The sequence below is a fragment of the Eublepharis macularius genome, chromosome 12, assembly GCF_028583425.1.
Source record: "Eublepharis macularius isolate TG4126 chromosome 12, MPM_Emac_v1.0, whole genome shotgun sequence".
Classification (NCBI taxonomy): domain Eukaryota; kingdom Metazoa; phylum Chordata; class Lepidosauria; order Squamata; family Eublepharidae; genus Eublepharis; species Eublepharis macularius.
In genome coordinates, this window is record NC_072801.1 from 50,754,648 (window position 1) to 50,818,679 (window position 64,032).

General features: G+C 44.0%; 7 protein-coding genes across 7 annotated transcripts; all 7 read right to left on the reverse strand.

Moving 5' to 3' along the window:
- Positions 1-3,669: 3,669 nt before the first annotated feature.
- LOC129340477 (olfactory receptor 12D1-like) lies at positions 3,670-4,608 on the reverse strand. The gene has a single exon (XM_054995299.1). It carries the CDS (start codon positions 4,606-4,608, stop codon positions 3,670-3,672), a length of 939 nt encoding a protein of 312 aa, XP_054851274.1.
- An 8,816-nt stretch (positions 4,609-13,424) lies between these two features.
- Positions 13,425-14,366, reverse strand: LOC129339220 (olfactory receptor 12D1-like). Its single transcript, XM_054993818.1, has one exon. The coding sequence runs from the start codon at positions 14,364-14,366 to the stop codon at positions 13,425-13,427; it is 942 nt and encodes a 313-aa protein (XP_054849793.1).
- Positions 14,367-27,773: 13,407 nt separating this feature from the next.
- On the reverse strand, positions 27,774-28,715 carry LOC129340577 (olfactory receptor 12D1-like). The gene has a single exon (XM_054995447.1). It carries the CDS (start codon positions 28,713-28,715, stop codon positions 27,774-27,776), a length of 942 nt encoding a protein of 313 aa, XP_054851422.1.
- A 3,908-nt stretch (positions 28,716-32,623) lies between these two features.
- On the reverse strand, positions 32,624-33,565 carry LOC129339221 (olfactory receptor 12D1-like). The gene has a single exon (XM_054993819.1). The coding sequence runs from the start codon at positions 33,563-33,565 to the stop codon at positions 32,624-32,626; it is 942 nt and encodes a 313-aa protein (XP_054849794.1).
- A 6,059-nt stretch (positions 33,566-39,624) lies between these two features.
- Positions 39,625-40,566, reverse strand: LOC129340575 (olfactory receptor 12D1-like). The gene has a single exon (XM_054995445.1). The coding sequence runs from the start codon at positions 40,564-40,566 to the stop codon at positions 39,625-39,627; it is 942 nt and encodes a 313-aa protein (XP_054851420.1).
- A 7,113-nt stretch (positions 40,567-47,679) lies between these two features.
- Positions 47,680-49,256, reverse strand: LOC129339222 (olfactory receptor 12D1-like). The gene is made up of 2 exons (XM_054993820.1): positions 48,321-49,256; positions 47,680-47,763 (listed from the first exon to the last, which is right to left on the reverse strand). The coding sequence occupies exons 1-2, from the start codon at positions 49,254-49,256 to the stop codon at positions 47,680-47,682; spliced, it is 1,020 nt and encodes a 339-aa protein (XP_054849795.1).
- A 3,842-nt stretch (positions 49,257-53,098) lies between these two features.
- On the reverse strand, positions 53,099-57,032 carry LOC129339223 (Golgi-associated RAB2 interactor protein 5A-like). The gene is made up of 3 exons (XM_054993822.1): positions 56,949-57,032; positions 55,486-55,664; positions 53,099-53,309 (listed from the first exon to the last, which is right to left on the reverse strand). Exons 1-3 carry the CDS (start codon positions 57,030-57,032, stop codon positions 53,099-53,101), a joined length of 474 nt encoding a protein of 157 aa, XP_054849797.1.
- Positions 57,033-64,032: the final 7,000 nt, after the last annotated feature.

Consider the following 64,032-nt stretch of genomic DNA (forward strand, 5'->3'; position numbering starts at 1 on the left):
AACCAGGGCTTTTTTTCAGGGGGAATGTGGGGGAACGGAGTTCCGGAACCTCTTGAAAAAGGTCACATGGCTGGTAGCCCTGCCCCCTGAGGGCAATCTCAACTCCCCTCTGTCTGGAGATCAGGGGGCGGGGCCACCAGCTGTGTGACCATTTTCTCAGAGGACAACCCACTGAGTTCCACCACCTCTTTCCCCAGAAAAAAAGCCCTGCTGGGAACTATAACCTTACCTGACTCAGATAGATCTACTGGGAAAGTACCAAGGGCGCAAGAGCAAGAAAAAGTTGAGGAAAGAAATTCTGGAAAATGTACTAAGCAAAGTGAGAGTGAGAGAAGACTACAGAGGCGTAGCTGATAGGGGAAGCTTGGCTTGCTTGGCGTAGGCTACACATCAACCTGTGCTGATCCTAGCCGTAAAGGACGCTAAAGTGCCCATAAAGGGCCATATATATGTAGTCCCTAGTTACACAGTAGGCTGGACTGGAAACAATCTAGACCTGTAATGAAAATGTTAGAAAATGTCCAGTACTTCCATAGTATCTGAACCCTTCCCAAATACCAGGTTATTTTGAAAATGTACTGGAAGGGGCACAAGTTGAGAGTGGAGTAGAATTAAAACAAAACATTGTAACAAAAACACATGAACAAATGAAGCTTTAGTATTCTTATGGTTGCTAACTCTAGAGTGGTAAATTCCTGGAGATTTGAGGTAGAACATGGGGAGGGTGGGATTTGGGGAGGGGAGGAAGCTCAGTGTGGTATAATGCCATACAGTCCACTTTCCAAAGCAGCCAGAGGAACTGATCTCTACTCTGGGGATCAGTTGTAATGCTGGAATTATGCCAGGCTCCACCTGGAGATTGGCAACTCTAGGCATTCTTAGTCTTACATTCAATGCTCCACAGATTTGGTTATAAAGGTGACTGCCCTTCCTTTGGTAGCCCTCCTGTCCTCTAATTAGCGCTAACTGTATTTTCCTTGTGTTCTCCACAAACTCAGAGGTGACACGTCCTCATGTCCTCCATATCTTTAGAGTGGGATCTGAGTATTCCATTCTTGAAACAAACTTCCCATGTGTGTTTCAGACTGTAACTGTAACTTACAATGCATTTAAACCTCCTTTTTGCTCCATTTCTGGAACCTGAAACAATCTTGGGGAGCTAATATTTGCTCTAATGAGAAAACTTAGGTACACTGATGGGCTTCGCATAAGTTTCCCCAATGGTGCATATAGTGACTACCCAGAGTCATTTTAGGTTTGAAAAACAACAAAGGGAGGGAGACTTAAGCATCCTCTCTGTGCTTCTAATTGAATTTGGGTCCACAAATGCCTGGGAATAAGTGCTGAGTTTGGAATCTCCAAAGGACATCTGTTCAATAGAACAGGGAGAAACATATAGGAAACATATACAGATATGCTGTAAGAGGGGAGGGGATCTTTTTCTTCTTGGCAGAATTTCTTGACAATCGAACAAGAGAGAGAGAGAGACTTGTGTTGTTTCTAAGCCATATCTGAAGTGCATGTACCCAAGTCTGGTGGCAAAAGTCGAAGAGGGGTTCTCACCATGCTTTGAAGAAGTAGTTGTGAGAGTACCACTTTTTGCTTCACCCGTGTCTAGTGTAAAATTTGTTTGTTGAGTGGCAGCACAGTGCAAAAAAGCCAAGTCTACTGCTAGCAGAGAAGAGTGGAAGTGGCCATTTCTCAGTTCCAACCTAAGAGCTGTTTGCCTTGGAAGGCAACTGAAAAGAAGAATGCCTTTTAAAGAGAAGTGAAGGGATGTTGAGGAAGTTCTCTTTCAGGTAGTCAGGCTGGCTTAACTGTAGCCTCCCCCCACCCCACCTCCACTTCTCAGTTTCTCTCAGGGTGGGAGGAGGGAAGGAGAGAGGAACACACCATTTTAATCCCTCACAAGAATGTTGGAATAGAACAAGTAACATTTCTGATGAGAAAAGTCCAAACTTTATCAGGTGGCATGGGAATTTCCCCTCAGATTCCTGTGCTTACTTTTTTGAAAATAAGCCCCACTGTACTCAGCGAGATTTCTGAGTAAACATACAAAAAGTAGCTGGGTAGCATCATGTCTGGCTGTCCTCCATTCTCAGTTTTACTTTCAAGATCTGAGGAGTGCTGAGAGTTTCAGTAAGGCAAAGGAAGGAAAAGACATGCACTCCAAGCTCCATGTGTTCTGTTCCATCATCTCCTTCCCACAGCGAATGTACATCAGACTTGCCACAGTTGACCTCTGGCACCTATGGTAGCAATGTTATGGCAGGTACTGGTGATGGGTTTCTGGAATACCACACAGGCTTCTCCACTTTTCTTTCTACATCTTCCAAACATCAATTTGATATAACTTTTCCAAATTTCAGTTACGCACATAACATATATGTGGTAGAATAAAATAATCAAGAAAATCAAAATAACGGGAGGAACTGTCTAGGAAAAAAACAATACTGTGCTACAAGCCAAAATTTTGAACTGACCAGAGTCACCCCAAGGATCACAACAAATAAATTTAGCAGGAATTTTGAACAAAGCTAAACAAGATAGTAGCAAAATTGCTCAGAGTTGGCACATCTTTAACAAAAAATAATTGTTCACAAGTAAGAATTTATTGAAGAGAATACTTCCTCTGAGTCGGTCCTCCATTCTAGGACAACTGTCAAGTTCTAGGACAACTGTCAAGTTCTTGAAAAATCCTTAGGGGCCTTTTGAGCTCTAGATAGGGATGCTAAAAAACAAGATATTTCCAAAATCAACTTCCTCAAATCCCTTGCAAGCCCCCGCCCCCAACAAAACTTGTTTTTGGGAAGGAGGAAGGTATAACACCCAGTATGGAGGCATAAGCCTCTGTCTCCCTTAAAAAAAATAACTATACATTTTATATTATCCTTAGATGGGAAGATAGTGTTTGTCAGTACCAGAAAAATATGCCCCAGAGGACTGTTTCAGATATCTAGCACACCCTTCTCATTTGTAGTTACTCCCATTGCCTTCTCAAAGGTAGTTCTTCGTTACTCGGGAAGGACAAGAAAACTGGCAAGGAGGGCTGGGATGAGGAGACTGGAGGTGATTCACCATTTCAAGTTGAGCCAGATTTGTGGAGAATTGGGTCTGGCTCAAAGACTTTCCAAATTGGAGGGACTGCATTATGGCCCTCTGTTGTGTTTTAATAGCTGCTTTGCCAGTGAAATGTTATTAAAATTTGAAGTATGTCCTATAAGAGAGACCGTAATCAGTTGCTGGGCAACCTAGGCCCTCTGGACCTGAGGGAAGAGGAAAGAAAGTAGAAAGATAGAGGAGAAAATAAAGCAGGGCACATAACAGAAGAATAAAACATTCTGTTAAGTATCCTGCCTGATGTTCTCTCCTTGCCTGCATTAAGCTACAAAACCCTCCCAATATATACACACTATTAATCATATCTACTATCACAGGGAAGCAACAGATGTTTATTATAGAGTTGCCAACTCTAGATTGGGAAATACCTGGAGATTTTGGAGGTGTCGTCTAGAGATCAGTAGTAATTCCAGGAGATCTCCAAGCCCTGCCTAGAGGTTGGCACACCTGCCAGTGTTCCACTCTCTTTTCTTCTTCCTCTAATTGTAATCTTAATGAAATTTGCAGATCCTCCTCTAATGACTTCATCTGATGAAGGTCTTTTGATCACTACCTTTCAATGAAGCTCTTTCTGCTCAGGATCTTTTGTAAGGCCTTTTTCACCTCCTGATTCCTCAGGGTATAGATAAGTGGGTTCAAAACGGGGGTAATTGCACTGTATATGATAGTTACCATCATTTCCCTTTGTGAGACAGTGCCCACCGAGGGAAGCATGTAGTTGAACAATACCGGTACGTACAGCAAAGCCACCACCATCAAGTGGGACCCGCAGGTGGAGAAGGCTTTCTGCCTCCCCTTTTGTGAATGAACTCTGAAAAGAAGGAAAGTGATAATGTAGATATAGGAAAGTAGTGTGATGACAAAGGGACCCATGGCAATGCAGCTGGTGACAGTATTGAGAAGCATCAAGTTTAAGTGAGTGCTGCCGCAGGCCAGTTTCAGCAGTGGTTTAATTTCACAGAAGAAGTGCTCGACATGGTTTGGTCCACAGAAGGGAAGACGAGCAGTCATCACCGTGTGCATTAGGGCATGGAAAAAACCAGTGGTCCATGTGGCTGCTGCCAATATCACACAGACCTGCTTTCTCATAATAATGGTGTAACGCAATGGGTTGCATATAGCGACATAGCGGTCATATGCCATAACACCGAGAAGGATTACCTCACTGCTTCCCAAGAAGTGGAAAAAGTGGAGCTGGGTCATGCAACCACTAAAGGAAATGGTTTGCAGCTCTAATAGGAATCCAGCTAGCATCTTTGGAACAGTTACTGTGGAAAAGAAGATGTCGAGGCAGGAAAGATTCCCAAGGAAAAAATACATAGGCGTGTGTAGCTGTGGTTCCATTATTGCTACAGCCACAATGGCACCATTCCCAAGTAGAATGGTGAAGTACAATAGCAGAAAGAGAGGGAAGAGTGTGTTTTGAAGCTCCCAGAGATCAGTTAGACCTCTCAAGATGAATTCATTCACCTCTGTCTTGTTCTCCATTGCTAAAAGATGGGGAAATAATGACAGGTGGTCAGATCACTATGAGGTATATCCATATCAGAAGACTATAAGAATAGAAGAGAGTAAAACTTTGCAAGACAACAGGAACTTTATGTAACAGGACTTATGGTTCTTATCCTGAATCCAAACCCAGTTTTGTTCTATTTAGGTAATAACGTTTTTGAGCCCCCCCCCCGTATGTAAATATGGAGAAATGACACTTAAAATGTAGGGAAAGGACATGACTCAGTGGTAGAACACATTAATTGCAAATAAAAAGTCCCAGCTTAAAACTCTGGCATCTCTTGCTGAAGACCTCTGGATTTGCCCTTCCAGTTAGAAAAGCCAATATGAGGCTTTATGGTCAAATTCAGCTGCATACAGAACAAACGTAAGGAAGCACATGGTTCAGCCTGTAGACTGATATAAGTCTGAGGGTGCAAACTATTCCTCCTAGTAAGTTATTAAGCACTAGGTGTCCCACAACCCAGCACAGCTCTTACTAACAGAAGAAGCAGGAAAGGCAGTCAACTTCCCATGGTTAGAAGAGACTACTGATAGGAGAAGGGAAAAATGGAGAAGGTTTGTGTCCTTCGGTACCTTTGTCTGACAGATAGTTAGAGACGAGCCATAAAATTCAGTTGTGTAATCTCAGCATTTGTGCTGTCAATTGTGAGTTAAATTCCTTTGTAGTCCACCCTGATGTGATTTATTTTTAAAGAAAACAATCTGTTCAGGAATGGAGAAAAATAAATCCCCAACCATGCCCCAAAGACTCTGAGAGTAGGATGCAAGTGTTCCATTCCATTAACAATGAAGCTTTTCCTTGGTGCAAGGTGCTTTAGTTTAATGGAAAAGGCATGTTACACCAGACCCAAACCGATATTTGCAAACAGTTCAGTTTTTCAGCGTAATGGTTTGTCTCTGATGAAGTATCGGTGGAACACTGATTTTTCCTCTTCCTTGTAAATCGAAGTTTTGACCCTCAGAAAGTTATTCCTAGGATCACAGGACCTGGGTGGATGAGCACCCATTTAGGCTGGGGAGTTGAGCAAGGAGATGAAGTGAAACTGTTCTTAGGCCCCGTCTTCCATCAGCACAGTTCTGTTGAGGGAACATAATGAATTGGCCTCTCTCTCTTTTGGATCTAAATGTTCCACTCCACTAACTGTGGGCCTTCCCACACTTTCCTCCATTAGCCCTGCTGAGGGAACGGGTGATTTTATCCACTCCCCCCTCCTCAGTGCAGCTCCCTGACATGTGCAGCTATTAATCTATGTGAGTCCTGCAACCCAGGATTTTTTTTTCCCCCTTGGGGTCAAAGGTTGCTTTAGGAGAAGAGGGGAATACAGGAAAATCCATAAACTTTCAGTTGGCCTTTTTCACAAGATGTTTGACCTGTATATTGCAAAATTTCAGGGAGCCATGACTTTAAGAAGCTCACACCCTGGGAATCGAGTTGGTTTCTAAGGTTCTGCTGGACTAATTCTTAAAAGTTTCTACTGATTGCTAGAAAAGTTAATCTACTGGTTAAGGGCACACTGAAAAGACTTCTATCAGATCTCTAAAGATTTTTTAATCTAACACATAGTATTGATGTATCATCAGGCATCTCTGACATCCCACAGAATTCAGATTTAAGTAAGTCTCATTGGAATGGTAAAGAGTAAATATGGCAATGGCACTCATTCAGAATCTAACTTTTACTCTTTAGTCTTGCTTTAAGGGGAGAAAAGGGAGGAAAACAGCCACCAAAGCTTCATAAATATTTTAACAGCATATTTTAACAAAATATCCCACAGTACTTAGATCCCAATTCATACCTTGATGAGGCCACTTGTCCAGCAAGATAATTGAACAACAACAAAATCCCTTAAAAATAAAGGGTATGAAAGGGAAAGGTTTTATATGTTTACAAGCAAACCTTCTTTGCTGGGTGAATCCTGAATTACTTTGCAGTCCAGAAACCTCTGTTGCTTTTGCCCTGTTTATAAAATGCTGCTGGTTGTCCTTGGAGAGGTGAGGAATCCAGTACTTTTGATTGCTCGTATGGGGATAAAAATCTATGAGCCTCTGGAGAGTGTTTAGTCCTTGGAAATGCAAATGGTTTGCACAAGCCACGTATATGGATGAAATTTATTTTTAATGACCAAGATTATGCATTACAAAAAATATGTATTAGAATAGCATGGCAAATCTTTGCTGTTCTTAAAAGACTCAGAGGTTCAAGTCTGTTGCAGTCCACTATCTTATGTGGCTTAATGTTATTGACTAAACATAGCATGTATAAGAAAAAATATTTTGCCAGCCTGCTTCCATTTGAGTTCATATAGTTTTTCTCACTCCTCTGTCTTGGTGCTGGGACCAGTTTTTCTTCTCTTACAGTGCAATCCTATGGAGAGTTACTCCAGTTTAAGCCCATTGAAGTCAATGGGCTTAGACTAGAGTAACTCTCCATAGGATTGCACTGTTAGTCTCTGAATCTACCACAAGAGGAGTCCTACTCCTCTTCAGAGGAGTAGGACTATGCCTAATCTCATCCTTACTCTCATTGCACAGGAATAGGTTGTCAAGACTTAGGACAGAGGGGCAAATAAGACAGGATCTCCAACTGGATCTTCCACCATTTTAAAAGCTTCTCAGCAGATGTTGGCCTTTCCAAATTGGAATGTATTTGAGGAGATAATCTTATGTGTTGCTTTCCCCAATTAAAGATGTGTCTATCTGCATCTTTCCCCCCTATTGTACAAACTGTTGGATATATCATAAAAGGAAGCGGCTGACTCACCAGCAAGCTGAGTTGCCACCTGGGGCCGGACGGAGTGGAGGCGGGACGAAGAACGGAGGCGGAGCATCCATCCCGCAAGGAGCAACCGCATGGTCAGCGCCATTGTTGCTCGAGCATCTGCAGGAACAACATGCACCCTCCCACCCTCCGCATTTTCAGAGCTTTTGAGGGGGCTCTGTCACAACTTTAGGTGTTGGCGGTTTTGGAGGCATTGGGCTGGATCCCAGCAGGGTGAGCGGGCCTGCGAGCTGCTCACCCCGACGGATCTGGAGGCACGGGTCGCCAGGCGGGGCCGGCGACAGAGCAGAGGTGCCGTGATGGCCAGTGGCAGGCTGGCGGGTGATGCATCGGTTCGGCAGTGAGGCCTACGATGCCAACGGGGATCCAGCCCAGATGCCAGGCCAATGCTCCATATAGCTGTAATCAATAAAGTTGTGGCCATTTATAACCCACACAAGTGTCTGGTGTGTTTATTCAGCTGCAGCGCAGTCCGACATAGCCCTTAGGTGGCAAATTTCCCCTCATAGCCGCAATAGGGGAGGGACAATTCAATTAAAGAAAACGGAATGGGTTAACCTGCCTCCTCGGATGCAACTTACACAGGTGAATTTCCCAACTCTCCTACTTTTAAGCTTTTAAAAATGAGAGAAGCACAGATCATCTCATTTGACCCTGAGATAAAGGGGCACTGAATTGACAAGGCAGCACTGAAAATACAGTTACCCCAATAGGGAAAAGCTAGAGTCTTTGTTTTCTTATGTAACTTGGTTCCTGAAAGTTTAGAAGTCTTTGGCAAAGATTGACTAAAGCAGACCTATCATGGAATCTCTTCGTTATCCTGCTGCTAAACAGAGAAAGGTGGAAAGAAATGACGGAGCTCAAACATCAGCTTCTTCTTAATTGTTTCTTACTCCACTAGTTTGAGGAAGAGGAGAGTCATTTTGACTTTTTCATGTCAAGTATATAAATCTTTAACCCTCACCTGGATAGGTCAGCAGATGCTGATCTTTTCAGATCTCAGAAGCTAAGCAGGGTCAGCCTTGGTTAGTAATTGGATGGGAGACCTCCAACAAAGACCAGGGTTGCAGAGCAGGCAATGGCAAACCACCTCTGTTAGTCTCTTGCCATGAAAACCTGATCAGGAGTCACCATGTAAACTATGACTTGAGGGCAGGGCTTCATTCATTCATATAAATATATAATGCTGATATAAAATGGCTGCTAACGGAATCAGAAATGACTGACTTTTCTCCTCCCAGACAAATTATAGACAATAGTGTTCTTAAAATACTGTACTATAATCTGAAATTTCCTAGCCATTTTTCAAATGCTGAAAACTTGCAGTTGCAATACTTTATCTTCCTTTTATTTTTTCTTCTTCTTCATTGACTAGGGGATAACAGTACACCTTTCTCTCTCTGTCTGTTCACATTGTGGATGTTGATATTGATGGTATTGATTTTATTTATTTATTTTAAACATTCTGTATTTCTGTACCACCTCATTCCGGGTCCCCAAGGCAGCAAACAACTAAAACATTTTTCAGTACATGGGCCGTCGTCACACGGGCATCTCTTCCGTTAAATTTACAGCATATAGCGTCCTACCTGTTATCGGCACAGTAACGTTTCTTTGGGTCACCTAACGGCTCTTCGCGCCACCAGCTGTCCACACCGAAGCACTCTGTTCTGTTCTCTCTAACCGCGCAGAAGCAGCTCCCCCCCTTTTTTTTATTATTCTGGCGTTTAATTCCGCTATAACGGAATAACAGCATATAAACATTCCGTTAGAGCAAAACATTACGACCCTTTTGTTTTTCCAACTTTGAAATCATATAAATAGCCCTTTGCCCACAGAAAACTCCCTGTCTGACATGATCCCCATCGCTGAAGACTCTGCCATGGTGATTGAGTTATTTTTACTTCAGCAGAAAGTTTGCATTGTGTTATGTCATTATGGCATTATAAGGACATAATAAAATAAAAAAAGGGGAGTCGCAGGAAAAAATGGATTCTGGGATTGAAGGGAGGGCATAGGACGTTGCGAGGCGAAATACATCGATGTGAGGCATTCACACTGAGGCACAAAATAGCGTGACTATCAAGCACAAAGCAGAAGAGAGAAAATCGCTACAGTGTTGGAATAAGGTGGGTGTTTGCCAGGAAATAGCACCATTTTAGCGCTAAATAAAAGCCTGTGTGACGACGGCCATGGTGTCCATCTGTTGTCTGTGGCATGCATAAGGATATAAAAACAAAGAGTCTCAAATTTGGCCACTGGCTTCAGGATACTGATGGAAGTTATTGTGCCAGATATGAAGGAAATCAGAACACCCCATATTACCTTCAGAAACCCTACCTCTTTGTGTTTTGCATTGCAAGCTATGGCTGTCTCTGGTAGGTATAAGTAAACAGAAAATAAACCTTGGAATTCAAAAATTGGCCACCAAGTTCAGGATGATGATGGGAGTTGCAGTGCAAAAAAATGAAAGGAATCAGGACAAGTTGACTTTGGTTATTTCCAGAGCCTTTGATGCTATTTGCAATGGAAGCAAAGATTGTCTTTGTTGGACATATCTCATTAGAAAATAAAGTTAGGGGTTTCAAAATTAACCATCTACTTCAGGATAATCATGGGAGTTGCATTACCAAAAAGTAATGGGATTAGAGCACCCTGGCTTAGATTATCTGTAAAAACCTTCTCCCACAACTATATATAAGATTGTCTGTTTATGGTTGGTAAAGGTAGTCCCCTGTGCAAGCACCTCATTACTCACCCATGGGAGGATGTCACATCATGATGTTTTCTTGGCAGACTTTTTGTTACGGGGTGGTTTGCCATTGCCTTCCCCAGTCATCTGCACTTTACCCCCAGGAAACTGGGTACTCATTTTACTGACCTTGAAATGATGGAAGGCTGAGTCAACCTTGAGCCGGCTGTAGCTGGGAGGCTTGAAATTGGCCACCAAATACAGGAGGTTCATAGGAGATGCAGTGCCACCAAATATGAAGGGAATCAGAACATACTGCCCTGCCTTAGGATGATATATTTCTTCAAATTTCTGGCCAACAACATGTAGCGATGATGGAAAGTACTGTCAAGTAGCAGCTGACATATGGCAACCCCATATGGGTTTCAAGGCAAGAGACTAACAAAGGTGGTTTGCCATTGGCTGCCTCCATGTAGCAATCCTGGTCTTCCTTCCAGGGCTGACCCAGCTTAGCTTCCAAGAGCAGACAAGATCAGGCTAGCCTGGTCAGGGCTTGTTCAATGTCAAATAATGCACTGGCAACTCAGTATTTCCATTCCTACTTTGATTTTGACCTCAGACCATGTGTGGAAGAAGAATTGCTGGAAAACCAGCATGAGAGTGCATTTAAAATGCATAGCAAAAAACAACAATGTTGCTTATGCCTTAAAACACATTATACATTGATACACATTATACATGAAACATACACATATTGGAAAGAGAAAATAATGAGTGGTACACTGAGACTGGAACTTTTGCATGCAGCTGTGTAAGGTAATGTGATGTCTTAATGTCCGTTGTATACCTTTTACTTCTCACCAGGATCAAAGCTGTTTTTCTGGCCAGTATGAGGACTTGCCAGCAATAACTTTTTTCCTCCATGATCTCAGGGGGAAGATCTGGTACTTTTGTACCTGGGAGATTACTCCAGCTGTTGGCTGAAATTTCTAATTTACATAAGAGAAACATACATTGCAATCTGCCTATGGTTGCTATACATGATTGAGGCACATTCATTCATTCATTCATTCATTCATTCATTCATTTATTGCCTTTCTCACCCTGGGCAGATTACAGACTATGAAATGATACAATTAGAAACCATAAAACAAGCCACAAACAATGCAATACGTCTTGGATTGCAGAGTTAGACAACAATGCAACCAACAAATTGTCTGAGGCAATGTAAACAATGCAGAAAGTGGAATTACAAACATAGAAGGTAGGTGATGCTGAAAAAGAAAAATGATACCCACAAGCCTACAAACCTATAAAGGCACCTTCCTGAACTGTTCCATTATACTATTGTTCTAATCCCTTTATCAAAATGCCCTCCTGAACTTTTAAGTTTTGTACATTCTGCAGAAAGATAGAAGAGTGGGAGAATGATAGAAGACTAAGGGCATTCCGCAAGGTGGGAGCCATCTCAGATTTGATATCACCCATTTGCATGACATCTAGATTTTAGTTAAACTTGCTTCTCAGTCTTGGTTACTGAAATCCTGTGTCAGGTTTTGCCACCATTGGCTTTGCTCTAGATTGCAGCGCATGTTGCTCTATAGAACAAAGCAATTTGCACTGCAAATGCTTGATCACGCAAGAATGCAACTAGCGATTCGTTTTCGTTTTCGCAGCCATGTCGGACGCTCCTCTCGGCAGGTCCGAGAGGAAGCGGCCGAGCCGCCTGGCCGGGCGGCTGATCTGCAAAGGTTAGCCCCCAGACTCTCAGGCAGGGAGTCTGAGTCCGGGACGCGCTGGGAAGAGCCCTCTGACAGATCGAGGCAGGGGGTAAATCGCCCGTTTGTCCCTATGGAGGCCGGCAGACGAGCGCGGCACCCAGTGTGCTGCCGGGCTATTGAAAACGGCAAGGAGCAGGATTAGGCGAAAAGCCTGGAAGTAAGCGAATCCCTTCTGTTACTACAAGCGCTGTGAGGAGTGGTGGGGTCTGAAGGTTAGAAGACTTGGATTTTTCCCCCCTCATAGAGTCTCGGAAGATTGGCGGGTCCCCCCCCCCTAAAATGGCAGCAAGAAAGCAGAGTCCTTCTCTTGGCAAGTCAGTTACGACGGCCTTGCAGAGGGGCGAGACGCTTGAAGAACTGTTTAAAAGAGCGGTTATGGAAGCCATAAAACCCTTTGTTGACAAGCTGAATGAAACAGATCAAAGGGTGGGCTTAATTGAAAGCGATGTGAAAGCCATTAAAGAAGCAGCGGGGGGGGGCAGAGAAGTCTGCCCGGGAAAGTGGGTCACTTACGAGAGCAACGAACAGGGAATTAAAGCTGGTGGAAAACCAGCTGATCGGACTGCAAGTGGAGCGAACACAAACCATTTTGCGTCTCCAGAATGTTAAGGAGGAGGAAAAAGAGGATTTATGGGATCTTGCCTCGGAACTTTTAGCGACACCCGCGAGGGCAACTAAAGAAGAAGTGAAAAGCGCCATTTTGGGAGTCCGTCGGGCATCTTCAAAATATGCAACGAAGCGGCAGCTGCCTCGCGAGATTGTTATCGAGTTTTCATCTAGGAGGGTCCGGGACAGTATCCTATATAATTCATACAACGCGGAATTGGACTTTCTGGGAAACAAAGTCAAGATATTGAAGGACGTTCCATTTCTAGTGCGGAAGAAAAGATTTAAGTACAAGATGTTGACAGCTCTTTTGAGGGAACGGGATATAAAGTACAAATGGCTACTCCCGGAAGGAATCGGGTTTAGTTATAAAGATAAAGCTTACAAGATTAATTCGGAAGATCAGCTAAGGGATTTTGTGGATATAAATTCAGAATTTGGACCAGATACCAAGCAAAAAGAAGAGGATCCGAAGCCTGAAGGGAGGGGGGAGGCAATGAGCGCTCCGGCGGTAGCTGCGCAGAGGGAATTGCGCCCGAGGCCCAGGGGAGGGAAAAAGATTTAATTTGAGCCGTAATTTGTAATTTGTATGATCAACCACTCCGTCACTATCTTATTAAGCTATTTTTTTTACTGTGGCAGTATGAAGGGAAAGCATTGAAACGTAGTGTTTAGTGTTTGTAGATTACCTTCCCCTTTTTCTCCACCCACCCCCTTCCCCTTCTCTTTTTTCTCCTTTCTTTCCCATCCCTTGTGCTATTGTAGTCTTTTGTAGTTACTGTTTTGTAGGGTATGTATGTATGTAGTAGTTTTGTATGTTAGATATTGAAAAATAAAAAATATTATAAAAAAAAAAGAATGCAACTAGCTTGTGAACTGCTTTTATTTACCTACTTATGTAAGTTTACTGAACATGCTCAGAGTTATTTATCTATGTCTGTCCAGAGAAGAGTTTTCTGCTTAGAATCTTTTTGAGAGCTAATTTTACTTCCTGGTTCCTCAGAGTGTAAATTAGAGGGTTTAAAACTGGAGTAACCACACTGTACAAGAGAGTAATGATCATGTCTCTTTCAGAAGATCCCCCAGCAGAGGCAAGCATGTAGTTGGAAAGGACTGGAATATAGAAAAGAGTCACAACAGTCAAGTGGGAAGCACAGGTGGAGAAGGCTTTCCAACGACTTTGCCAGGACTGGACTTTAAAAAAGAGGAAGGAGACAATGTAAATATAGGAGAGAAGAGTGAGGAAGAAGGGACCCAAAGCAATGCAACCAGTGATAGTATTAAGAAGAGTGAGATTGAGGGTGATGCTACTACAGGCCAATTTTAGCAGGGGTTTGATGTCACAGAAAAAGTGGTGAACATGATTTGGACCACAAAACCACAGCCTGGAAGTCACCACTGTGTGCATCAGGGCATGAAAGAAACCAATACACCAAGTAGCCCCAGCTAGCAGGAGGCATGCCCATTTATTCATGATGACAGTGTAACGCAAAGGGTTGCATATAGCCACATAGCGATCAAAAGCCATGACACCGAGAACAAGGGCCTCACTGCTTCCCAGAAAGTGGAAGAAGTGCAATTGAGTCAGGCAGCCAATAAATGAAATCGTTTGGTTCTCTATTAGGAAGCCATTCAGCATATTTGGCACAGTAACGGTGGAGTAAAATATGTCCAGGCAGGAGAGATTACCTAGAAAAAAATACATGGGAGTATGAAGTCGAGGCTCAGCCAGTGCTATAGCCAAAATGACTCCATTTCCCAACAAACTGGCCACATAGACCAGCAGGAAAAGTATGAAGAGAATGAATTGCTTTTGGCGGTCTTTTGTCAGTCCCAGGAGAATGAATTCATGAACTTCAGTCTGGTTCTCCATCTCTGTGTGGATAGACAACAAAGACAAAACCTTGGTCAATGGTTCCATAATGCACTGCAGATTTTGAAAGAGAAAGCATTGTGGTGATGATTAGGAATCCTTAGGGCTAGTTTCTACAAGACTTTTAGGCATTGGCATGAATGTGGGTGTAAAGTGCTGTCAAGTTGCAGTTGACTTATGGTACCCCCTCCTGGGGTTTTAAAGGCAAGAGATAAACAGAGGAGGTTCGTCACTGCCTGCCTCAGCATAGCAACTCTGGACTTCACTGGTAATCTCCCATCCAAGTATTAAGCAGGGTGGATCCTGCTTAGCTTCCAAGATCTGAAGAGATCGGGCTAGCCTTGGCCACCAAGATCAGGACACTAGTATGAATACCTGAGTACAAAATATCTGAGTTCTCCATCCCATATGGAATATATTGTATTATTAAGTTCCATTCCAACTTTTTAAACAAATGACAATGAATTTGGATAATTTGGACTTGGAAGATTTATCTGCGAGTACAAAACTCTTGGAGGAACCAGCCCATGTGTGAGGAATAACAGAATGAAACCATGACAACAAACCATTAGAAGAGCCTTTGATAAGAGTTTCAATGGTTTCATTCAGGAAAAATAAGAAACAGGTATCATTTTGTAATTATTATGCATAGGTCTGTGCTACAAACTTTTTAATGTATCTGGCAAATACTGCCCATCACTGACTTTTCTCCAAACTAAGAACATTAATAGGCCTCGAGTGAGCCCCATTTAACTCAGTGAAATTTGCTTCAGAGACTACATGTTTAGGATTGCACTGCATGAAAGCCCTCTTGGTGACCGATTTGATAATAAACATGGTTTTCATAGAATTCTAATGATTCAGTCAAATAAATTTGATATATCCCATGTAAATACCATATTAAAAAGTTCCTCCTTACATCTCAGTATTGAGCATTCAAAATGTGGACCTTACTTCAATTACAAACCACCCTACATAAAATTTACTGAATATGGAAGTACTGGAATTTAAATTTAGATATCTGCAAATATCAAACATCCAAATATTTAAATTCATGTCACAACAGTACAGTGAAATAATCACACTTTGAAGTTTTCTAACATCAACCTATACCTAATTCGCCTTAACAATGATTACATTGTCAATGGAGCAAGCAACCACAACAAAATAGGTGGATCTTTAAAGAGATATACTTTTGATTCATGCTCTAACAATTACAATAACTCCGCAGGGAACCATGTGCGCAACTAAAACTTTATCCACAGAAATTATTGCAAATGACCCCACAGTGGGTGAAGCAAATGGAAGAAGGGTTTGTCTTATTCCCAGGTTTGCCAGATTTTCAACTGGTCCCTATAACTGGGGCTTTAGCAGCACCATGATACAAAAGAATACTCGGGTAAGGCTTTAAATGGAAGGGAAAAACAGGTTTTCTTTGACTAACTATTGCTGATGAAGTTTGCTGCTAAAGGAACAGAGTAGTATTAAGTTGAAAAATAGGCAGCCGTATTATGACTAACAATGAAAATGTCTGGAAAAATCCTAGCTGCACCCATTATTTCCTTAATAGGAAGGGATAAAAAAGCCTCTTAAAACTAGAATCAACGTAAGGTGATATAGGAATACATTTTATGTCGTTTGAAAGGGTAAATATGCATTGTGATAAATATCATATTCTAAAGCTCATGCTATTAAGTATTGAGAAATGCAGGAAGAATGAGATATGATGCTTTGCTGGGTTTCACACACTGACATCACTTCTTCCATCCTGTGGATGGTGTAGTTTGTGCCTAGCACATACTTCCCCTTGTTCCTGCATTGGTGCCATGTAAGGGGGAACATAGGAGTTATGTGGCTCACAATGAGGGTATTCACAAACACAAAGCATATAAAAGTACAACAGAGTACTGATTTGAAGAAGAAATTACTTTCAATTACAGATCATACCTGGATAGGTTTTATTCTTCTTTCAGTCGAGGTATGAAACTTTGTAGAACAAAATTCACAGAGCCCTAGTGAGATTGCATTTGCAGCTTCCCATCGTGGAGGTAAAAGTGGAAGAGTAATTGAAGCTTCTCTTTATATTATGAACCCTCATTTGTCACTATTCACTATTTACACTCAGCAATCTCTTTAGGGGAAAGAAATACTTTTGCGGTGATGTGACCCTTGGGATATCCAAATCCTAGGAGCCAAATAGGGTTCCTGGGCACATGGGAGACACAGGTGAAAAGGGTCTTCCAAAGGTTGTGCCAAGACTGGATTTTGAAAATAAGGAAGAAATCAATTTAGAGGTAGGAAATACATGTAAGGAAGAAGATACCCAGTGACAGCATTAAGAAGGCTGAAGTTAAGGGCTACTGCAGGGCAGTTTTAGGAGGGACTTGACATAACAAAAGAGATGCTGAACAGGATTTTTTTCCCCAGCAGAGAATCTGGTTGTAGCCAACCCTAGGAACTGTATTTAGCCTGTAATCCATGAAGAGGAAAAATAGGACTGAGTTTAGGAGAGACGTGGCTGGTAGGGTACCAGTCTCCTGGTGGGAGCAGGGGATTTCAAAAAAACAAATTATTTGCCCCTTCGACTTATACCTAGAGAAGCTACATTCTGCTTTCAGTCCAGATAATTTAAAATGTTATGTCAAATAAGTCTCACGGAGCCACAGCTCAGCAGAATGAAATGTTTTCATCACATTGCAAAACTAGAAAAGTCAGATATAGGTTTTCTGTGTATTTATCACATCTGTCTTATAAAACCCCTACTTTGTTAGGTGAAAAATTCATAGGAGGTGGTTTTACTGCATATTATAACCTTGGAGAATTATGGGACTTTCTTTGATTATCATTATTGACTGAGGGCCAAGCTACACATAACGGATGACACTTGAACGGCAAGTGGATTGAGTGGAGGGCAAGTGAACAGGGAGAAATACACTTGCTGTTCAAGTGTCATTCGTCATGTGTAGCTTGGCCCTCAGTCTCTGGAGAAGTATTTATCATTAAAATGATTTAAAACAAAATGTTCTTTAGATATATTTAAGGGTTCCTCTTCTTAATTATACTTACTCCTGTACCTGTAATGGCAGCCTCAGGTAGAAAATGGTGAAACTTTTCTAGGCATGAAAGGGAGCATCAAGCCAATAATCAAAGTTCTTGATATGTTGGGAACAATTACAGATTCTGTTGGATACTGCTGCTTTTATATTACCAATTTTTATAATGCTGCTTTTAATTATTATATGGCTGCTCTCATTGATTGTTATGTGGCTCAATTTTATTGTTGTTTTGACAACCAGACAGGCAGGCAGACAGGCAGACAGAGATAAATGTGTTAAGTTCTAAGAAAGTTCTCCTGTTGTAGGGATAACATCAATTCCACAAAAACTCTGAGACATTTTACTTCCATCTTTATTCAAGATAGAAAACCAAAGGCACATCAGTTGAAAGGCACCTCAGTTAAAAGGTTGAAGAAAGTAATAGATTGTTCCTTTCCCTCTTAAACATTTGGCACCCTATCTCATTCTCCTCTCAAACACATTCTTTTTATTTGAACAATTTCATCCATCTTAATTAGACCATTGAATGGTTCATGCTGCTTCTTAGGAATTCAGTTGACCACTTCTAGGAAGGTCAGTCTATGTGTTACTTCTTTTATTAATTCTCCATGGAGCCAACTTGTGCTCTGTGCAGACCCACATCAGCTCTGGGCAGGGTCAGATCAATGGGGGAGCGGGGGGGGTGGGGTAGTCTGCCTCATGAGTCGCCAAAAAAGCACTCCCGGTGCACGCGCAGCACGCTTGCCCGGGTGCCACCAGAGTGCCGGAGGGAAGATGGGCTCTGCTCCCCAGGCATCCAGGTGTTTTCGGGGGGGCGGGGCCTGGGTGTATAAAGGCCGGCTTCACCTCCCTCAGCGCAGCAGTCGTGCTGAAAGCTAGACCTGCCCTCCTCATCCCCCTTTTTCTGGCAGTACAGGATGCGTAGGTGTCCGACTTACCGGGCACCTGTTTGCAGCCGGCGGGGAAGAGGGAGCAGGGGGAGCAACGTTCGCTGCATTGGTCCCATCCGGGGAATCCCCGGGTGGGACCGACGGCAAATGGAATTCAAACTTGGGAGCCGGCCAATCAGGGGCCGCCTGGCCGGCTCCACACAGGGGCGGGGCTAGGCTGTGGACCTCAGGTCTGCAGTCTTCCCTCAGGTCCGGCAGTTGGGTATATATCCAGCTGCCGTCCCCGCCCCTCGGCAGTTCGTCTCATCGCGTTTTGGGAAGAGCATCAAGGACGCGGCGAACGAAGATGGCGGCGTGAAGAGCAGCGGCGAGCAGAGCGGCGACGAAGACCGGGCGAAGGGGCGCGTGGCTGGACACAAGCGGGGTGTGAGCTGGCCTCAATTTTTTCTTGCTCCAGCCGGGAACAACGCTGCTCCTGTCGCCCGGCAGAAGAAGGAAGACCAAGGCGGCGGCGGAGGCTCCGTGGGAGACGGGCACGAGGGACTGGGGTTTAGCTGAGCCCTGGTCCCTGAGCTCCAGCGAGGCAGCCAGCGGCAACAGAGCCCGTTGGTGGGGGGGGGATTTTTTCCCCAATACCTAGAGGTTTTCCGCCACCGGGTGGTTGGGCTGGGGCGGGCATGGCCCCTCACAGGATACAGGCCGCGGGGAACTTGGGTGCTCAGCGGGCCGGCAAGGGAGCTGGGGGGGGCGGAGGTCTCCCTCTAGGCCCACAGCAGCCCCCCGCAAAGCAAAGGAGGCAAACGGGCGCAATGGGACCAGGAAAGCCCGGGGCAAGGCAGGGGGCAGTGAGCCATCGCCCCCCCACTCTTCCACCAGGGCACGGAGGGATCCCAATGCGGGTCTCACCAGCGGCCGGCACCGGGGGGGGACCTCAGCACTAGGCCGCACGTCAAGGCCTCCCCCCGCAATGGCCAGCAAACCTGGGGGGAGGAAGGGAGCAGACGCAACCCAAGGGGGGCAAGCAGAGACAGAGCCTCGCCCCTCTGCCCTCCTGAGCATTAGCAGGGCACTGGAAGCCCTCACAGCTAGGGTGGAGCATTTGGGGAACTCCGGGCTCGGGGCAGCCGCCCCTGCCTCTGAGCCTGTAGAGGTCCCCCAACGGAAGAGGGGCAGCAAGACCAAGAGGGGGCCAGCCCCCTCTAGCCGTCAGGATTCCCGCTCCCAGTCTTCCAGGTTGGAGCGCGATACCAGCAGGCAGTGGGAAAGATCAGCCAAGAAAAGGAGGACCGGGCACAGGAGAAGGAGCCAGCGGCGGCACGAGGACTCAGACAGCGAAGGAACCACCGGTGAGTCCTCTTCCTCTGATTATGAGGGGGAACTGGATGGGGACTACTGGGAGGTGGCCTTGCAGGTACCAGGGCTCCCTAGGTGGGCCCAGTGGCGGCGGGCCAGGCAGCAAGGCGGGGAGGGGGACCCCCGAGAGGTGTGGGGCCCTGGGGACAGTGCCTCACCCCCCTGCCTGTTCTAGATGGGGAGGACCCCCCGGGCATTCACTTGTCCCGCAAGGTCCACGAGCGCATTCTAGACGGCTACTATGTAGACGTCCTCTCCTTGCTCAGGCCAGAGGCCGAGGACGGGAGGTCTGCCCCCCCCTCAAGAAAGGAGAAAAAAGGGGCCAGGAAGGAACTGGCCGAACGCACCTTTGCAAACTGGCTGGAAGGGTTCACCGTGTACCTAGGGGTGGTCCAGGCCGCTTATCCCGACAGGGGGTGGCACCTTACCAACCACATGGCGAACGTCCTGCGGGCCCGTGCTTTGGCGGGGGATGCGGCGGCCCTGGATTATGATGAGGCCTTTCGTAAACGGGCCTCGCATAACCCCTAGGGTGCGCTGGGATCTCATCAACCAGAAGTTGTGGCTCTGGTTGGTGGGACCCCACATGAGGGGCAGGACTGAGTCCGCCCGCCCGGGCCGCTGGCCCACCCGCAGGGAATGGGGGAGGGGCCTGTGTTGGGAATACAACCAGGGTAAGTGCCAGCGACCTAGGTGCCGCTTTGAGCACTACTGCGATGCCTGTGGGGGACCTCACTCTCGCCCGGCCTGCCCCCGCGGTTCCACCGCTTCTCAGCCCTTTTGCGGCGGCCGGCCCTCCAACAACAGCAACTGCAAGGGCGGAGGGCCGGGCGCCGCAGCTTCTCAGTCCACAGGCAATGGAAACTAGTTCCTTTTGCGGGCTGGCCGGCTTGGCCCGTACCCCTGTCAGGCTCCGCCCCCTCATCCCGCTCCTGGCCAGATACCCAGAAAAGCAGGCCGCCTCCTTTCTGCGTCAGGGTTTCTCGCTCGGTTTCCACATCCCCTTCACCGGTCCCCGGGTGGCTACAACATCCGGCAACCTTAAGTCAGCCAGGGAGCTACCAGGCGTGGTGGCGGAAAAAATTGACAAGGAGGTGGCCGCTGGTCGGGTGGCGGGTCCTTTCACCAGCCCTCCCTTGCCCAACCTTAGGGTGTCCCCATTGGGGGTGGTGCCCAAGAAAACCCCGGGCGAGTATCGCCTCATACATCACCTTTCATACCCCAGGGGCTCCTCGGTTAACGAGGCCGTCCCCCCCGAGGCCATACCCCAGGGGCTCCTCGGTTAACAAGGCCATCCCCCCCGAGCTGTGTTCAGTCAGGTATGTGTCGTTCGACCAGGCGGTCAGGCTAGTTCGGGCCTGTGGGGCGGGGGCCCTTATGGCCAAGTGCGACATCCAGTCAGCCTTCCGGCTTCTGCCTGTCCACCCTGAGGACCAGTGCTTGCTAGGGTTCAAGTTCCGGGACCATTGGTATGTTGACAAGGCCATGCCCATGGGGTGCTCGGTGGCCTGTGCGGCCTTCGAGACCTTTAGCACATTCCTGGAATGGGCAGCCAAGGACCGCATCGGGGCCCCCTTTATTACTCATTATTTGGATGATTTTATCCTCATGGCACCCCCTAATAGCTCTGCGTGTGCAGACCACCTGCACATCTTCCAGACGCTGGCCGCAGAACTGGGCGTGCCCTTGGCGCGCGAGAAAACAGAGGGCCCGTCGTCTCGCATCACCTATCTGGGCATCGAGCTGGATTCGGTGGCCGGGCTGTCTCGGCTGCCAGCGGATAAGCTGGGGCGCCTCCGGGAACTCCTGGCGGGGACCCTTAAGCGCCAAAAATGCACACTCAGAGAGTTGCAGTCTTTAATCGGCCACCTCAATTTCGCCTGCAGGGTGGTCTCCCCTGGGCGGGCTTTCTGCGCGCGGCTCTGTGAGCTCTCCCCATCACCACATCTGCCTTACCAAAGGCATCAAGGTGGATCTGGAAGTCTGGCTCAGATTCCTGTCCAGTTTCAATGGGGTTTCCTTGTGGCAGGACCCCCTTGATATCGGTCCCGAGTTCCAGGTTCACTCGGACGCGGCCGGGAGCCTGGGGTTCGGGGTCTTCTTCCGAGAACGGTGGTGTGCCAAGTGTTGGCCGCCCTCATGGGAAAGCACTGGGGTCCTACGGGATCTCACATTCCTGGAGTTCTTTCCCATCCTAGTGGCCGTCTCCATCTGGGGGGACCTCTTGAGGGACAAGCGGGTTGTATTCTGGTGCGACAACCAGGCCACGGTCAGGGTCATCAACAAGCAGTCCTCCCGCTCTGAGCGGGTAATGCGCTTGGTTCGCCGTTTCGTTCTAATCTGTCTTGCCGCTAACATAAGTTTTTCAGCTCGTCACGTAGCAGGTGTGGATAACACCCTCGCAGACGCATTGTCTCGATTCCAGATGGAGAGGTTCTTCCAGCTGGCACCGGAGGCACAGCGATCCCCCGACCTGTTCCCAGAGGAGCTGTGGCTGGCTGGCGTGACATCGTGATGCAGGGAGTACTTGGTTCGGTGGCACCCTCCACACTCAAGGCCTACTCAGCGGCTATGGAGCACTTTGCAGGCTTCACCTGGGGGGTGGAAAAGGCCGGCCTCCTTCCACCTTCCAAGGATCAGGTACTCCAGTACCTGGCCCACCTGCGGGTGCTGGGGCGTGCCCCCCACACTATGCGGAGAGACCTAGCCGCTGTCTCTTTCTTCTGTAAAGCGCTGGGTTTCCCTGACCCATGTCGCGACTTCATTCCCCGCCGGGCCGTGGATGGGTGGGCCAGGCTGTCCACCCCCTCCTGACAGGAGATGCCCCATCTCACTCCCCATTTTGCGCCGCATCCTGGACGCCCTGCCCGGCCGCTGCTGGTCCTCCTTCGAGGCCCAGCTGTTCCACACAGCCTTCACCATGGCGTTCTTCGGGGCCCTGAGGGTGGGCGAGCTGGTGGCTGGATCCCGGGATGATCCTAGCGGCAGGGCTATGCGCCTCTCGGACGTCGCCTGGTCCTCCCGTCGCGTATCCATTCACATCAGGCATTCAAAGACGGATCAGCGGGGGAGAGGGGTCACCTTAGTCCTACGGGCCACCCGGCCGGGAGCGGTTTGCCCTGTACGGGCTGTGGGGGATTACATTAACATCCGTCCGCCGCTGCCGGGCCCCTTTCTCATTCACAGGGATCTCTCTCCGCTCACCCGGTACCAGTTCGCCTCCCTGCTGCGGTCCTGCCTTGAGGCCGCCGGTCTTCCCCCCCTGCAGTTCAGCACTCATTCCTTCCACATTGGGGCCGCCACCGTGGCCGCCAGCATTGGGATGCAGGACAGGGACATCATGGCCCTCGGGCGCTGGCGGTCCAGGGCCTTCCGGGCCTACATCCGCCCCGGCGGGGCGATCGGTCATTAACGTTGTGGTTTTGTTGATGTTTGTTCTTGCAGGGACGACGAAGGTGGTGTGGATCTGTGGACACAGCATAGTCCATTGGGCCGGGAAGTACGCGGCGTCATCCGGTTGGGGCAGCCACCTGGGCCTGGGTGATCATCTGCGGATCCGCTGGATGGGCGTGCGCGGGATGCTCTGGGAGGCTCTTCGGCCAATGCTTATCCGGCAGGCCCGGCGGCTGGGGCCTCCGGACGCGTTAGTCATCCAGCTCGGAGAAAACGATCTGGGCAAGCGTGAGAGGCCAGACCTGCTATGTGTCATGCAGTCAGATTTGGAACATCTTCGGGGCCTTTTTCCCCGGACGGCCCTCTTCTGGTCGGACTTGCTGCAGAGACGCGTGTGGCGTGGGGCCCGGTGCCCTAAGAAGATCGACGGAGTCAGACAGAGGGTGGCTCGTGCCATGGGCCGATACATTGCGAAGGCCGGTGGCCACCTCATTCCGCATTGGGACATTTCCTTCCGCATTGACCCTCTCTTCGCCCCCGATGGTGTTCACCTGTCCAGCTGGGGGCAGGACATTTGGTTGCAGGACTTGCGGGATGGCCTTTTGGGCTGGTGCCAGCAATAGGAGTGTTGGCGGGAGCCACTGGTGGCTCTTGTGGCGGTGGGCATTGGATCAGATCACTTTTGGGGGAAGCTGGGGGCCGCCGTGCCCCGGGCTTCCCGTTAGGGGATTCCCTTAAGGAGTCTTGGGAGTGAGGCTTGGGGGTGCATGCCCAGCTCGGGGGCTGCCACGGCATCCTCACTCCCAGGTGGCAGGGGATTCACTCAGGGGTGTACACCCAGGTGATCTCCCCACAAATGCCACTCCTCGGTGCTCCCTCCCCCCAGCCGGGGTCTGGGGGGGGTTGAGGTCCATCGGCTGGCAGGCGGGCCAGCCGATGTCATCTGGGATCTGATCCACATGCTGCGCCAATACTCCTCTGTTGCTACTGTCAATAAAGTTGTGGCCATGTTTTCCCCAAGCACTGGTGTGGTCTAGTTATTGAACCCCCCTTCTCTCTCCCCCCTTGACGCTAGGCGGCAATAGCCAGTCGCTGTTTTCAGGGCCAGGTAGGAATTTTTTCACCTCCTATTGGATTGGCTGCTTGGCCGGGGGTGTTTTTCGCCTACCTTGTACTGCTGTTTAAGGTATTAATGTTTAAAGTTAGTTGTGGTTGTTGTCCTGGCAGTTTAGTTTGGGTAGGCAGAGCGGGCTGGTGAGCACCCAGTGGCACCTTCCCATTGGTGGGGAATAGGGGTCTGTCTTGGATCGGCTGCCGGGCTGTACAGCTGCCAGCTGAGAGGGCAGACTGCCCGTGGGACCCCCTGAACAAGTCCTTCCCTTGGGCTTCATGGCTGGGGGTTTATGGAGCTTGAAGGGGGAACCACTAGCCTGGCTGGCCGGGTTACAGCAATCTGCATGGATGGATCGTGCCTGGGGCAGGGGGTGCTCGCTCAAGCAGGCAAGGAGGAGGTCCCATTGACCCCTTGGCTCGACCTGTACCACTAGTTATACCCCTTGCCATTCTGATCTTATTGTTGGTCAATAAAATGGTCCTGTTTTCACCCAAGCCTTTGTGTCTGTTTCTTCATTCCGAATAAGGGGGAAAAGAAGGGGTACCGGGCATAGCTGCCAGCTTCTGGGAGCACGCCAGAGGCAGCACGGGCAGCTGAGAGGAGTGGGGGAGGCCACCCGCGCTATTCTCCTGCCTTGCAGGACAGGGAGTGTGTGGCAAGCCGGCTGCCCCCTCAGCAGGGCAGGCAAATGGCACGGGCGGCCTCCCAGCTGCCCGTGCTGCTGCTGCCAGCTCCATGGTGCACTGTGCACCGGGGCAGCCAGCTTGCCACGCTGGTGGCATGCTCCACCCCTGTGTGATGACATCACAGAAATGTCATCATCACACAGCACTGGGAGCGCGCGCGCACATAGCACGTGTGCGGGGACCAGACTTGAGTTGCCCTAGGCGCCAGCAACCTTAGATCCGGCCCTGGCTCTAGGGATTGGCTTCTATTAAAAAAAGAGAGTGTGAATGGGCTTGGAAAGCTGCTTCATGGGTAGAGAGAGTATGCCTATGTTTTCCACAAGCTTATTTCCCCATGCAGAAATAATGAGGAAGGAGGTCATTTTCCTATTTCTGCTGCTTCACGTGGAGCTGTTGTGTGCACATGCAGCAGCAAAAATGGGAAAACACTTTACCTCCACACTGAATAGGAGGCAGAAAGATTCTGTTCCACCTACAATCTTCCATCTGAATAAGGGCATATATCCCATCTAGGAAACAATTTCCTGTTGGTGATTTCAAACTGACTACTTGGTTTCTGATTCCAGAAGTATTAGTGAAACACAAACTCTGCCTAGGAAAATATTGATGCTATTTATATATTAAGATAAACAAAACAAACAGTTATAGCAATGTTATACTAATTACTTCTTTTAGCCAGTTCTGTTCATTAACCAGATCTCTCTCCTTTGATAATTTCCATGCTTTTCATGGTCTGAACCGAGGGTATTACTGATGTTCTCTGAGAGCCAAGCTACAAGTGACGCCTGCCACAGGTTGGACGCTTGGCAGCTTCCCTCAAGTATTGATGGGAAATGTAGGCATCCTGGTCTTGCAGCTGTAATGGAGAGCCAAGCTGTAAAACCAGGATGCCTACATTTCCCATCAAAACTTGAGGGAAGCTGACAAGTGTCCAACCTGTGTTAGGCGTCACTTGTAGCTTGGCTCTCATATTCACAAAAGTAAACAAGCAAACTGCTTTCAAAACTAAACAGTGGTTTGTCTTGTCTAGGACTGCCAGTGTTTCAGCTAGTCCCTTTAGCTGTTGAAAGTGATTTGATACACAAGAATTATCAATTGAAGCATGAAAGAACAACCTAAAGCATCCCTGACATGTATTCATCCGGCCAGTCCTTGAAGACTGCTAATGAATGGAAATCCATCACATCCCTAGGTGGCCAATTCCACTGCTGAATTACTCTTAACATGAAGAAGTTTTTCCTAATGTCTAGCTGGTACCTTCCCTCTTATAGTTTAAACACATTGTTTCAAATTCTATCTTCTGTTGCCAACAGGAACAGCTTCCTTTCCTCCTCTAAGACACAGCCTTCTAATTACACAAAGAGAGCAATCATGGCCAATTCCGCATGGTTTACCTGAAGCCGGGACAATATGGAACATGCCAGCAAAAATGCAAAAAATCACGTTTTCTTGTGCGAGTTTTGTGCGACGTTGCGCAAAACTTGTGCGAGAAAATGTGATTTTTCGTGGTTTTGCTGGCATGTTCCGCAACGTCCTGGCTTCAGGTAAGCCGTGCGGAATCGGCCATCATGTCTCCCTTCAATCTCCTCTTCTCCAAACTGAACATTCCCAAGTCCCTGTCAGGTCTTTCCAGGTACTTCCCCAAACCCTTCACAGCATAACTCTGGTGTATGTGTTTAAGATGTTTTATTAAGGAAAGATAACAGTATCAAGAAGCTGTAACAATGGAAATTGACTGGAATGCCTAAAGGTAGTAAAGCAGGATCAATTATAGGTCAACCCCCCCCCCTCCAGTGGGAAGGAGAGGCCTTTAGAAGTTTTGGCGTGCATCGCCTGGGAAGAAAGGAGGGGGGAGAAAAGAGCTCAGCTCAGAGCGGAACCACAAGTGACAAAAGGCACAGGTTGGACACTTGTCAGCTTCCCTCAAGTTTTGATGGGAAATGTAGGCAGCTTGGCGGAATGTTGGACAAGTGACAGTTGAAAAGTCCATTGGACAGCAGTCAGAGAGCCAAGCTGCGAGACCAGGATGCCTACATTTCCCATCAAAACTTGAGGGAAACTGACAAGTGTCCAATCTGTGCCTTTTGTCACTTGTAGTTCCACTCTCAGGGCCAAGCTACAAGTGACGAATGACACTTGAACAGCAAGTGTATTTCTCCCTTTTCACTTGCCCCCCACTCAATTCACTTGCTGTTCAAGTGTCATTCGTCACTTGTAGCTTGGCCCTCAGTCTCTGTGTTAAGTCCAAGGTCAGGTTATCAGGCTTTGGCAGGAACTCATAACCCAAACACCTTGCTTGGAAGATAAGCATTTAGTAACAAAGCAACAAACCTCTGGTTCCACTCTACATGGACTCAGAGGCACTACAGCACAATGCCACATTACCATACACCTGATGCATGGCTGATATGAAGGCTTATCTGACAGTCTCTCAGTCTTTCATCTTAGGGCTTGGTCTCCAGGCCCCTGATCATCCTTGGGGTCTGGTATTTTTCTGGAGCTTATCTGGCAACCCTACATATTACAATGCAGCTTTTTTCAATGTTGCAGGATTCCCAGCAGATGAGGACCCATTTACATGAGAGAAAATCAAGGGCAGCACAACTGGCCTGGGTTTAATCCTTTTCACTTTGAGTATCACAGATCAAGCCGCTTTAGCCACTGAAAATAATGGATGCCTTTTTTCAATAGTGACTGAGGGCCAAGCTACAAGTGACAAATGGCACTTGAACAGCAAGTGGATTGAGTGGAGGGCAAGTGAACAGGGAGAAATACACTTGTCGTTCAAGTGTCATTCGTCACTTGTAGCTTCGCCCTCAGTCTTAGTAATTAAAGAGCATGACAGAAACTTGAGACAAGGAAACAGAGAGAGAGAGAGAGAGAGAGAGAGAGAGAGAGAGAGAGAGAGAAAGGAGTCATATCTTTCTAAACAGGTATTTCTGGCTTAAGATTTTTTTTAGAGCAGATTTTACATCTTGATTTCTCAGTGTGTAAATTAAAGGATTCAAAACTGGAGTAACTGCACTGTACAGAATAGTGATGATCATCTCTCTTTTAGCGGATTCTCCAACAGATGCAAACATGTAGTTGGAAAGAACTGGGCCGTAAAAGAGAGTCACAACTGTCAGGTGAGAAGCACAAGTAGAGAAGGCTTTCCATTGGCTCTTCCAGGACTGGACTTTGGAGAAGAGGAAGGATATGATATACAAATAGGAGAGAAGTGTGAAGAAGAAGCCGCCCAGAGCAATTGAACCAGTGACAATGTTAAGAAGGCTGAGGTTGAGGGCTGTGCTACTGCAGGCCAGTTTTAGCAAGGGTTTGATATCACAAACAAAGTGCTGTACATGATTGGGGCCACAGAACTGTAATTGGGAAGTCGCCATGGTATGCATCAGGGCATGAAAAAAGCCAGCAACCCAGCTGGTCCCAGCTAGCAGAAGACAAGCCCCTTTATTCATGATGAGGGTGTAACGCAGAGCATTGCATATAGCCACGTAGCGATCGAAAGCCATGACACCCAGAAGGATACCCTCACCACTTCCCAGGAAGTAAAAGAAGTGCAACTGAGTCAGGCATCCAATGAAAGAAATTGCTTGGTGTTCTGTTAAGAAGCCACTCAGCATTTTTGGCACAGTAACGGTGGAATAGCACATGTCCAGGCAGGAGAGATTGCCTAGAAAAAAATACATGGGGGTGTGAAGCCGAGGCTCAGTCATAGCTACTGCCACGATAGCTCCATTTCCCAGCAAACAGGCTACATAGAGCAGCAAGAACATTACAAAGAAAGTGTATTGCTGGCCACGGTCATTTGTGAAGCCAAGGAGAATGAATTCACGCACTTCAGTCTTATTCTCCATTGCTGTGGAAACAGAAAACAACAATAAAGCCCAGTCAGCAATTTCATGACAGAATGAAAAGCTTTGAAAGGAAGCTCTTTTAGGGGTAGTTAGGAATCTTTGGGGTAAATTGTTATGAGGCATTTAAGTCTGATATCTGAGTATAAAATCCATAAATGCTGCATCAAATGTGAAATATGATTGCTTTTATTAGTTGCCCCAGTACTCCTTAAAAAAAAAATAGGGCCCTTACTCACATGGATTTTTAGGAGGAACATAATACACACAGACATGATTTTCATTTGACATATGCCTTGCATAATGTGTACACTGAACACATTACACTGAAGCACAAAAAAGTGTGCAGATACCAGCTCCTAGCTAGCTAACCTTCTGGAAGAATGACAGAATTGCATAATGATGACCATAAAATAAGGAAACACAAGAACAATTGTTATAGAAATGGCTTTATTAAAGCCAAGGCAAATCAAGTCAACATTGAACGGCTGTCATGAAGGTGTACGGTAGCATTTTAAATATCTTACAGTTGATGTTGGAATTTTAAATTGTTAATAGAAGTCCTACAGTAATTGAGGAAGAATTATCTAAACTGTCAGAGCACGCTGCCACCGAGCAGCAACTGGATGTTAAGCAATGATAAGGGTTGAGTCACATGCTGGACTCTGAAGATGAAATGCAGATATTTGAATCCTGCTCTGTCTGTTTTGCAACCTTGAAGAAGGAAGCCGACATCCCTCTGCCAGTATATACAAGAGACAGAGGAAAAGGAGAGACTTTTAAGGCAAGACAAGCTAGTGAGCAGGGGGCTATGGCAATGGGGGCAATTGAATTGGTGGTGGAGGGAATTGTGCAGATTGCAATACTGAGAACTCTCCTTTGTGTTTTGTTACAGTTTCAAGATAACAGAATGTGGAAGAATGCCAAACCGGGTTTACTTATGTCTCTCTCTGTCTTCCCCTTTCCTTTAGGTGGGATTTAGGCAAGGAAGGACATGGTGGGCCTCATTCTCTTGCCTTGTTTGGTGTTACATTGTTCTGAATAAAGTCATACTCTATTTACCTGAGATCATCGTCATATTTCTGAGGGACTGCATTATGTTACCTAGTTTATGATGCCAGAGCTGGAAACCCAATCAACCGAGAAATTCATCTTCCCTCTTTCCCGTTGCTTATGCCTTCCCCTCCTTCTCTACTTTCACTGTCAGTTGTTAATGCCCTCTCAGAATTAGGGATCCTGTGAATTTCCCTGCAAACAAGTTAGCTGATAAAATTTACCATGTTGGTTGCATCCAACCTAATGATTGTACCTAAAGTCTGAACACATACTAAAGTTCAAGTGAATTTGCATACAAAATCTGAAAGTTATATGCTGACTGCATTGCCGAACTCCCGACCTCAAGCGATCCGATCTTTTGCCCCTATGATTTATACCTGCATAGGCTCAAGTGGATAGCCGCGTTGATCTGTAGTTGAAGAGCAAGATTCCGATCCAGTAGCACCTTAAAGATTAAGTAGGTGTATTCTTTTTCTTTCCAGATGTGATTTTAAACATATGTAAAATAAAACTCTCAAGAAAAGGCACAATCAGTAATTTTCAGAGGTAAGTGGGGGAATAGTTGCTTTTCCACAGAAAGTGAAAACACTAGTTACCATTGATCTATTATAACAAATTTAGCCTCTGATAAAGGGAAGATTCTTTTCAGGTGATCTGACCCCATGGGATATAAAAAGCCAAAAGAGAGTTCTTTTACTTTTTAAACAATTAATTTGATCTCTGGAGAAAAGAGAACTATTAAAAATATTTACAATGAAAAATACTTAGAAAGAACATTTAATTTTTTACTGTCCCTACTCTTGTGCCTTTTGTAGTAATATAGTAGATGAATCCTCTCCTGAAATGAAATGGTGAAAAAGCTCAACCTGCTTAAATTGTGTCAGGATGCTGTTATTGTTACGGGCCTAGCTGCTGAGATGCAGGTCTCAGGGCAGGAGAAAACTCTTAAATTCCGCTCACCCTGTAGGCATCTTTGTATTGGGTCCAAGTGGTTGTGACATAGTCTGAGACCGGGGGCACATCAAAGAGCTTCTCCATGGCAACAACAGCTCTCAGAATGAAACAGATACACGGAGTCTTGATCTTTACTGTGGTTCAGGGTTTCATAAGCATGGTTCCTTTATCTAGCCCAGCTGGTTGCCCTTCTGTTTTCAAAACTCCCCTGAAAACATGATAGTTGACCCCTCATTACATTGGATTGGATCCCACCATCTTTTTAGTTGCTAAAAAAGAACAGGTTCTATTTGTACACCCAAAAAGGTTACGATGAGGATCATGAGACTAGCATTATTTAAAGCAACGTGGGGCAGGGTATCATAAGGATGAGAATTGGATGAGATTGAGTGAAAAAGCTAGCTATATCCCACCCCTTAAAATATGATTTCTTCAGTCATTGAGTTCATGATGAAATCTAGGAATGGGGGAATAGGTGACAAGTCAAACAGAACATATTTCTGTTTGAATAAGCGAGCAAGAAGGAGAAATAGGACTGACAAATCTTTTCCCCCACCATTTCTTCATCCTAAAACTTGGTTTGAAGGTCAAGATGATATCAACTCTCTGGATCCAGCCAGCCATGAACATCTGGATTCAGTGGACTCCTTTCTTCTGTGGATAATCCTATGACAGTGTGAATCAGATGTAAGCAGGCTCTCCTCAAATTCCAGCTAAATGTGAAGCAATCAGTTAATGCCCCACTGCCCATCAGAAGAGGAAGGGAAGAGCAGAGACCCGCTATGGCGAGTGCCTGCTGCAAGATCTACCAGCTACATATTTTCTCTCCATTGGCTGACCATCACAGAGCTCTTATCAATGCTCCTCCTTGGAGTCATGTGCTCCATTCCTAAAAGGAAAAAGTGACCACGCACCCTTTCAGGACAGGGATGAGGCTTATAAACTAATATATTTCTATAATGCCATTTTCATTTGGGTTTGCAAGTGGGCTCTTGCATCCTCGACCATTCCCAGAATATTTTTCCTCTGTATAATCAAGTTCTCAAACAGCTATGTCTACTACTTCAAGGCTTAGCCCAAGTCTTGTCCTTTAGAACACCACAATAGATTACCACAGTTTTTATTTTTTTATGTAGTCTTGTGACATTTCTTGATTGTGCTTGTTCATTTTCATGTTATGTTTTAGAATGTAGTTAGCTAATGTCAGCATCTATTACACATATTTCTTTCTTTCTCATGATTCCTGGCACTTGTGTGATGACATCACTTTCAGAAATGATGTTGTCGTGCCAGCTGTGGGAGAGATCCTGTGCTGTGTGTGGGACCAGTTCTTTGACACTCAGACCCAAATGAAGCTCAGGAGCACTCCTGCAGCTGGCATAATGATGTCACTTCTGGAAGTAACAGTGTTGCATTTGCTGGAAGCTCACGTGCACCATGTGTTCCCAGGGTGTCTGCTGGTGGTGGGTTATGTCTGGGCAACGCGACAGGTGGGCAAGCAGGTAAACAGCCGGGAGATTGCCTGACATTGGCAGGCATCTAGGATCCTTAATGATAATGGAAATTAGCATGGCAACTTCTTATACACCAGCCACCTGAATTTTTCTCCATTGTAGAACCCCCGCTCCAAAAAAACAGAAACCTCTCTCTCTCTCTCTCTCTCTCTCTCACTCACACACACACACACACACACACACACACACAAAACTGGGAGTGATGTTAATCCTGATCATTATTAATATCATACTTTGCAGCCTATTTCCTTTGTCTTAAGAAACTGCAAAAGACTGCTGGCAATTATACTTGCATGTTCTAGGTTGTGTTTCTTGGTCATACAAGAGTGTAATATTATGTTGGAAAGACAAGATAGCTAGACGGACAGAGAAAGAAACGGGATAGGTTCATGTCCTTACAGACTGCTGTTTCCTGGTTAACATTTTTTTCAGAGCAGATTTTACCTCTTGATTCCTAAGGGTGTAAATTAGAGGATTCAGAACTGGAGTGACTGCACTGTACAATATAGTGACAATCGTCTCTCTTTTGGCTGATTCACCAGTAGATGCAAGCATGTAATTGGAAAGAACTGGAACATACAAGAGAGCTACAACTGTCAGATGGGAGGCACATGTAGAGAAAGCTTTCCATCTGCTCTTCCAGGACTGAACTTTGAAGAAGAGGAAGGATATGATGTACAAGTAGGAGAGAAGAGTGAGGAAAAAGCCACCCAGAGCAATTGAACCAGTAACAATATTAAGAAGGCTGAGGTTGAGGGCTGTGCTGCTGCAGGCCAATTTTAGCAGGGGCTTAATGTCACAAAAGAAATGCTGTATATAATTGGGGCCACAGAACCATAGGCGAGAGGTCAAAACTGTGTGCATAAGGGCATGAAAGAAACCCGCAGCCCAGGTGACCCCAGCCAGCAGAAAGCAAGTCCATTTATTCATGATAACAGTGTAACGGAGAGGGTTGCATATAGCCACACAGCGATCGAATGCCATAACACCCAGAAGAATGCCTGTACTACTTCCGAGGAAGTGGAAAAAATGTAGCTGAGTGAGGCACCCGATAAAAGAAATTGCTTGGGGCTCCACAAGAAAGCCCGTCAGCATTTTTGGCACAGTAACTGTACAACTGCATATATCCAAACAGGAGAGATTGCCTAGAAAAAAGTACATAGGAGTATGGAGTCGTGGTTCTACAAATGTTATAGCCAAAATGGCTCCATTTCCCAGTAAGCTCGCCATGTAGATCAGCAGAAAAAATATAAAAAGAATATGTTGCTTTTGATGGTCTTTTGTTAGTCCCATTAAAATGAACTCATGCACCTCTGTGTGGTTTTCCATTGCTGTGGAAATAGAAGACAAAAAACCCTGCTTGTCAGTTGCTCCTTAATAAAATGCAAGATTTGTAGGAACAGAAAGCATTGTTTTACAGTGTGGATATCCAAACACACACGTATTGTGTTAAATTTGAAAAGTGCATTATAGTATTAATACACTACATAATAATAATAACGTATTCTTGACAGTGATTATACCCACAGACTGGACACTAACAACAATTCAATCGAGTATGCAAATTATGTCTAAAGGAAAGTATTTGCCCCATGGTTCATACCTGGGTAAGTTATGTTCTTGTTTTCCAATGAGATGTCAAAACTGTATCGAAAATCAAATCCGTGGTGAGGTGGTATTAGCAATTTTCAACTGCTGGTGAAGTAGTAGAGTGAGTTGTGGATGATGGGAGAACTGAAGTAGTAATTGTGGATGATGGGAGAACACTCATATATCATGTTTATTGACTTCATATTTATTCAGCATCTCATTAAAGGGAGAAGTTTTTAAGAGGATATTTGACCTCTGGGACACACAAAGCCAAAAGAGATTTCTTTTAGTTTTGAAAACATCAATTATTGATTAAATTTACAGAGACAACTAATGAAATTATTGACAATATAAAGTATATTTAAAATGGACACATTTTTACTGGGACATACACATGTGTCTTTCCTTGTTTATTTTTGTTCGGACATATTGTCATTGTTTTGCCCATTTTCATCACCATTATTCCTATTTCCTTTGTTTTCTGCTTATGTGCTATGAGATCCATGAGTGGAGCAGGACTTATCTAGGGGGAATTTTGCATTTCCCTTTCCATTTGCACCTCAATGAGTTACCTTAACATTCTTCTTTTACTGTTAACATCCAGGAATAGTCACAAAGTCTCCTCTGCTTTCTCAGTTCCTAGTAAATCTAGTAATGCGGTTGGATTTCTTGGACAAAGATGACATAGTGATTTTCTTGGTTGCTGTCTCCTTTGCTGTGGACAAGGCTGACCCCAATACTTCTGACATTAGCCACAGTTTCAAAAAAAGAGCATAGGGGCATGGCTATGATACTGCCTTTAGTAGTTATGTGTGAATGGGAACATCTCGTACACAATTCCCAGTCTTTGTTAGGTACTTTGGGGTAGGATAGATCAAAATGAAATGTTATGTGTGGAGAAATGCTTTTATTTGTAGGTTTGGACTGTGTCACCCCCAGTTTAAAAAATGTCTCTTAGGGCCAAGCTACAAGTGACGAATGACACTTGAACGGCAAGTGGATTGAGTGGAGCGCAAGTGAACAGGGAGAAATACACTTGCCGTTCAAGTGTCATTCGTCATTTGTAGCTTCGCCCTTAGTTGAGAACAAGTAAGAGGGGGAAGGGAAAACCAGATCCTTTCCAAGCTGCACCCTGCCTTGGATGTTAGTTATGCACTTGTGGCCAATGCAGCCATACACGGCAGCCGCGTAGTGGCTTTGGCCGTAGGGCTGAAGTTTGCCTCCTTGGCAGAAGGATGAGACAGATGCTTTTCCCAGCCATCCGGGCCCTTACGTTGGGGGGCGGAGTCAGAGCCAGTAAAGGCGTCTCCGCCCCCCGAGGTTCAGTTGCTCCATGCGATTGGCCCACCCTCCTCTCCCTGTTTCGGTGCAGGATTAGCCAGTTGCTTTCTTAGAGCCAGGTAGGAATTTTTTCCTGTTTCCCTGATTGGCGAAGGGGGAGCCAGGTTTTTTGCCTACCGTGTGCTGAAGCAGAGGTTTGAGGTGTTTTAGGTGTGGTGCCTTGTAGGTTTCCCTTGGCAGGAGAAAGTTGGGGAATAGGGAGCGGGCTGGTGAGCACCCCTTTGGCAATTCCCCATCGGTGGGGTAATGGGGTCTGTCAGGAGGGATGGTATGCTTCATGGCTACCACCACCTGTGCAGACTGCCTCCAGGGAACCCCAGGTGCAAGTCCTTCCCTCATGCTGTATGGCTGAGGCTTTAGAAGCTTGAGGGGGGAACCCTTTGCCTGGCCAGACAGGCCAAGGCCATTCCATGAATGGATCATGCCCGGGGCAGCAGGGCTCGCCCAGACAGGTCAAGGTGGTGGTCAGTGGTGACCCCGTGGCTTGACCTGTACCGCCTAGTTTGCCTTTGCTGCAGTTTAGTGTTGATGTTGTGTTTAATAAAGTGGCCCTTTATTCCAATGCCTTGTGTCTGTCTCGTTCTTCCAATTTGGGGGGGGGGGGGCAAAAGGCTTTCTTCTAGAAACTTATTCACCCAGGTGTGCATGTATGGGAGACAGGGAGCAGAGACTTGGAGGACTAAAATGCCAGAGGGATTTCTTCCTATAACTTCTAGGAAAAGCCTCTCTAATGTTCACCTTTGACCTGCCCAGGGGGTGGAGAAAGGGAGAGAATAAAACCTCCTGGCACAGTAATGAGGGTTTCTTTGACCGACTTGAACTGGAAACTGAAGGAGCTGAGAGCTGGCCCTGTGCAGGTGGCAGCCATTGACTATATAGAGGCTGAAGGTCTGAACTATGAAAGGTATGAGGACATCTCAATAAGCTGGAACTTTCTAAGACAGAGAGCCTGCCTAAATAGAAGATCTAAGTTAAGGCATGTACCAAGAGAAAGAGGAATTGAGTTTTTACCCATTTCTTTTTGAGGTAGAATAGTTTCTCAGTGGAACAGGCTTCCTCAGGAAGTAGTAGGCTCTCCTTCCCTGGAAGTATTCAAGAAGAGACTAAATGACCCCTTGACAGCAATCCATGACTTAATATGAATGTATTAGGAGAGGGAAGGCATGAAGGGATGAGATGGTGCTAGGCTCTCGTGGCCCCTTCTTATATGCCCAGGGTAATGCCAATTGCCACTTTAGGGTGAGGAAGGAATTTTCCTCAAGGCTAGATTAGCTGGGGATCCTGGCGTTTTTTGCATTCCTCTGGGCATAGAACAGGGGTCACTGGGGGAGGTGAGGGGAGGAGACAGCTGTGAATTTCCGGCATTGTGCAGAGGTTGGACTAGATGACCCTTGGGATCCCTTCCGGATCTATGTTTCTATGTATCCCTCGCATGCTTTGGAGTTGTGCTTAAAAGTATGTGAACATTTTTTTTCTTTAATAAATGCTTTTTAAATTCTTAAAAGCTGGAAGCTGTGCTCTGTACCACATAGACTGCCAGTGCTCAACCATGCTATCTAAAATAGGTGCCACAGGCAGGAGGTGGTCAGTTGGCAACTGACTGATCCCTAGTGGGGCACAAGTTCAGTAAACTGTCCCTGCCGTAATCAAATGCTGGGTAGATGGAGACTGGGCACAAGGCAGGGCACAGAGTGGCAAGCCTGCACTGGGGAAGTGGGGACTGGAGTGTTGGCCCTCCCCTTAGCCAATTCTCACAAAGGACAAATGGTGGCAGTGAGTGCAAGAGAGAAGAAGCAAAAGCCCCTGTGAAGGTTGGGGAGTACCATGGAGGTGGCATGCGCCAGGCAGAGACTTGGACTGTCACTGGTGAACTCTACACACCCCAGTGGACAAGAAGGAGCAGTGCTCACAGATCAGTGGGGCCGTTCTGCCACATTATGAAAGATCTGACACATTTTATGCTGTTCTTGGCTTCATGGGTTTCCTGTCAATCATGAGGTTCATTGTGAATATCCTGGTAAGGAAGCTTCCAGCACTGTTAATGAAGCCATGTTTATCTCATTTGAATAATGTCTTCTGCAGTGTTTGGTTTTATGGGCACTAGAAATTTCTCTGGAAATCTGTCTTGGTTTCTAGCAGTGGCTTACTTAGATGCATTTATCTATCCCAAATGTTTACTGTTTTTACTGAGTTTGATTTCAATGAAGGTGTAGCTATGGGGGGAGAGTGATGTGATTAGAGATGGCTGTACCCTAAGGGGTGGAGTGAACTACATTTTTTAGTGTGTGTGCCGAGACAAAGTATTCATTCTAGTTAAGTAAGACAAATGATGCAGAGCTTGAGAGAGAGTCTGTGTTTCTGAGTAGACATGGGCACGATCCAAAAAAAAATACCGATCAAGCTGTTCGTGGATCCACGCTGGTGACGACCCCAGATCACCGATTCACTCCAATCAAGTCCTGTTTCCGATCTGGGATCTGGGATCGGAGGGGCGCCCCCCCACACACACTTAGAGCAGATGGGGAAAAAAGTTTTTAACCTGGTGACGAGCCACCTCCCCTCAGGGAGGGGACGTTTTCTCACACACACACACGTACGCACACACACACTTAGAGCAGAGGGGGGGAGTTTTTAACCCTGCGACGAGCCGCCTCCCCTCAGGGAGGGGACGTTTTCTCACTCACACACACGTACGCACGCACGCACTTAGAGCAGAGGGGGGGGAGTTTTTAACCCGTCCCTGCCTCTCCAAATAGAGAGAGAGAGAGAGAGAGAGAGAGAGAGACCCCGTCAACAAGTTTCAGCCAGCTTTTTTAAAAAAAGCAGGGATAGAATCCTCCATCCCACCCAATTTTAAAAGCAAGCAGCCAGTCTTCCAAAAGCATATTTTAAACAGGAAGAAAGTAAAACCAGAATCCACACGGATCCTCGTGGATCCTATGGTTTATTAAATAGGAAAAATACAAATGAAACATCAAATCACATACCAACTTCTTGCAAAAAGCAGGCACTGGGCTGAGAAGCCAGGAGGAGAGAGATATCTCTTTTCAGTTAACTCTTTCAGCACTGAACGAACTCAGGAAAGGAGCGCAAAACAGCTTGATAGCTGCTCTCAAAGCAAGGGTTTTTTGAAAGAGTTAACACTGAGAAGAGATCTCTTCTAAACTCTTTCAATGGCACTGAATGAACTCAGGAGGAGCGCAAAACAGTTTCTGCTGATGATAGCTGCACTCAAAGTTTTCTCTCTCTCTTAACCCATTCCTCTCCCAATCACATTGCTTATATTTTTCTCAGGAAGCCACCTTTTCACTCAACTGGTTGCTTTTCCTCACTAGGGGAAATATTATCAAGTTTCAAACAGAGCTCAGGCATTCCCCTGCCTCCATTGCCAGGGGAACAGATTGTTGGCGCCTGAATGTCTAGCTTCCCAGTCCTATCACGATCGCCCTGGAGTCCTGACTGCTGGATCGTTTGCCGTGGAAGACAACGATCCACCAGGTCACGATTGGGAGATTGCCATTATTGGGGGGGGGGGGTTAATCGTAATCCAGATCGTGCCCATCTCTATTTCTGAGTGTTAAACATACGGGAGATTCTGGTTAAGTCAGCCTTTATATATCTCAGAGAAAAGATTCTGGCTACATCAGGCAAGTTGTATAGAAGCCTGAGAGCTTAATTCTGTCTCAGGCCGGCAAACTGTGTGTACACCTGGATCACTTTGTGTATATCTCAGACTGAGAAGAATCTATCTAGGTCAGGCAAGCTGTGTAGGTCAGAATGAATTTATGTCTGTGTGAATGAGAAGAGTTTGATCTGTTAATGAAGGTATGCATAGAAAATTAGTCTGTGTGACTGAGTCTGTGGATATACCTTTAAGAAGAGATAATTATTTGTGAAACCACCAAACTTAAGAACTATTCTGAAACCAATACACTTATCAAAACTCTGCAACCATCATGCTTATGTTCTTGTAAATAAATTCCACTTTTTAAAGCAAGAAAGATCCCCTTTTTACCTCACAGATACCCTCATGTACTGACCATTCTGTCGAACTACCATCTATAACAAGCTTTCCTATGTTACCAGTTAAACGAAGGAAATCTAAGACAAAAGCCCTTGGTTGCAATGGAAACCTATTAAAGGAGTCAGGGAGGAACCAATATATAGATCAAATAAACAAAAAAGTGAAGGTGTTCTCTAGGTAAAAGTTTGGGTAAAGTAGAGAACACCTGAAGCTCTCTGTGAGTGGAAGTAAAAAAGTGGTGGGTGTGACCAAAGCCCTCCTGAGGTAAAAGCTTAATGTAAAGGAAGGAGTAGCTGGATTGAAGGTCAAAAAGCAAACACTTAAAATAAACAGGGAAAGATTACAACACATGTCTAGTTAAGACAGTGAATACCTCTCTGTCAGTCAACACCATGATAGAAATGTGGGGACAGGAAACACAGAAAGATTAGATTTATATCCTTCCAAACAAATGTTTTCGGCTGAAGATTTTTTTCAGAGCAGATTTTACCTCATGATTCCTCAATGTGTAGATAAGGGGGTTCAAAACTGGAGTGATTGCAGTGTACAATATAGTGATGATCATCTCCCTTTTAGAGGATTCTCCAATAGATGCAAACATGTAGTTGGAAAGAACTGGGATATACAGGAGAGCCACAACTGTCAGGTGGGAAGCACAAGTAGAGAATGCTTTCCATCGGCTCTTCCAGGACTGGATTTTGAAGAAAAGAAAGGATATGCTATACAAGTAGGAGAGAAGAGTGAGGAAGAAGGCACCCAGAGCAATTGAACCAGTGACAATATTAAGAAGGCTGAGGTTGAGGGCTGTGCTACTGCAGGCCAGTTTTAGCAAGGGTTTGATATCACAAAGGAAGTGCTGTACATGATTGGGGCCACAGAACTGTAACTGGGAAGTCGCCATGGTATGCATCAGAGCATGAAAAAAGCCAGCAACCCAGCTGGTCCCAGCTAGCAGAAGGCAAGCCCCTTTATTCATGATGACGGTGTAACGCAGAGGGTTGCATATAGCCACGTAGCGATCGAAAGCCATGACGCCCAGAAGGATACCCTCACCACTTCCCAGGAAGTAAAAGAAGTGCAACTGAGTCAGGCATCCAATGAAAGAAATTGCTTGGTGTTCTGTTAAGAAGCCACTCAGCATTTTTGGCACAGTAACGGTAGAATAGCACATGTCCAGGCAGGAGAGATTGCCTAGAAAAAAATACATGGGGGTGTGAAGCCGAGGCTCAGCTATAGCTACAGCCAGAATGGCTCCATTTCCCAGTAAACTGGCCACATAGAGCAGCAAGAACATCACAAAGAGAGTATATTGCTGTCTGGGGTCATTTGTGAGACCCAGGAGAATGAATTCATGCATTTCAGTCTGATTCTCCATTGCTGTGAAGACAAAAAATAAACAAATGCAGGTTACTCTTTTCCTAATGGAATGGCAGGCTTTGAAAAGAAACTATTATAAAGATAGTTACAAATCTTTAGGGTTAGTTGCTATGAAGTAAAGTCAAAACCCAAGAGTGTCATTCCATTGTCAAACATGCTTGTTTTAGAAACCCAGTTACATTTATATTTGACTCATTTATAGAGAAGTGTGTATATGGGTATTCACATTGGAGTGCAAAAAGTTTTGTGTTTGCATGCGTGTAGATAGCTCCCCATCCAGAATAAGAATGGAATTGTGAAAATACAAAAAGAGGCAACACAGCATCAATAGCTGTGGAAATAGCTTTACTAAAGCAGAGTTAAATCAAGTCAGAATTGTCTGATTGGTAAGAAGGTATTTAAAGGCATGTTAGGAATTTTTAATTTCATCTTAAAATATTAAAATGGTAAGAAAAAACGACTGAGAAAGTATCTCTGAATTGTAAAATCAGGGAATTCCACCCTACAAGAGGTGACAGCATGCGAAACAATGAAAAGGGTTGATTTACACTGAAGATGAAATTTGTGTATTTGAATTCCTCTCTGCAATCTCAAAGAAGGAAGTGGGCACTCTTCTGCCAGTATATACAAAAAAGGGAAGGAATCTTTTTAAAAGCAAAACAAGAAGCAAGGAGGTAACTATGGAAATAGGGGCAATGAAATTGGTAGTAGTGAGAATAACTATCCCAAGGTCACCCAACATGCTTCCATGGCACAGTCAGCATTTGAACTTAAGCCTTCCAGGTGCTAGTTTCATGCTGTAACCATCACACTACACTGCAATATCAAGCCAGTTTTACTTATATGTCTCTTTCCCCCTCCCTCCTAACTCAAGATCTAGACCAGCTACCATGAAGACTGAAAGCCGAACTACACAATATGAATGACATGTAAACGACACGCGAACAGACTCACATGAGTCTCCCCATTACTTTCTCATACACAGGTTTCTTCTGCGCTCCTCCAAGATGCAGGAATGGTATCCCACCATGCACTACCAGTCTGTGCATGCTTAAACCGTTCCCTGTAACCATCCCCTGTCCCCTATTGCCTTTGTGTGTGGGAGGAGGGAAGCGGAAGCAAAATAGAATCACCACTCTGCAACGGCGACTCGATGATATGGTCCATGGACACTCGCCAATGTAAACCGCTTTTTTGCTGAAATGTGCACAGAGCAGAGCCACGGACTCGAGTTCATTGGAGGTAAAAGAGACATGGGAAGGTGAGGAAAAAACCCAAATCTGGCCTCTTGCACAGACTCATGTAATTCGTCTCATCTAGTTTGGCTCTCAGATGGCCCTCATTCTCTTCTCTTTACTGATAGTATTTTGTTACAAAAACAGCATATTCTATTTACCTGAAAAGATTGTCAGCATGTTGTGAAGTGGCTGCAGCATTTACCAGATTACCCTGCCAATGCTGGAAAACCAATTAACAGGTGAATTAATCTTCCCATCTTATCTCCAATTTCACTTGCTTTTCAGAATTTGTAAAATGGTAATTCTCTACAATATCTGTAATCATGAGTTTTCCTAAAAGCAACCCTAGTTACAGGGCCAATCTCCTTCCCTGTTCCCTTAGTTCTTTCTTCTTTTTGTCTTTATTGCTGCTGGTCACTATTGGCCTCTCCGAATTTTCCATGACTAGTGTATCAAAAACAGTACTAGAAGAAAGACAGCAACATTCCCCATTCCCTCCAAAGGCCTTGATTGCCTTCTCTCAAACTGGCAGTTTCTCATTTAACAAGTGTGGCCAATTTATTATTGGAGATGTTCCAGCAAGGAAGTTAGCTGTTAGATTAATGTATATACTGATTCAGGGCATGTTCAATCTATTCCATGCCTTGGGAGAGCTGAAATGTATGCCTTCTACTGTTATGAGCTTGTTGAATGTTTCTCTTGTTTTACCCTTCTTTCCATTGTCTGACTGTAAGTCCTTACATCCTGAAATGCTCTCTGCTATTCAAATAACAACAGCTTTCCCCCCTTTGTGTTCCAAATGTTGTAGTAAACTATACAGAATTTAACTTTGTATGCGTGGACCTGGTATATTTTGCTAGTTCTGCTAATGTTATATTCTAAACTGCCTTGAGTTCCTGCAGGGTAGAAAGGCAGCTAATAAATAAATAAATAAAAATAAACATCTTTCATCTTTGCTAGAAAGCAGGTATTATTGCCTATTGACCGAAAAAAACTAATCTTATGCAGAACAGAGTTGGGGTCAATTCATTCAATTTGTGTTAGCATGTCTTAATTTGTAAATTATTGGGTTTTTTTAAGTTTATGTACAGTTTGGAGGAGTAAATGCATTGAACTGTCAGAAGTACATCTAGTAAACATGCCTAAAATCTGTCTGCAACTTTTTTTTTTGTTTAAAAAAGACTCCACTATCTGTGATCCAAGATCTATTTTGTCCCAGTCTGACAACGATGATATATATAACTTAAAATCCATCTCAGAGTTTTATTTTGGAGTAAATATTTTTAAAATTTACTTATCCTTCATTGTCAACAGTTTCAAATGTCTCTTACTTTAATTACTTTAATGTCTCTTAATTTAATTTACTTTACTTTGTTAAAATACAAAAATACTGAAATTCAGACTTTCATTAGGAAAATGGCAATGCCGCTAAAATATTACAAACACAACTGAAATGACATTAAATCACTATGTTAATTGGAATTATCCATCTCTCTTGTATACATTACCAGACCTCTTTTCTTAGGCAATGCTTTCTCTTTCGGTGGACTCAGTTGAGAGTTTCTCCTCAGATTTTGCTACAGATGTTCCCACAACTGGAGAGGCAACCTTCTTCCAGAACTAAGCTCTTCTTTGCTTTGGGGACTATAGCTATCATCTCTTCAACTGGTCCCTGTAACAGTTCTTTCCAGGGCTGGCAGCACATGATAAGATGGAACATCTATCAGGGCCCATGGCTTCTGGTGAGACCCAATGCTTCTGACTCCTATTCATGCATCTCCTCTGATGACTGTACTCTCACCTTTCCACTGCCTACTTGTGAGTGCTTTGTCACCTTTGCTTCCAGCTGTATATGTTGCCTAGCATTGTGTAGAAGGGCAAGTGGACAGTGTACAAAGCATCAGTATTCCTGGTGGACATGGTAGTGGTACTCCTAGCTGCAGCACCACTTGGGAAAAAGTATGGAAGCAGCTATGACTGCAGGTGGTGGGAGAGCTTGTGAGTGGGCAAAGGAAGTATGTACGGGCAGGTGGGGGCATATAGTGGGAGGGGAAGAAGGGGAGCCTAGAAGTAGACATGGGAGGGGGTCCCCTAAGCACTCACTGTCAAGGGCTGCCCCAAACATGGAACCAGCCCTGGTTCCTTCAATAGAGACATGATGGTCAAAATTTATTAGGTGCCCTGTTTAAGAATATGGAGAGAAAAGTAATTGCTGCAAATCAAGTTGCTATTAAAGCTGCAAAACTGTGGGAAAATGCTTTAGCATTGAACAGAAAACCAGACTTTTTACAATGCAATTCTGAGTAGAGTTACACCTATGGAAAGGTGAAGTTAATGTGTGTTCAGGGGCATAACTCTACTTCGAATTGCATTGCCAGCTCCTAAAAAACCCAGAGAATTTGTAGGCAACATTCCAGCTGCATTGCTTCTTCTGCTAAGTGGCCTATGCAGTCTGTGCTTAGGTTTATAATTCCCCCTTTTCTGCAAATGCCATCAGGTAGGGGAGAATACAGGATATGGGAGTCATGTAACTGGCAGAGATTGCACCCACAAATTGAACACTTAATAATATATCAAAATGTATTTTCCCCATGAGTTATACCTGTGCAGATAATAAAATAAAATAAAAGTCTCTCCACTTCTGTCTCAAAAGTAGACAATTAATCTTCTCTACAGAATGTGAGAACTCTCAGAGATCATTGTGCTCTATTTTAAAGGGATTAACATCTGATTAAGGGGAAAAAAATCTTTAAAAGTGATTTAACCCCTGGGATATACATAACCAAAAGAGAGTTCCTTTGGTTTAGAAAACATGAAGAGTTGATTAGGTCTCCAGAGAAATGATTACTGATACAATTGTCTCTAAATTCTAAGCATTATCACAGCAAGTACATTTGTGGAGTAGCTAAAATAAACCACTTTTGGATATTTATCTCAGGGCCAAGCTACACATGACGAATGACACTTGAACAGCAAGTGTATTTCTCCCTGTTCACTTGCCCTCCACTCAATCCACTTGCCGTTCAAGTGTCATTCGTCATGTGTAGCTTGGCCCTTAGAAACCTTATTCACCTATTTCATTATTAAATCTGGGAATGGGGGAATATAGGTTGCAAGCCACAAAGTGCAAATGCCTGCTGGAATTGGACAGCAAGAAAGAACAAGAGCATTGGCTGGACTTGACATGGGCATGAATGGAAAAACCCCCCGAACAAGCTGTTTGTTGTTCGTTGCCATCTACGAACAACGAACAATGAACAGTAACGAACATGACCCTGTTCACAAACATGTTCATTTAACTTTGTTCTGTTTGTTGTTCATTGTTCATGGCCCCTTAAAGATCCCTTTAAACTATCAGCTGGCAGGGGACATAGTCCTCACTGTCCTCCAAAGACCCCCCAAGTTTCAGAGAATTTGCACATTGGGAAAGGCATAATGCATGGGTATCCCCCTTTGTTGTCATTTTCTTTTTACAGTGGCAAAAACAGGACTCTCTGCTGGAAGTACTTTGAAGTGTTGCCTTTCTATTCTTCATCCATTTCTTCATCGTAGATCCTAGCCTGAGGGCCATAGTCAGAATAACGTTTATTGCATGTGTCCAGATGCCAACAAACCATTAAGTACAACTCAAGCCCAGATTTTCTTAGCTGCCAGGGCGAATTCTGCTATAGAGATGTACAGATCCAAATTGGAAAGCAGGAAGGCTATTTTTTCCATCACAGGAGAGGAATCAATGCCGTTTAAAATTTCCCCAAGGAATTTATTTCTGGGCTCTGTATACAAAGGGCAGAACAAAAGATAATGTGGAAAGTCTTCGAGGACTGAAGCTCCATAAGTACAAAAATGGACAGTAATAAGTAGTTATGTGTAACAACTGACTAGAAAGTCTGAGGGCACGGTTTGAAATCTCATAGAAGTTAGTCATTCTGAGACTAGAAAAGGTAATTTTGTTCAAATAAGGGGGTCTGCCGTGGTCCCCCTTGAACAAAAATTTAAAACAGAGAGTTGTATTTCTGTCCAACACAGCATTTGATCTTAAAGATCTAGTCTCATATATTGAGACTAGGCAAAGCACCCCCTCAAAAGTCATCTACCAGAGAATAACAATGGAGGATATTGTTAAAGCCAGCTGTGCAAATGGTGTCTGAATGCAGCAGTGCATTGCTATGCCTTAACAGCAGACTAGTGGAAAGATTCTTTGCTTTCTTTAGAATCTTAACTGCCGTCTACTCAGTGACGATGGTAATGCTTAACTATAGTCAATGGATTCCAGAGTCGATTTGCACTCAGTCTGAAAACACAGCTTCATATTTCTTGCCTGACCATCATTAGTGTAAGTAAGGTCAAGTGCAAGCAGGCTCTTACAGAAGGTAAACCAAGTTTAGCCCGCACTAAAGCTGCTGGAGTGCTTCAAGGCAAAGCTAAAATTCTCTTTAAAAAGAGATTTTTGATTGGTTCCAGAATTGAGATCAGAAGTTCATTCCAATCCAAGATCTTTGCATCATATAGAAGCTGCAGGATGGCCTTACACTGGAACAGTTTCAACTAAAAATCATCCTTCTGAGGTATAAAATGTAAAGATGGCCCTGTTTGACCCCCTGGGGATTTGAGATCTCTTCTGTTAAAGAGCCTGCGGGGCCTACCTTAAGTTTAACGGATATACTGCAATATAATTCTGGAATCGGGAACAATAGACATTTATCAATAGTAGTGCCTCCTAGTTTTGCCACAGTTGGTTTTGATCTACTGAGGGCCAAGCTACACATGACGAATGACACTTGAATGGCAAGTGTATTTCTCCCTGTTCACTTGCCCTCCACTCAATCCACTTGCCGTTCAAGTGTCATTCGTCATGTGTAGCTTGGCCCTCAGTCAGAGGGCCAAGCTACACATGACGAATGACACTTGAACAGCAAGTGTATTTCTCCCTGTTCACTTGCCCTCCACTCAATCCACTTGCTGTTCAAGTGTCATTCGTCATGTGTAGCTTGGCCCATAGACAACAGTTAGATCCACAAATACTATAGAACTTTTAAGATTTTGGCCACTGAAAAGATGGTGCCAAAACCCATTTGTCTTAAAAGACACATTATTTGGGGTGCAGACTTTCAGGGTGCCTTCTTTTCTCTGTACCTTCAGCAGCTGTGGGGAAAGTGATGGAGACAAAACATGTTTAAAGATCATTTCTATTCTATTCTATGATCCATTGGTCCATGTATTATTATGTGATACTTCATGCCTGGGACATATGAAACTGTGTACACCACCACCAGGGTGGGATTTTTTAAGCTTATGTAATATTTTCATTCATGCTTGTCCATGTATGTTTCTTCTAATGGATAATATTTTGTATATTGATTGTTACAATTCTATTAATGTTCTTTCTATATTATGTTTTCGATCTCTTGGCAAAGCTATGTGCAAAACATGTAGAGCCTTTTCTTTTGTGTATCTATAAGATAAATGTTCTATTTCTCACTGTATCATCAGCATTTTGCCTTACCTTCTTCTGCCTTATTGGATCCACCATTATAACTGGATATTTTGTCCATGTAATAATGTTCTCTGTGTCCTGTGTCTACTACTACATGACTTAGTCCAGTGTTTTATCTTATTTACTTAGGTTATTTCTATGCCACTTCTTCAGAGCTCTGTTCAAAATGGTTTACAATTAAAAACATCACAATATTAAAAACAAGCCACTGGTCATAAGGAGCATAAAAACTATCCAACAGACTATTAAAAAGTTAATATCATAACCCCTTAATTAAAATCCTAAGTAAAAAGATGTGTTTTCGTCTGATGCCTAAAAGAAAATAAAGTAGGTGCCAAGTGAGCCTCAGTGGCGGAGGGCGGTCCCAGGAGAGGTGCCACTACTGAAAATGTCCTGTCTTTAGTCGTCTTACTTCTGGCTGCAGGGGTACAGAAACCAGGGCTTGAGAGGCAGATCTTAACTGGTGTGCTGGATAGTATAGGAGGAGATAATCCTTCAGTAATCTGGCCCCAAGATATTTAAGACCTCAAAGGTAAGAAGAAGCACTTGGAATTGTACCCAGAAACAGATGGGCAGCCATTGCAGATCTTTCAGCACATAGGCGATACAATCCCTCTAACCAGCCTGGCCACAGCATTTTGGACTAACTGAAGTTTCTGAATCATTCTCAAAGGCAGACCCACATGGAGTGCATTAGAAAACATTACCCAGCAGATGTGTCCAACTCCTACCTTAACAAGGAGGACTTCAGATTTGCTCCAGCTCATGAAGCGAGATGAGGAATTTACTTTATTAAGGTGCAACTTTAATTATTTATTTATAAATGTCCAAATTTAGGAGATTTTTATGCCATGTCTCAAGAGTCCTGCTCAAAACAAATACATTGTAGATATAATGGGAAAGACTTAACCTATGAATAGCTTTCCTAGCTGTCTATAGCCAATATGGACACCAATCATCTGGATAGCTCATCTTTATTTTTTGGAACAAGAACCAAAAAAGCCCATGTTAATTTCCCATTTGTGAAGGTAGGAGCTTTTGTCCTATTGCTTTCTTAATAGCAGTTTTCACCTCTTTGTTCCTTAGGGTGTAAATCAGGGGATTCAGAGCTGGAGTAACCACAGTGTACATAAGAGTGACCATCATTTCCTGTTCCAGGGATTCTCCAGAAGAGGGAGGAATATAAGTCAAGATGGCCCCAGTATAGAAAAGTGTTACTACTGTGAGATGTGAGGCACAAGTGGAGAAAGCTTTACCTCTGCTTTCCTTGGATTTTATTTTCAAGAAGAGGAAGGAGATGATATAGATGTAGGAGAGAAGTGTAAGGAGAAAAGGAAGAACAATAATTAGGCCTGTAACAATATTGAGAAGTCTGAGGTTGAGGACAGTGCTACAGCAAGCCAACCTCAGGAGGGGCTTGATGTCACAGAAGAAATGTTGGATTAAGTTAGGGCCACAGAAATACAGCTTGGAAGTCATAATGGTGTGCATTAGAGCATGGAAGAACCCAGTAGTCCAGCTGGCCATTGCCAAAAAAATGTAGGCCTTCTTGTTCATGATGATGGTGTAACGCAGTGGATTACATATGGCCACATAGCGGTCATAAGCCATGACACCTAGCAATAAACCTTCACTGCTCCCTAGGAAATGGAAAAAATGAAGCTGAGATAGACAACCAATCAATGAAATTCTCTGATGCTCCCAGAGGAAGCTAGCTAGCATCTTTGGCACAGTGACTGTGGAGTAGCAGATATCTAAGCAGGAGAGGTTTCCAAGAAAGAAGTACATTGGTGAATGGAGTCGTGGTTCAATCAGTGTTATCAACAAAATAGTCGTGTTTCCTAGTATGATGGTCAAATACAGCATGAAGAAGAGAAAGAAGAGGACATCTTGCAGCCCAGGGACTTTTGTTAAGCCCGTGAGGACAAACTCACCAACATATGTACGGTTTTCCATCACTGAAAACATAAGGAAAAGTTACTATTAGACAGGGGGGGAAACACTGAAAACAGAGAAAAGGCTGTTATTAAAATTGTTGCCACCATTGTGAACATTGTGTAAGTATGTATACAAAGGGAGAAAAACATGATTGATATACAGCTGGAATTATGAGACTAGAGAAATATCAGAAATGAAAACTGCTTTTGTGGGCTTCAGTAAATCCCCAGTGAAACAAGGAATGAAACTGATTCATATATGAAATTGATTCATAAAATTCACTTCTGTCTAGCGTCTTCTAGTCTACAGTGAGAGACAGAGTTGAAAAGGTGGATTTAGTGTGAAACTGCCAGATTTCATTCTGAACTTTCCTATTGGACATATGCATGGACATATAGCCATTCAAGAAACAACTGTCTCTTCTCTCTCTTTCATATCCCAGGAATTATGATTGGATTAGGTATAAATGCTGGAATTTTGAAATCATTTTTGCTTTGATTGGTTTCTGTTTTCCACAGAAGGTGATTATCAGCCTTTAGCTGGGAGTTGTTACAGTCAGATTACAGGCTTATTTTGCAACAGTTTTGTTGATAATACTGATATAGGCCCTTTTCACACTGCTTACCTGCTGCTGGAACATTGCGAAATATCACACAAAAAATGCGGAAGATAGCGTCTTCTCGCAAGAGTTTTGCACGATGTTGCAGCAGGTAAGAAGTGTGAAAAGGGCCATGGTTCCCAGGGTGAGATGGATGTTCTAACTTACAAAGATAACTTTTTTTTCTGAAGCTGTATTATATTCTTAGACCACTTGTCCATCAGTAGTGCCTTCTGGGATGCATGGAACACTCTTTCTTTTTGACAGAGATCCTTTTATCTGGAGATAAAAGATGCAACCCACTGAAATGTGAAGTCCCTCTCCACAAAGGGTGAAAATACACTTTACTAAGTACCTAGGGATGTTCAAATGAACCTCATTTCACTTTCTATGTACTCATTCACACAGTCACACTTCAATTTGCTCTGCGTGAATACATTCACGCTTTTACTATCAGTTCCTCCTCAACTGCTAAAAGTATCCCAGTTCTCCCACATCCATTTGTTGAAATGCAGATCTTGACACTTTCTCTCACCTTCAATAAATGCAAAATGGCAAGTTGAAGGAGCCTATAGTTATTGTTCTTGCAGCGCAAACAGAGCTAATTTGGCACTTTGCCCTCTGAAATCACTTGCAGATGCAGTCACACAAAGGGAACTCCTGTGAAAGCGGTATTCATGTGTGCCGTGCACATTCAGATGTGTTGAGCAAGAACAGCCTGCATGTGTAGGACTACACATACAATCTTCCTTACGCACACAATTATCCCTAGGTACGTAGTAATGTGTATTTCCACCTAGAGTCTGGGGGCAGTTGTATACATACTATTGCCTTTCTTTGCATCATAATCATTCTTTGTTTTCCATCTCACACAGTTCTGTTTTTACATCCTCTAAAACTCATTTTCTATTCCTAAAGTATTTTAGGAATCAGATTTTAATTATTCCCTGGCGGTTGTTTGTATTCACAATCAAATAAATACATGATTGTTCTGTTACTTGAAAGCAAAATATGTCAATGAAATTAATTTTCCTCCATACTTGCATTTTTATAAACAGAAACCATTCTCTCCAAGTGTTCTTGCCATGCTCATCTGTGAGTAAGTTTAGTCCTTCTCTGTTAAAAACATTCAGGAGAAAATGGTATGACAAGCAATTGCTGCCTGACCCATAGTCCTTTTATCATAGTCCTATTGCCTGAAATTATCTCATGGGGGAAAGTGATTACTTTAATTGTTCTCTTTGGGAGATAATGTGTGAATATAAAAAAAAGATTTCCTCTGTATAAACTGCTCAAAAATAAGTCTTGGATCTCCTTGGGGAAGTGAAAGGTAATAAATCAGCAAATTATTCAAGGATATAATTTGTTTATTCCTTCACTGTAAAGATTTATATCCTACTTTCCCACAGTTCAGACTCACCAAGGGCAAGCCTCTTATGCTAGAGCAAACAACCATACTCTCTCATCCTCCATTTGATGCCTATCTCACAGGAAAAATATGCTAGACACATGCAACATTGATGCAGTCTCAGTGATGGCAATGGGTCAAAAAGCAAAATTTCCCTGGAAGCACCTTCCTTCTACACTTACCAACTTCCAGTGTTACCCTAATGAGGGGTCTCCTTGTGATTGGGGGGAATTAGCATTAAAGGTAACGAAGCAAGAGAGGGTAACTGGGGAATCTCCACCGATGTATACCAGGATTATTCTCTTAGACAACTCTCAAATAAACAAGTGGATGTACAACAGGAAATGCTTCTTTATTTTAGAGGAATAAAAGACAATCAAGCAAGCGTAGAACACACATGGTACACATAGAAGGCTAGGTAGAAAACAGAGAAAAAAGTGGGAGGGAGTAATTGGGATGGGGAGATATTTACCAGTCCTGGTTTTGAGTCCCTTCAAAGGGCAATGGTTCTCTGTATATCTTCTACAGCTTATTGTGTTTGGGGATCAGGTAAGAATATATAAAGAAATGGCAATGCTCTATAGAATGGTGGTAGAGTGTGCTGTCAACTTGCAGATGACTTATGACAACTTCTGCTGGGGTTTTCAAGGCAAGACACTTACAGAGATGGTTGGCCGTTGCCTGCCTCTGTATAACAACCTTGGTCTTCTTTGGAGATCTCCCATTCAAATACTAACCAGGGCTGAACCTTAGCTTCTGTGATCTGATGCAATTGGACTTGCCTCGGCTGTCCAGGTCACGGTGCTCTCTAGGGTATGAGAAAGATAATAGAACTTGGAATGTATTATCTTTTTGCCTACCCTTAGCTTAAGAGAAAATACCACAAAAATGCTTCACCAATGGCATTTCTCCACAGCTTGATTGGGAAGGACGTATCAAGGTATTAGTAACCACTGTTTGTACTGTAATGAACCTCATGATATCATACATTTGTGGTGGGACTGCATTAGAGCAGTGAAATATTCGAAGATGGTGTCTATAATGCTCTCAAATGGAAGAGAAGCAGTGAAAGTCCACCAGAATTATTTTTGTTAAAATATGCAGCATTTATCCCAACAAGGTTCCACGTGATAACTTTGTATATTATAACATCTGGTAGCTATGGTATGGAAACAGAAAATAAATACCAATGAGAAGAAATTTTCTGAACCAAGTGAAAGACTTTTATTCATATGTTAAGGTCTCAGCTCTTCAAAAAATATGAAGATGTTAAAAGGATTGATTTAAATGAAGTTAAATTGAACAAACAATGTGAAGATTATATTTTTATGTTTATTTACATTATGTATATAAATTTCTGTTCTCCTGAAATTATTTTTATAAGTTAAAAAATCTTAAGGATGGATTCGGAGGTCCTTAATTTCCTGAAGCCTCCCTCACCTGCACTGCCCCCTCATGTTTTCTCTTATGGAATGAGGCACGGACACATAGAAAGTGGTCACTTTTAGGCATTCTGAGGCATTTGGAAATGTAGAAACAACTGGAATCTAGGCCTCACCATGCACATTGCCGACTTCACTGGAATGTGTGGCTGTTTCGGCTGCATGTCTCTCTTCCTGTGTTCTCCTAGAAGGCCTACCATCCATTCCCTGGCTCATTGTTCTCTCTGCATTCAAATAGTCAAAGCCCCAAGGCCCCTTTTGCTCCTTTTGCTCACTCACTCCCCATCTCGCAACTGAAAAGGTTGGCATTCTTCATAGTTCTTATGACAGCCAATTAGGTACAAGGAGGGAGTCTCCAGAATACTGCAGCTCACCTATGACCCATTCCAGAACATAGTGCGATGAGGGTTGCTCAGGTAACCCTGGTGGTAGGTGATGGAGCATCATTTTGGTAAAAGTGCAGAAGGTAGAACAGCCGTACCCACTGCCAAAAGATACAGTCCAGTTTTTGAGGATGAGCCACAAGCTGCAGATAGAACCTGCGGCCGCTGGCCAGGCTAACTTTAAATTGATATCGTCTCTCATCATGGATGAAGATCCGGACAAACTTCAGTGGCAGGAGCCTGTTGGATAGGAGATATGTGTGCATGTGAATCAGGAGATCACAAAAAGCAAACCCCTTTCCTATTACCCAGACTCAATCTGTGACTATGTTGTCTATTATCTCTAGTGGTTAGCACTCCCTATTGGCTTTATAGATTAATACAGTGTTGCGGTGATCTAAAAAGCCTTACATGGCCTGGATGCAGTATGCCTCAAAGATCATCTCCCATACATTTTAGCGTAGCTTCTAAGAATTACAAAAAAACCCACCTCTTACATTTATGGACCAACCAATATCCACCAGAATACAAAGTATTCACAGCAGATTCTCCTGATTTGTGGCATACCTCCCCCCACCCCGGAAACACCAAAGCCAGAGGTCCTTCTAGAAGACACTTTTGTCAGGTTGGTCACTCAGAGAGAGGGATCTTAGCTATTTAATCCTATGAATTTCAATCAAGCAAACTATTTCTGAATGAATAATTATCATGCCAAAGAAGGGTTTTTAGGTAGTACACATTATGTGGCAGTATTCAGGCTTCATTAGTAAACTGGAATGTGAACCTGGTTAATTTTGGGCTCAAGCAGGCCCTCCTCTCACACATCCAGTTTCTGGTTTGGGAAGTCTACTTTGATCTAACTCTGGTTTGTAATGCTCTTCAAGCATAGGAGTTTAAATTAATTAGGGTTTGTTTCTTTCCATGTAACTAGGAGGCTCCAATTGATGCAAAATGCTGCGGCTCAACTATTATCAGGAGCGAGCAGGAGCTTGAACATCACTCCTATCCTACAGTCACTCCATTGGCTACCTATCAGTTACCATGCTCAGTTCAAGGTATTGGTTATTATATACAAAGCCCTTCACGGCCTTGGTCCAGCATACCTATGGGACCGCCTCTCTCCCTATGTCCCTCCGTGACAGCTTTGCTCATCTGAACAGGGTCTCTTGCAGGTGCCAACCTGTACATGGGCAAAATCAACAGCAGCCCATACATGGGCTTTCTCTGTGGTGTCCCCTACCCTATGGAATGGCCTGCCTGAGGAGGTCAGGAAAGCCCCCACCCTCCTGGCTTTCTGCAAACAATGCAAAACTGAATTATTCAAAAAGGTCGTTTTTTCTCAACTAAGAGGGTGGTATTGTAGGAAAGGGATCCCAAATATTTCGCTAATGAGTTGGAAACCATAGATTTTACCATTATGTTGCCTTACATATTATCTGTTGCTTTAAATATCCTACCTGTGCTTTATGTTGTTCAATGTAAGTCCTAGAATTGATTATGTTCTGTTTCAGCAATTCCTCAACCCCATACTGGATCCTTGCTAATATTATATCTTTGTAAACTTATATTCTTTTACCCCATGACATTGTTTATGGAAATGTTCTTGACACTGTATGGAAATTACTGCCCTTGTCCTTGTCACTAATTGTACTAATCTCACACTATGTAATCTGCCTTGAGTCTCAGCGAGAAAGGCGGAATATAAACAAACAAACAAACAATCAACATCCTACATCAAGCGTCTTCCTGCCAAATGGATTCTAAACCAGAATCTTTGTTTAGAATAGCATTACCAGGTTCCCTAAAGCTCATGCTCCAGAAAGCTTTCACTTTGTGTTCGCAATGTTGTCATTCCTGGTGAGACACAGAAGCCACGGGTCGCAATGGAGCCGATTTTTGCTGAATCACCCCCTGGAACAACCCACCACTTCCTCATCACTCTGATAATGATGGCCTTCTCAGTGAGCAAAGATACCATGGAAGATCCTGAGATCTCCTTAGCTGGGATTGGTTTTATGTATATTGAAAACAAAATCTAGGGAATCCCTCCGAGCATATGTTTCTCTACCACTGAATAATCACAGCCAACACCCCTCCATCGAGGGTAAGGAAAACACATTCAAAAACAAGACTTCCAGCTAGCATCAAACTCCCTGCATGTAGGGTTGCCATGTTCAATTTGGGAAATCCCTGGACTTTTGGAAATACAGCCTGGGTAGGGCAGGTTTGGCACCTCAACATGGTATAATGCCATATAGTCCACCCTCCAAAGCATCCATTCTCTCCTGGAGAAGTGGTCGTAGATGTCTGGAGATCAGTTGTCATTGCAAGAGATCTTCAGGCTCCACTTGAAAATTGGCAACCTAACCCCCTGGAGAGAAAAGTATCATTGTGCACAGATGTGATGGGAACTCACGCAATAAGTTGCAGTTCTTCTTGAGGGGCACACTTGGGTTTTCTATGCTTGATTGCACATTCCTCTAGTTGGTTTTCCACTGGCTGTGCCAGCAACATAAGGTCAGGCAGCTTCAAGCTTGGACTGCTGGCAACAATGCCCATGGTGACCCTGTTGGCTAACTCCCCAAATTTGGTGACCTGGAAAAAGAGAATCACTTTGAATGGCTTCTACAGGAGAATAATGGCCATCACTCTTAGGATAACAATCACATGACTGTTACTAGGCTGGAAAACACACTGCGAGTCTAAATTTCTAATGCTGGGAATTTGCTTACTCATCCAGCTAAATAAAAGCCAACTGGCATAGAACTGACTGAGCTCCCCACCACCACTTCCACAGAACTTTTTCAGGTCAGGAAGACAGCATGAGTGAGAGTACAAGGGAGGAGGAAACCTCTTCTCCATGCCTACTGTAGTTCTGATATGAAATGGGCAAGGTGAGTATGCAACCCACAGCTCATGTCTGACTGTTACACAAGGCAGCTCCTGTGACTTAGCCCTGTGTCATGAGCGACAACTGCTCCATAACTAAAAACAGCAGTTGGTTGTGTTGGTTCAGAGAGTCTTTTGTTTTGCCCCACCAAAATATCTTCCCAGTATAACTTGTAATTGGTTTTTCACTTGTAGTTTAAAACAAAAATAGACGATGAAATGTTCTGTTGTGTCTATATATATTGAGACATTTGATTTGAGAATGTACTAGCCAATAGCCACCTATATTCACGAGCCTTTGGTATGCAGCAGGATACAGAATATAAATGAATTGCAAGGAGAAAAAATGGATCAGGGAAGAGAGGACGTTACGAAAGCCAGAGAGGACAAGTTTTAGGCGAGTAGCTATGTTGGTCTGCAGTAGAACCCCAGGATTTGAGTCCAGTGTCTCAGGGAGGACAAGATGTCTCATACATTCCCCCCATCTCATTCGCACGTAACTGGACCAAGGACCCCTGCTGAGCTTTGGGACTGAATGGGCGTTTGAATTTAGGCCTCCCTATCTCCAATCCAGCTACACTGTCTGTCGGAGGAGAAATATTTCTTTTTGACAAGGAAAGAAAAAGGTTTGAATAAATTTCAAATCAGGACAGAATCTGAAGTGTGTGTGTGTGTCCTGAAACCTTTGAGGACCTGAGGCAGAAAGTTGAAATGACACCCTACCCCCCACTGCTGCAAAAACAGCACTATTTATGGGACAGCTTGGCCCCTGTCAATGGATCTATATACAGAGGCAGTAAGCCTCTGAAGACACATGCTCAGAGGCAGCATCAGAGCCTCAGTACAGGATGCAAAACTTCATGGCTGATCCAGCAGGACTCTTCTTATGTTCTTAGAATCCCCAAGTCTGCTCTGCCACGATGTGGCAGCTTTGTTCAATCTGTTGGACTGGCCATGTTGTATTCACAGCTCCCTTTCCCCGTGCCTCACCTGTACAAAATTGCCTTCAAAAAGGGGACAGTCCTTCAGCTTTCCATATTCCCCTCTGGCTAGGAATTCCTTCAGATCCCCCATTTCAAAACTGGGACAGTTGGTAGTATCCTGGCTACTGGACACTGGAACCTGTAGGAAGAACCAGAGGAAAATGTGATGCCATGTTGGATTTCTTGTGAATTTCAGTGCTGGCCTGAGCAGCTGAGAAAATGTTAATATCTCTGTACAGACTGCCCTGAACTGCAAAGATTCACCTTGCCTTCCTAGGAGGTGCACCTGCTCAGGTGTGAAATGAAGAAAATACTGAGACAATACCAAGACAATCTGGAAAACAAGATCTTGAGTACAGAACAACATGAAATGAGGATACTCAGATATTCCCAATTAATCTGTCCACCCCATAACAAGATATATGCTATTCCAACATCTGTGGATGTTTCTACTAATCTTCCTTCCCTACCAGAACTTTCGACAGTTTTAATAAATACTGGCAATAATGAAAAGAGTAGGAGATTTTTTTTTAAAGAAAATTAAGGCATGCCCTTTTTCTGTGAAAATCGGGGACTAAGAACATGAGAGGGGGCATGGCTCAATGGTAGAATATCTGCTTTGCAGGCAGAAGTTCTCAGGTTCAACTGCCAGCATTTCTGTTTAAAAAGGTCAGGTAGGAGGTGATAAGAAAGACATCTGCCTGAGACCCTGGAGACCCACAGTTATGAAAAAGATCAAGTAGCAGGTGTTGTGAAAGACTTCTCTGATGGAGTGGTGCTGCCAGTTGGAGTAGATGATAATGATCTTGACCAATAAAGGGCCTGACTCTGTATAAGGCAACTTATTGGGTGCCCCTACCTTCTAAGGCTAGATTAATAGCAAGCTGAGAGAGGTCATTCTCTGCTAGGGCTCCAAAATTATGGAGCTCTTTCTCCAGGCATATTTCTCTATTGCCTTCTATCACTGCCTTCCACCAACATGTGAAGGCCCTTTCACCTGGCACTCTTTCATTGGTTGCTACTTTTGGTCTTGTGTTTTAATTTTCTGTCTTCTGTTTTAGATCTGTTTACAGTTGGTTATATGATGTATTTTATTATGCTCTCCTAATTGTTAGCCATCTTGGCAGCCTAGATTTGGCAGGTAGGTGATATATAAATGTTGTAAATAATATAAATAAAATATCCTTAACAACAGGAGTTTTTGGTTCGAACAACATAGTAAATGAAAAATCTGAAAACTCCTGATCCAATAAGTGGATTGCCTGGACCAGTAAGTAGGTTTGATGATGCTTCCTAAAGATGCTTGGCTTTGAGTGTGCTGAAGAGGGGAGGTCCTTAAAGGGAGATGTCATAATCAAAACCATGCCCAGCCTCTGGTAGGCTCTTACAAACAAATCAAAACTCAGCAGTGAACCAGCCAATCAGGACAGTGTGTGTATGATTCGGTTTTGTTTTCGTGGCCATGTCGGACGCTCCTCTCGGCAGGTCCGAGAGGAAGCGGCTGAGCAGCCTGACCGGGCGGCTGATCTGCAAAGGTTAGCCCCCAGGACTCCCAGGGAGGGAGTCTGGTTCCGGGACGCGGCAGGAAGAGCCCTCTGGCAAATCGAGGCAGGGGGTAAATTGCCCGTTTGTCCCTATGGAGGCCGGCAGACGTGCGTGGCACCTTGCGTGCTGCCGGGCCACGGAAAACGGCAAAGAACAGGACTAGGCGAAAGCCTTTAAGTAAGCGAATCCCTTCTGTCACTACAAGCACATGTGAAGGAGTGGTGGGATCTGAAGTTTAGAAGATTCGGATTTTTCCCCCTCACAGAGTCTCGGAAGATTGGCGCCCCCCCCCCTAAAATGGCAGCGAAAAAGCAGAGTCCTGCTCTGGGCAAGTCAGTTTCGGCTGCCCTGCAGGGAAGAGGGGAGTCGCTCGAGGAATTGGTGAAAAGATCGGTTATCGAAGCCATAAAACCCTTTGTTGACAAGCTGAAGGAAACAGATCAAAGGGTGGGCTTAATTGAGAGCGATGTGAAAGCCATCAAGGAAGTAGCGGGGGGGGCAGAGAAGTCTGCTCGGGAAAATGCGTCACTTATGAGAGCAACGAACAAGGAGCTAAAGTTGGTGGAAAACCAGCTGATTGGGCTGCAAATGGAGCGAACACAGACCATTTTGCGTCTCCAGAATGTTAAAGAGGAGGAAAACGAGGATTTAAGGGATCTTGCCTCAGAACTTTTAGCGACACCCGCGAGGGCAACTAAAGAAGAAGTAAAAAGCGCCATTTTGGGAGTCCGTCGGGCATCTTCAAAATATGCAATGAAGCGGCAGCTGCCTCGCGAGATTGTTATTGAGTTTTCATCTAGGAGGGTCCGGGACACTATCCTATATAACTCATATAATGCGGACTTGGACTTCCTGGGAAATAAAGTCAAGATACTGAAGGACGTTCCATTTTTAGTTCGGAAGAGAAGACTTAAGTATAAAAGGCTGGCAGCTCTTTTGAGGGAACGTGGCATAAAGTATAAATGGCTATTTCCGGAAGGAATCGGGTTTAGTTATAAAGATCAAGCTTACAAGATTAATTCGGAAGATCAGCTAAGGGATTTTGTAGACAAAAATCAAGAATTTGGGCAAGACACCAAGCAAAAAGAAGAAGATTCGAAGCCTGAAGGGAGGGGGGAGGCAACAAGCGCTGTGGCTGTAGCTGCTCAGAGAGAACTGCGTCCGAGGCCCAGGGGCGGGGAAAAGATTTAATCTGAACTGTAATTTGTATTTTGTAAGATCAACCATTCCATCATTACTTTATTAAGCTTTAATTTTTAATTATGGCAGTATGAAGGGAAAGCATTGAAGTGTAGTGTTTAGTATTTGTATGCTGCCTTCCCCTTTTTTCCACCACCCCCTTCCCCCTCTCTTTTTTTCCTTCTTTCCCTCCCCTTGTACTATTGTAGTTTCTTGTAGTTTACTGTTTTAGATGTTAAAAAAATAAAAAAAAATAATAAAAAAGGACAGTGTGTGTATGTTGGGGGTGGGTATGAATGGTGGAAGCAGACAATTAAATTACCAGATAGGCTTGGGTAAAAAAAATAAGAGAGTAAAATGGAGTTAGGAAATCTGGACCTATCTTTTCTTGAATATGACATAATGCAATCTGCATTCTTCCACTTCAGTAAGGCATACAACGTGGAAACAGCTTTTTTCTTTTTTTTTTTTTTGAAAAATTTTTATTGGGTTAGAACATTTTTATTTTTACATTACAGTCAATTTTCCCCTAATTTTTCGTTTCTAACCCCCTCCCTTTCCCCCCCTTTTGTTGACTTCCAACAGCTTTCCCACCCTCTGTCCCTTTTCCCTTACTTCTATTAAGTTCCTCTGTCTAAAACAGATATACATTCTCCATTATATTAAGCAGTACATCTTTAACTCCTTTACTTATTATACACCCAAACTATACGTCTTTAGATAAACAATTTATCCCATTTTCCAGTTTTGAGTAATTCTATATAAACCTATATATCATAAACCATAAAAATTTCCCACATTTAAATCAAACAATTTGATTTGTTCTCTATATATTACTCATTTCAACTTTTTATGGTAATTCTATATAACTCCTCAGATACTCAATCAATTTAACTCTTCTATACATTCAGTTTGGTGCATATAAATCTTGTCAAAGAAAGAAAATATTGTTAGTTAGTCAATCCTCATGTTTAAACCTTATCATTAATTATTCTCTATCAGTTGACCTATACATATCTATATATATCTCAATCAATTAATCTAACTGCTTATAAATTCACATTTCTCTTCCTCCCCCGGTAAAGTCACCCCTCTCTTTTATACTTTTATTATATTTCAGTAGTTCTCAAACTGCCACAGTTTTCCTCCCACCTCCCATTTCTTCTCCAGGTATTGTTTCAGCTTCTCCCAGTCTGTGTTGAACTGCCCTGAGTCCAGATCTCTCAGTTTTCTTGTCATCTTGTCCATTTCAGCCATATACAGCAATTTGTAGATCCAATCTTCAATAGTTGGTACTTCTTGTACTTTCCATTTCTGCGCATACAAAAGTCTAGCTGCTGCAGTCATATAAAAAATCAACGTCCTATGATGGGCTGGAATTCCCTCCATTCCCAAGTTTAGCAGCAGGAGTTCTGGGTTCTTATTTATTTGAAACTGTAAAATTTCACTCATTTCTCTTATTATTTCCCCCCAGAACTGCCTAGCTACCTCACACGACCACCACATATGATAGAGGGAGCCCTCATGTTTCTTACATTTCCAGCATTTATTAGAAGTATTCAAGTTCCCTAGCGCAATCTTCTTTGGTGTCATGTACCAACGATAGATCATTTTGAAAATGTTCTCTTTAATATTGATACATGTCGTTGTCTTCATTGTAGTTTTCCACAAGTATTCCCATGCCTCCATTGTTATTTCTTTATTGAAATTTATAGCCCATTTCACCATCTGTGTTTTAACTATCTCATCCTCAGTATACCATTTCAGCAATACTTGGTATACCTTGGATATTCTTTTCTTGTCTTCTTTAAGAAGGGTCTGCTCTAGTTCCGAGTTCTCTGTTCGTATGCCCCCTTTTGCAAAGTCTGAGTTGTATAAGTCTCTAATCTGTCTATACTGGAACCAATCATAGTTAGGTGATAGTTCCTCTTGCGTCTTTATTCTAAGTTTAGATACTTCAATCTTAGTTATTTCTTTGTACGTTAAACATTGTTGTTCATTATCCACAGCTCTCGGATCTATCACCTCATATGGAACCACCCACAAGGGGGTTCCTTCTTGTAGGTAGGTTCTATACTTCTTCCAGATTGTAAATAGACTTCTCCTTACAAAATGATGCAGGAACATCGAGTTGACCTTTACTTTGTCATGCCATAGGTATGCGTGCCATCCAAAAAATTTTTTATATCCCTCTAGGGCTAATAGTTTCTTGTTCTTTAATGTCATCCACTCTTTTAGCCAAACTAGGCAGATTGCATCATGGTAAAGTCTCAGATTGGGCAGTTGCATTCCGCCTCTCTCCTTTGCATCTTGTAAAACTTTTACTTTCACTCGAGGCTTCTTGCCTGCCCAAACAAAATCTGATATTTTCCTCTGCCATTTTTCAAATTGTTTAGAGTCTCTGATGATTGGTATTGTCTGTAACAAAAACATTACTCTTGGTAACACATTCATCTTAACTGCTGCAATCCTGCCCAACCATGACAGGTTCAATCTATTCCATTTGATCAAGTCTCTCTCTATCTGAGTCCATAATTTTTCATAATTATTCTTGAACAAATCTATATTTTTTGCAGTCAGCTCAACTCCCAGGTATTTCACCTTACTAGTTACTTCACAATCCGTTGTTTCCATTAACAATTGTTGTTTCTGCTTAGTCATGTTTTTGCATAATATCTTTGACTTCTTTTTGTTAATGAAGAAACCTGCCAAGTCTCCAAACTCCTTGATCTTGTCTATCACTTTTGGCATGTTCTCCAGTGGGTCTTCTACAATTAACATTATGTCGTCTGCAAATGCTCTGACCTTATATGAATAGTCCTTTATTTTTATTCCTCGTATTTCCTCATCTTGTCGGATTTGTATCATCAGAATCTCCAATACTAAAATGAACAACAATGGAGATAACGGGCAACCTTGTCTTGTTCCTTTACTAATCGTCAATTTCTTGGTCAGTTCATCATTCACTACAATTGCTGCAGTCTGGTCTCTATAGATTTCCTTGATTGCTCTGACGAATCTTTCTCCCAGTTGTAGCTTTTCCATAGTGGCAAACATAAAGTCCCAGTTTAAATTGTCAAACGCTTTTTCAGCGTCTACAAAGAAGAAACCAACCTCTTTGTCACAACGCTTGTCGTAGTATTCAATAGCATTGATCACTGTCCTTAAGTTGTCTCTTATTTGTCTGTCTGGCAAAAAGCCTGCTTGTTCCTCCTCTATGACTTCCGAGAGCCACCCCTTCAATCTCTCCGCCAATATCTTCGCAAAAATTTTATAGTCATTATTAAGTAGTGATATAGGTCTGTAATTTTTCACGTTGGTCAGGTCTTGGCCCTCCTTTGGGATCAATGATATATTCGCTTCACTCCAAGTATCTGGAATCCTTTGATCCCTAAAAACTCCATTCATCACCTCTTTTAGGAATGGTGCCAGTTCATTGGCCATTGTCTTATAAAATTTAGCCGTAAGTCCATCTGGCCCTGGCGCCTTTCCTAGATTTGCAGATTGTATTGCCTTGCTTATTTCCTCGTCAGTTACTTCACTGTTCAACTTACTTCTCCAAGCTTCCGAGATTTCTGGAAGTTTGGTCTTCTCCAGATATGATGCTATTGATTCTTTGTTTACTTCTTTTTTATTATACAGCTTAGCATAGAATTTATAGAAGGCTCTACTAATGGTAGTCTGCTCCAAGTACGTTTTATCTTCTTCACAGATTTTATTTATTATTTTCTTTTCCCTTTTCTTCTTCAATTGCCATGCCAAATATTTCCCAGGTTTATTAGCACCCTCAAACGCTTTTTGATTCAGTCTTTTAAGATTCCACTCCAATTCTTTATTACTCATTGCTGTTAGCTGTTCTTGAAGAATTTTGATTTCCTGGTATATTTTCTTTTTCCCTGGTCTCTTTTTTAACTGTACTTCTTTGGCTTTTATTTTCTCCTCAATCTCTTGTCTTTTCTCCTCTTTCTTTTTTCTTGCTCTGCCATTTAAGTCCATTAGTATGCCCCTTACAACCGCCTTGTACGCATCCCAAACTTTATTGGTTGGTACTTCTTTATTCACGTTGTATTGTATAAAAAACTTAGTCTCTCTTCTCAATGTTTCCATATTCTCACTTTCCTGTAACAAGTCCTCATTTATTCTCCAGGCTTTCCTTTTTCTCCTTTTTCCAAATTTCCACATAATTGGGTTGTGATCTGAGCCTACCATCGGCATTATTCCTACCTCCTTAGTCCATAACGCTAAGTCCTTTGAGGCCCAGATCATATCAATTCTTGATAATGTAAGATGCCTTGCAGAATAAAAAGTAAACTGTCTGGTTTTAGGATATTCTCTCCTCCATACGTCTTCGAGAGTCTCTTGTTGAA

What these genes read in the sequence shown, in the direction of transcription:
- LOC129340477 (XM_054995299.1), bottom strand. Translation starts at nt 4,608, where the DNA reads ATGGAGAACAAGACAGAGGTGAATGAATTCATCTTGAGAGGTCTAACT.
- LOC129339220 (XM_054993818.1), bottom strand. Translation starts at nt 14,366, where the DNA reads ATGGAGAACCAGACTGAAGTTCATGAATTCATTCTCCTGGGACTGACA.
- LOC129340577 (XM_054995447.1), bottom strand. Translation starts at nt 28,715, where the DNA reads ATGGAGAATAAGACTGAAGTGCGTGAATTCATTCTCCTTGGCTTCACA.
- LOC129339221 (XM_054993819.1), bottom strand. Translation starts at nt 33,565, where the DNA reads ATGGAAAACCACACAGAGGTGCATGAGTTCATTTTAATGGGACTAACA.
- LOC129340575 (XM_054995445.1), bottom strand. Translation starts at nt 40,566, where the DNA reads ATGGAGAATCAGACTGAAATGCATGAATTCATTCTCCTGGGTCTCACA.
- LOC129339222 (XM_054993820.1), bottom strand. Translation starts at nt 49,256, where the DNA reads ATGGAAAACCGTACATATGTTGGTGAGTTTGTCCTCACGGGCTTAACA. An exon ending in AAAAGCTCCTACCTTCACAA is followed by an intron (nt 47,764 to 48,320) that starts ATGGGAAATTAA and finishes TATCCAGCACAC; the next exon opens with CAGTTAAGATCTGCCTCTCA.
- LOC129339223 (XM_054993822.1), bottom strand. Translation starts at nt 57,032, where the DNA reads ATGGGGGATCTGAAGGAATTCCTAGCCAGAGGGGAATATGGAAAGCTG. An exon ending in TTGAAGGCAATTTTGTACAG is followed by an intron (nt 55,665 to 56,948) that starts GTGAGGCACGGG and finishes CTCTTTTTCCAG; the next exon opens with GTCACCAAATTTGGGGAGTT. An exon ending in GAAGAACTGCAACTTATTGC is followed by an intron (nt 53,310 to 55,485) that starts GTGAGTTCCCAT and finishes CCTATCCAACAG; the next exon opens with GCTCCTGCCACTGAAGTTTG.